The sequence below is a fragment of the Castanea sativa genome, chromosome 10 (genome assembly GCF_040712315.1).
Source record: "Castanea sativa cultivar Marrone di Chiusa Pesio chromosome 10, ASM4071231v1".
Lineage (NCBI taxonomy): Eukaryota > Viridiplantae > Streptophyta > Magnoliopsida > Fagales > Fagaceae > Castanea > Castanea sativa.
This window is the reverse complement of record NC_134022.1, coordinates 7602878-7665292: the sequence shown is the minus strand read 5'-3', so window position 1 is coordinate 7665292 and position 62415 is coordinate 7602878. Positions and strand designations below refer to the sequence as shown.

The window sequence follows — 62415 nt, the reverse complement described above, 5'->3', positions numbered from 1 at the left end:
TGATTATGTACGATCCATTATTAATTAGGTAATATTTTTTAAAACCAAAATTTAGAGAAAAATTCAATTATAATCAAAATTGGATTTTGTTTTTATTAGCTTTCCATACAAATTAAATTGTTTCGATTTTTGCTATTATTTTTTCTCTAAACTAATGAGCATATTTTTTATTCTGTTTCTATTCAGATATTTTGTATGCGAAGATATTGAAAGTAACAAACTGTAATTAAGCTGAACGGATCCATGCATTCATCCTCATTCAATTTAGGAGATACTATTTGATCAATTTATTATTTTATTTTGTGTTATATTTAGTGGAATTTTACAAACAATAATTGTGAATTGATATTGTATATGTAGTATCTAAAAGTGATTTTTAAAATTATATACATAATAGCAATATAATAAGAAACTTAGCGTAACCAATATCATGAAAATTATAAGGAAAAACTATTTTAGTACATCCAAATGTCTTGGTTGAACTATGTCTATATGTTTAATAACTCAAACCAACATCAATAACACAACTACAATTCATCGTTCCCGTGCGTAAGCACGGGTTATGTAAGCGCACGATTGTACCCGGACCCAAAAGCAGGTGATGGGCTCAGGCCCAATGAGCCTTATACAATAAAATTTGTAGAGTATGAGTTTGAAACCTAGGTTTGGGGTATTGGAAGTTAATTAACAGGCTCGAATGCCACAATTTATGCAAATGATAAGTAGATATAACAAAGAAACCTCCTCGGATGTAAGCCGAGGACGAGTTGTATATTCCTTCTCTTTATATGTCAAATATTACAATTCTTAGTTCTTTTTTCTTTTAACTAAGAAGCCGGTCCTCCTCCTTTCCTCTCTCGTCCTCCTATATACTTCTTCTTCTTCCCTGTTTTATCCACGTGTCATACAAATCTTTCCCCTAGATACTTGTCTCATCCACCACCTTCTTGAAGTCTTCAAATAATAGCAGAAAGGTTGAATTCTACTGTTCAGAGGTCATTTCTCCATTAATGCGGCTAGGGGGTAGATGCAGGGTCTTTAATACGGTGATAGCAGCTTTTTCCTCAAATATTTCTCACCCGTTTCTGCTTCTAAAGGGTGCTTGGATCACACCTTTACCCAATAGATCTTCCAGAATTCTGCCTTTAAACCGTTTAGTAAGTCCTAGGGCCTTTGCTGGGCCTGTCCGAGGAGATACTCCTCCTCGGACAACTCCTCAGATCACTATAGTGCGGATTGACCTGTGGGCCTAGAGACTCTGATTGAACAGATTTGTATCAACTAATCAGACCCAAAGCCCAAACGTTCATTCAAGAGCTTTTACCCCCCACAGGTTACATACTAGTATAATTTAATGGAGATTTTTGCTCAAAACATGTTTAGAGCTATTTTACTCCAACTTAATATGTGGCAATTAAGAGACCATCTATATATATAATTTTAGCTACATAATTATTTTTTAAGTTGTGTAATTTGTATAAATATTACATATGGATAATTTTATAATTTGTCACATAATAAGTAGGAAAAGATAGCTCCAACCCTCCAAATATGTTTTAAACCAAATTTTGTCCTTATTTAACCAAGTTACATGACTTATTAAAAAGATCGCGTCACTAAAAATTACACATGAATGGTATTTATAACCACCATTTAGTGGGTTGAAAGAAGTTTTATCCAAACCTGTTTGGAGGTAAAATTCTTCCTTAAAATTAAAATATCCAATTTGAAACCGTGCTAAACAAATTGATTCCCATTTCTTCTTTCTTAACCTTGATTTTTTAAGTTTGTATTCTTAATTTTTTTTATAAATATTTATCATCAAAGCTATCTCTCTGCAAAATCCTAAGAAAATAATCTAACTCTTCTTCTCTTCCTAAAAAGCGGTTTGAAGTTTTTTTCATGTTGTCTTGTATGCAAACCTCGTCCTTTCAATTCTTCTGGACAAATAAAGAATTTTATGACTAGGTTTCCTTTTTTTCCCCCTCGCAATTCATTGCTATTTGTGATTTCATTATTTGTTTTTTTCTTTTATGTTTTTTTTTAAAGAAAATTTTAACTCATAGCGTCTATTTTCGGTAATAATTTTTTATCATTAGACTAATACATCATTCGATTTTAAGTGTAGACAAGGTTTGAATTTCTGATTTTTTTATTCAACCATTAAAGACTTTATCAGTTGAGCTAATCGAAACCCACTTCTGTTTATTATTCTTTGTAATCTTGTTTTTGTTTCTTTTAGATTCATTTTTCTTCTTGATTGAAATTGAATTATATTTATAAACTAAAATTTTTAAAAACAAAGTGATAGCTATGTACATAGAAGTGGTTTTTTTTTTTTTTTCAACTTTATTAGCTCTAGGTTGCAAATTCCGAGAGTGCTTAGAGTTAGGGGTTTAGGACTTCAAATATAAAACTAAAAACTGAAAATACTGTAATAAAATAATTTTTAAATGTGTGAATAGTACCACGGGACCCATTTTTAATAAAAAGTTGCTGAAAATTGCGTGCACAGTGCGCGCATAGTGACTTGTCCCTAAAAGCTGAAACGCGTAGCAGGAGGGAAAAAAAAAAAGAAAAAAAAAAGGAAAATGCTGAACACTAGACGCGTTCAGCGTAATCCAAACCAAGCCTTACAAATTGGGTCCAAGCAACAATAAATGGCCGCTCAAGGAATTTCTTTTAGGGTTAGTACCAGTAAGAAGATAAATATTGGGAAAGCAACGAATCTTGCGATTTATGGTTTTACTTATTACAAATTTGTACTAATTAGAGAATAAAAGATAAATTATAAGTTTATTTGACTTATTATTTTTTAATATAGTAAATATACGAATTATTGTCACTAAAATTAAATTTTAGAAATCATCTATTAATTCTAAATACAATAAACATATTAATTATTGTTGTTAAGTGAACTTTAATTATTAAAATTTAGAATGATTTTATCTATTCTTTAGTTTAGGACAATTATATGTCTACGACGTAATATCAATATAATATTACATTGATATTATATATTTATATTGTAAATTAAACAATTGTGTACCATATTATACACATTTACAAATAAATAAATAAATAAATATTGTACACATTTTGCATATACATGTACAATGTTGTATATGTAGGTGCACAATTTGTACCCGAACCCAAAAACAAGTGATGGGTTCAGGCCCAAAGAGCCTTATACAATGAAATTTGTAGAATATCAGTTTGAAACCTAGGTTTGGGATGTTGGAAGTTGATCAATAGGCTAGAATGCCGCAATTTATACAAGTGATAGATGAATACGACAGGAAAACCCTCCTCGGACGTAAGTCGATGACAATTTGCATAGTATTTCTTTCTTTAAGCAAAAGATTACAATTTTTAGTTTTCAAAAAAGAAGAAGATCCCCCTCTTCTTTCCTCTTTCGTCTTCTTATATCCTTCTTCTTCTTCCCTGTTTCATCCACGTGTAACACAAATCTTCCTTCCAGATACTTGTCACATCCACCACCTTCTTAAAGTCTTCAAATAATAGTTGGAAGACTGAATTCTACTATTCAGAGGTCATTTCTCCATTAATGCGGCCAGGAGGTAGATGCAAGGCCTTTAATGCGGTAGTAGCAGCTTTTTCCTCAGATATTTCTCACACGTTTCTGCTTCTAAAGGATGCTTGGATCACACCTTTACCCAACAGATCTTCCAGAATTCTGCCTCTAAGCCGTTTAGCAAGTCCTAGGGCTTTTTCTAGGCCTGTCCGAGGAGATACTCCTCCTCGGACAACTCATCAAACGACTATAGTGCGAACTGACCTGTGGACCTAGAGACCCTGATTGAACAGACTTGTACCAACTAATCAGACCCAAAGCCCAAACGTTTATTCAAGTACTTTTACCCCTCACAGTATACATTTGTTTAAAAACAATGAAAATCTTATATTAATAGTACAATGTAAACTAAGAACTTCCCATTAGTTTATTTCAAATTTGTTAAAATCTAAATGATTTTTTTTTTTGTTGAGATTTAAGATAAACAAATTTCTACTTTTGTTGTTGGGCTTTTTTATGTTTAAAAATACCAAAATATTTTTAAAATAATCATATTTAAGCTTATTTAAGTCGGTTTAAAAATTTTTAGGGTCAATGTGTTTAAATTTTTATTTTAGAGGGTCAAACAAAAAAAAATTAGGTGCCAAATAGCGCCGACCCAATCTTCATAAAATTTTAAAGTTGAAGTATTGGGCACAGATTCATAAGCCACTAAATTCCAGGCCCTAAATTGATCTAATGTTCAACCTCCAGTGACCCAGTCCATAAAAATTTAAACAATCCAAAGCTATTTGATTTTTTTTTTTTTTTTTTTTTTGAAGCCAAAGCTATTTCATCGAATACCCATTAATATGATGATTGTCAACGTCATGCTTAACATCATCATTATAGTATTCTTGAAATACTTTTTTTATTTTTTATTTTTTTTTAATGTGAACTTGAATAACTATTTGGACAACTTTTTCTACAATTAGCACCCAAATTTTTTTTTAGGAACATTAGCACCTAAATTATATTTTTGTTTCACCAATGATTGATTTTTTATTTTTTATTTTTAGATCGCCCCCCCGGCGGCGCCTACTACCGCCCAATCCTCCCCTCCCGAAACTCCTAAATACTAAGTACCTAGAGATGCTAACAAACCCTTTCTGCAGTCAGCACCAATGAGGGAGCAACTTCAATAGTTCCATCTCTCTAACTTGAAGGAGTTCTGGTGGAGGGTCAAGACCCGGATAGAGAGAGACCTATGACAGTAGTTTAATAAAATTTATAAGTTAGATAAAAAAAAAAAAGTTTAGATGCCAAAAAGGATTGAAATTTGCCCCGAATAAGTAAAATAATCCAATAAGGTCCAAAGTTTTAGCAGATGCATATAAGGTTTGATTGTAACGACATGGTAAATACTAGTAGCTTTAGTTATAATAGAATGGATTTACCAAAAGTTTTGTAACCCAATTGGCATTTATTTGTTACTTTTATTTTTTTTCTTTTCATTTAAATGTTATTGTCACCTTTTTTTTTTAATTTAAAAAGCCTATTAAATTATAATTAAAAAAAGAGAGAAAATAATACACTTTAAAACATTACTTAAAACTACATACGTCATAAATGATTATATACCTAAATGACTGATTTAAAGAAATTTTTTAAAAATGTATAACAACCATATCTAACGCCCCTCCCACATACGGGTGAGGTTTATCCCCATGTGAGAGGGGCATGTTACATATATTTGTTACACCATATCTCCTCTTGAATCAAATGCTCATCATAGTGCAATTTTTATGCCAAACATAAATAAAAGTCCTATTACCAACCTTGAACTTGAACAAAGTTCTAGCTAAGATCCTCAATTGAAGCAATTTCCTCCAACTCCATTAATAGCCCTAAGAATAGGGATGTCTTATTAACTTTTGTCGTTCAAAAGATACAATCAGACACATACAACCCAATGGAACTTACTTGACCAAATAAGTTATAAATTTGTCTCAACATGGTTGCTTTGTTCTACCGTTCTACTCACCACAGGTCAACAGTTTTATGAAAAGTTATCATTTCCCAAGCAACTCTACCAGACCACAGCAAAGCATTTAATTTTGTTCAACCATCTTAATGTCTTTCTTAGGAAAGATGAAGATACCAAACCAAAGGACTTTAAATGCGAAATAAAATAGAATTTATCAATTTCAAGTTGCAAGTTGCAACTTTCCAACAAATGACAGCACTTTACCACTTCACGAGTTTATTATATTAAAAAAAAAAAAAACACTTTTCCACTACAAGAGTTGATTTGAGCAATGATTTTATCCACAAGGAGCTTGAAATCCTTCTGAGATAATCTTCCAGATATTGATGGCACTCCTAAATATTTTTCTGGCTAGTTCTTATCTTTAAAATCCTAGAGCAATTAAAATTTCCTTCTTTAAATAATTTGAAATGCCCAAAAAAAAAAAAAAAAAAAATTTCACTCTTGCTTTTGTTGACTGAAAAACCAAACAACTTTCTGAATTGATCCAGAACATCCTTAAACCTTAATAATGTTATGGTCTTCATATTAGCTTCAACAAACATTACCAAATTGCCTAGCAAAACACTTTTTCACACTTCATAATTGAAAATTAAAATCATCATTAGATTTAGCTATTGCTGTGAGAACTGCGGTTCGAAGGGACCCAATTTTATTAGTATCCTCCTGATAATAAATCTCAAATTTAAGATTCAAATTATAAATATGCGATATATCCCCCTTAATTGAGGGAATTAGATTATAATCGTCACTTAATTTAGTTTATAAAGGAAATTTTCAGAAAATCTCCAAATATTTTATTAATACATGAGTATATTACATGAAGGATTCAAAAGAAACGAAAAAAAATAATACAAAACTTTGTGTCTTAAATACATTATAAAAATAAAATAAAACGCATAACTCGTAATAAAATATAAGACTCCTTATTGGGAATTTGCAAATGAGCAATTGAAAGATCAAAGTAACTTAGATATCAAATAGAAACTTGGAGGAACAAAAGAAATGTTTTCCTAAGACAATATTTGCCCCCACATAAGAATTGCTAACAGGTTACTTAAATTTGTCCTCATGATACAACCAAGTCTATTTGGTTCTACAAATAGCAATTTTGGAGAATACTTACAAGATTTCTAGTGTTTCTAAGAGAAGAGAGAAGTTCACTCTTAATATTAATATGGATCATTAGATCATATTTATAGACAAGGAGGTGTGGCCCTTCAATTAATAGGCACCTTTAGAGAGACACTTTTGTTGATTATAACTTTCACATAGAATATTAATTAACCGTCTGATAAACTAGAAAACTGTCATCTAAAAAATTGCAGGAAAATTGTTTTTACATATCTTGATTGATCGAGAATTTCTCTGACCAATCAAACACATAGTCTCGATCGATCGATCCTGCATTTGAGCAAAGGATCAATCAAGCAGAGAGTAGGACATGCTTCGACCGAGCAAGCCATATATATCTCAATTGATCGAAACAAGTTCGACTGGGAGTTGAGCTCTTTTAATCAAATATATTAAATTTATTACAACCTACCTTATATATACAACAATCATTCTCCTAGCTATAATCTCAAAAAGATTAATAAAAGAAAAATTATATGGATAAGAATCTATGTCCCGTGTTGTAAAATTCATGATAGTTTTTTACATTATAAGATTACAAAAAACCATCAGTTATGGGATTTAGAACTATCATAAATTTTACATGTATATAAGTTGACACTGAAAAACTATGAAACTTACCCCTATAATATGATGAGATTTTCTGTCTTGACCCAAATATGCTGTATACATTTAATTTGGTTTATGTGATGCGAAAACTAAATATATGTTGTGAGTAAAGAAAGGGCCAGTTTAATCTTTGCTTGTCCATTAAAGTAGGAGTCATATTCAAAAACCATGTCCCTACTGACCAATTAGATAAAGATACTTAAGGACATGTAATCATATTCCTACAAAATATGTGTTTGGATACTGCTTATTTTACTGAAAACTAAAAACTTATTGCTGAAAATATTGTTATTGCTAAAAATACTGTTCATGCGTTTTTCATCACTTGACTGGTCCATGAACAGTGCCATGGGCCCAGCCAGGTGAAACGCAAACGCACGCAAATGCAGAAATGCCGCTACGTAAACGCACATTAAACCTAGCTCTAATTGATCACATATGCCGTATGTGAAGAAATGAACCAACCCCTCTCGATCCTAGAACTTAGAACCGGTCTCTTAAGTTACAATGGATTTATATAGCTAGTGGGTTTCGGTTAGCTCAATTGATAAAATTTTTAATGGTTGAATAAAAGATCTGAGATTCAATTCCCACCTAATTACAATAAAAACTAATTAATGTCTTAGACTGACAATATAGAAGACAATTATCAGAAGTGGATGCCAGAGATTGAAAATATAAAAAAAAAAAAAATTACAATGGATAATATAAACAAGCTTACGCATCCATCACACACTTGATTAAAACACATAATAATAAAAACATAGAACGTAATATCATGCATGATACAAAGATACAAGAAAGAACATGCAACGAATGGTTTGACTAATCTACGTTAAAATAAATTAAGCGCGACCATCATTATTAATCTATTGATAAAATTGCAAGTTTGCAACCTAAAAACAACTAAAGCTAAACAAAAAATACATACATATATATATATTATTTCTTTTACAAACACAAATTATAATGCCAATGTTTACTCTAACAGCAATATTTAGAGATTAGCTAGGATTATTACCTCATAAGTCATCCCAGTATACCACTACACTGACTATGTTCTCTCCTCTCAAACCACTCATGAACCCTCGTCACTGAGTGAATGTGTATTGTTGTGGTGTTTGATGCTGAAAGGCTTATTTAATGAAAAGAAAATGCTTAGGTTGCCTAGAGCTTTGATTGCGTGGGTAAATTATGATGATTTCGCTGAGTTCTTGTTGATGAAGTGTGTTATTGAGTGAGAAAATGTGTGTTTCTCTATGAAAATTTCTTTGGTTTTGGATGCTCTAAATGATGATCAAACAAAATTTTGATATAGTTATATCAGCAAAAAGGGTCCCTTATTTTTTAATTGCTCTCCTATTTATAGAAAATTTTTAAGAGTTCTAAGTTCTAACTACTTATTATGGGGCATGGTTTTCCAATGATATTACTTTATTTTTAACTCAGAAAGGGCTCTAGAAAAAGTTCTATGAGGAAAATAGGAAGAAAATGAAAATCTAAAAGTTCTAATGGTAGAATGTTGATCAAAACTCAAAATGGCCAAATCTGCACTCTACGTCTCTACCATTTGAAAAGAGTGTTTATCGGCACTTTGGCCATAATTTTTAGAAATTTTATATTTTTACACTTTATTTTCCTTTTTCTCTAATTTTATTATGATTTTTGGAATTTTAAAAATAAATTCAAGGTTTTTGATTATGATGAACTCTTCTTCTGATTGAATTAACCTTAAGCATGATTAGCATCCCTAAATTATTTAAATAATTATTTATTCATAATAAAATAAATAACTGATTTTAGGAATTTATAAATTCCAAATTATCCTATAGGATTACCTTATACTTGTATGTCCAATGATTGTTTTCCATTTAGACCAATAAGAATCAAGGGTTAACTTGACTTTTAATTTATTAGTCTTCAATCTTAAGGACCAATAAAAATTAACCAAGTTTTTTTTTTTTAAAAGGAAAAATTAACCAACTTTAATTGCATGCATTTTAAAACCATATTTGAACCAATGAAAATTATTTATTTGAACCACTTAATTTAATCAAAAACCTTGATTTTAACATTAAAAAAAGAAAGAAAGAAAGAATATTAAGCCCTTAATTCCATGATGGCTCATTATGATATAGAATTCAACCCTAGGTCAATTATGAAATTTTTATATCTATGAGAAATGACAATTTTCCCTAAAGCTCAATTCTACTAGAAAATGAAAACTTTTCAAGTTACAAAATGGAGCATCTAGCAATCTAGTCCAAACAACGACACATATCACAAAAAGATAATAAAATATTGGGTGTCCTTGTCTCAACCCTTTCTTATATTCAGAATACTTCGCCAAACTACCATTTAGAACCACATAATACACTACTGAAGAAATAACATGAATGTTAACCTAATTTAAAAATCTACCAATAATTCCAATAGCAGCTAAGATCCCCATCTACCAATAATTCGAGTTACCAGACCACTCTCTCTCTCTCTCTCTCTCTCTCTCTCTCTCAAAGAAAACATTAATTCTAACGTCAACTTTGATTGCACATCTAGCAGCCCTTATTTCTAGTTCTTGACAATCTTCATTCGTTTTCTAGAAATGTGATTGTTGAAGCCAAAAGCATTTTGAAATCTCTCACCTTGACTTAAACCTTTTTTTTTTGGGGGTGGGGGGGGGGGGGGGGGGGGGCAGAGAAATTGAATTAAACCTTTACATAAAGAGAGTTTATATATAGACACAACTTTTGGGTTTTATAATTCTTACCATGTGAATGGTGAAAAAGTAATGGATATATGCGTAAAAGTGATGATTTATCAATTATAATTGCATGTACTATTAAGTTGTGACATTTTTTTTTTTGATAATCTCAAGTTGTGACAAAAGTGTGTATAGTAATAGAAAAATTGTTTCATAAACATAAGTTTTATGACAGCTGTAACATGCTTTTACATCACACGGCAATATAGCAACAGGGAATTTATCGATTTGGTGCTAGTTTGGATAGCACGTCCACGTCTACGTCTGTGAGATTTTCGCGTTTTTTTTTTTTTTTTTTAAAGACCAGTGCCTGGTGCACTATTCATGGGATATGAACAGTGCACCAAGGCATATGAACAGTAAAAAAAAGAGTGAACAGTAATTTTTTTACTCATTTAAAAATTATTTAGTTACAGTGTTTTCAGTTTTCAATTTTCAGCAATAAATTCTATCTAAACAGACACTTGGTTGATTACTTGAGTGACGTTTTTTAGTTTTTTTTTTTTACTTGAAGGTTGGAAATGTGGAATCTTACTATTTATAGTGCCAAATGTGGAATTTTAAGCTATCCATTTATGGTAAATTTTTTTTGAAAATTAAAAAAACTCTTAGTACTTTTTCAATTCCTGAGAAATTTTTTACCAAAAAAAAAAAATTATTGTATACCTCAAGACACACATTAGTAAAATCCTAAATTCAATTATATGAGCATCCCGCTCAATCTTGCCTCTCTTGGTGGTGGAGACTCCATCACTAAATCATATTGTTAAATGTTTACAGTCAATTCCTATTAATCCTAGAATGGCTTATAAATTGCTTAAACTTCTTCTTCCTCCCCCACAAATTCCTAAATCTAGATAAGGTGTTACTCTCCAGTTGGGTAAGTAAAATATTCTTTCTTTTTTCCTTAAGAAAATATAGATATTCAGATAATATTCATGATAATCTTTTGTTTGCTAACTGATTATTCTAGTTCCCTTTAAGAATAACACATTATTCTTTAATTATTCTAAACTTTTGTTTTGTTTTTGCTATTTTGGGTTTTGGTTTTTGGATGATAGTGAAAAGTAAAAGCTGAAGAATCATGAGGATTATAGCACTTGCTCTAGTCTTGTTGATGGTGAGCACTTGTATGGCCACAACTCAGAGAACGTTGGTGGCTCAAGTAAAGCAGCAGCAGCCAGAAAAGGGCCAGAATGGTGTAGTTGAAGGCCAAGCAACTGATAAGAGTCACCATACCAATCCTGTACCGGTTGATGGCCCAGACAATAATGCTAGCCCTATTAAACATTAGTGTAACTAGTTCAATGATGATGCTTGCTATGTATATAATATGTAGGTTATATAACCCTTGAGCTAGACCAAGCAAAAAAGGAAAGAACAACGTAGACGTCATGCTATAGATGCATGGCATAAGTTGTCTGCGGTTTGGGTTTTAAACCTATAATTATTACCTATTACTCTATTAGTCTGCATGGTGTACCGTACGTATGTTTCTGTGGTATAATAATCATAGACTATGTTTGGAGTTTCTGTATTTGTAATCATATATATATATATATATATATATAAAATTCAAAGTAATTTATTGTAAACAGCTTTATAATTCAACTTTATACATCCCAAAACAACACTCTTATTGATGATAATTTAAAAACTCATACGATATGTATATAACATCCTTTGCATTCCTTTAGAAACAACTCTGGCAACATAATAGTCCTATATAAAAAAATAAAAATAAAAACTCTGGCAATAGTCTCAATTAATTGATTCAGTGTTTATTAAATCCAATTCATATATACGAGGAGTTTCTTTTCTTACAAGAAAAGTTACTTTATAATATATGCTGCAACACTGGCCTATGATCACCCATCCTTAATGTGGAGACTCAATTTTACCATTATATACTAATTAATAATTATTACATACTATTTGGATTCACTACAAGAAAACTGGCCTATTGCCGCGTTTTTTTGGCCCACCGCTATACATGAGATCTATTGCAGCGTACTATTGCGGCGGGCCAGTGACCCGCCGTAATAGACCTGCTTTAGCAGCCTTCAGCTTAGATATAGCGGCAGGTCAATGACCCGCCGTAATAGACCCTGAAATTGCAGCGGGCCTATTGCGGCGGGCCAGTGACCCGCCGTAATAGACCTGCTTTAGCAGCCTTCAGCTTAGATATAGCGGCAGGTCAATGACCCGCCGTAATAGACCCTGAAATTGCAGCGGGCCTATTGCGGCGGGTGCAAAAATTGCCGCTATATATTGCCTATTGTGGCGTGTTTTTGGCCCGCCGCTGTAGATGAGATCTATTGCGGCGTTTTTTGTGACCACCGCTATAGGTAAGACTTTTGTATAAAATCAAGTTTTTATAGTTTACAATAACGCATAAAAGATGAGTTTAAAGATCAAATTGTAAATTACACCTGATTGGCATGAAAATTGGCATGCACATTAAGAACATATAGAACATGTAATCTAACGGTTAGATTTTCAAAATATGAATTCAATAATAAGTTATTAGTTGGTGTAACATTTTTTAGAATTATATCAGATGTAACTTGAACCTAACCCTATATTTCTTAATTCAATGTGAATTTCGACAAATTTACTGTTAGATTACATTATCTTCATATATTTTTCATGCTTAAAAAATTTCAAGGTGATCAAAGATTAATAGCCATGTCATCAATTAATTGTTTAAATTCAAGTTTTTGTAATTTAAAATAACGTATAAAAGATGAATTCAAAAATCAAATGGTAAATTACATCCGATTGTCATGAAAATTGGCATGCATATTAAGAACATATAGAAAATGTGATCCAACGGTTGGATTTTCAAAATATGAATTCAACAATAAGTTATTTCTTGGTGCAACATTTTTTAGAGTTACATCAAGTGTAACTTGAACCCAGCCCTATATTTCTTAATTCGATGTGAATTTTGACAAATCTACCGTTAGATTACATTATCTTTATATATTTTTCATACTTACAAATTTTAAAGGTGATCAAAGATTAATAGTCATGTCATCAATCAATTATTTAAATTCAAGTTTTTGTAGTTTAAAATAACGTATAAAAGATGAGTTTAAAGATCAAATGGTAAATTACATCCGATTGACATGAAAATTGGCATGCATGTTAAGAACATATAGAAAATGTGATCCAATGGTTGGATTTTCAAAATATGAATTAAACAATAACTTATTGGTTGGTGTAACATTTTTTAGAGTTACATTAAGTGTAACTTGAATCCAATTCTATATTTTTTAATTCAATGTGAATTTTGACAAATCTACCGTTAGATTACATTATTTTCATATATTTTTCATGCTTGCAAAATTTTAAGGTAATCAAAGATTAATAGTCATCAATCAATTGTTTAAATTCAAGTTTTTGTAGTTTAAAATAACGCATAAAAGATGAGTTTTAAGATCAAATGGTAAATTACATCCGATTGGCATGAACATTGGCACGCATGTTAAGGACATATAGAAAATGTGATCCAATGGTTGGATTTTCAAAATATGAATTCAACAATAACTTATTGGTTGGTGTAACAGTTTTTAGAGTTATATCAAGTGTAACTTGAACCCAACCCTATATTTCTTAATTCAATGTGAATTTTGACAAATCTACCGTTAGATTACATTATCTTCATATATTTTTCATGCTTAAAAAATTTCAAGGTGATAAAAAACTAATAGCCATGTCATCAGTCAATTGTTTAAATTCAAGTTTTTGTAGTTTAAAATAACGTATAAAAGATGAGTTCAAAAATCAAATGGTAAATTACATCCGATTGACATGAAAATTGGCATGCATGTTAAGAACATATAGAAAATGTGATCCGATGGTTGGATTTTTAAAATATGAATTCAATAATAAGTTATTTCTTGGTGTAACATTTTTTAGAGTTACATCAAGTGTAACTTGAACCCAGCCCAATATTTCTTAATTCGATGTGAATTTTGACAAATCTACCGTTAGATTACATTATCTTCATATATTTTTCATGCTTAAAAATTTTAAAGGTGATCAAAGATTAATAGCCATGTCATCAATCAATTGTTTAAATTCAAGTTTTTGTAGTTTAAAATAACGCATAAAAGATGAATTTAAAGATTAAATGGTAAATTACATCCAATTGGCATGAAAATTGGCATGCATGTTAAGGACATATAGAAAATGTGATCCAACGGTTGGATTTCCAAAATATGAATTAAAAAATAACTTATTGGTTGGTGTAATATTTTTTAGAGTTACATTAAGTGTAACTTGAATCCAATCCTATATTTCTTCATTCAATGTAAATTTTGACAAATCTACCGTTAGATTACATTATCTTCATATATTTTTCATGCTTGCAAAATTTCAAGGTGATCAAAGATTAATAGTCATCAATCAATTGTTTAAATTCAAGTTTTTGTAGTTTAAAATAATGCATAAAAGATGAGTTTTAAGATCAAATAGTAAATTACATCAGATTGACATGAAAATTGGCATGCATGTTAAGGACATATAGAAAATGTGATCCAACGGTTGGATTTTCAAAATATGAATTCAACAATAACTTATTGGTTGGTGTAACATTTTTTAGAGTTACATTAAGTATAACTTGAATCCAATTCTATATTTTTTAATTCAATGTGAATTTTGACAAATCTACCGTTAGATTACATTATCTTCATATATTTTTCATGCTTGCAAAATTTTAAGGTGATCAAAGATTAATAGTCATCAATCAATTGTTTAAATTCAAGTTTTTGTAGTTTAAAATAACATATAAAAGATGAGTTCAAAAATCAAATGGTAAATTACATCAGATTGGCATGAAAATTGGCATGCATGTTAAGAACATATAGAAAATGTGATCCAACGGTTGGATTTTCAAAATATGAATTCAATAATAAGTTATTTCTTGATGTAACATTTTTTAGAGTTACATTAAGTGTAACTTGAACCCAGCCCTATATTTCTTAATTCGATGTGAATTTTGACAAATCTACCGTTAGATTACATTATCTTTATATATTTTTCATGCTTACAAATTTTAAAGGTGATCAAAGATTAATAGCCATGTCATCGATCAATTATTTAAATTCAAGTTTTTGTAGTGAAACCTAAAGTGAGTCATTTATTTTTCTTTTTTCTTTTTCTTTGTATTGAAACCTAAAGTGAGTCATTTATATATATATATATATATATATATATATATATATATATATATATATATAAATTTAAAGTAAAATGTTACTTTGATTTTAAAAAAATAGGGTAAAAGATTACTTTGTTTTTATTATCAATTTTATTTTATTTAAAATAATTTTTTTATTTTCATTAATTTACACATGATTCTTAATTAATCAAAAAAATATTAAATATTACTATCTATATTAAATATAAATATAAATATTACTATTTATAAGATATTTATGTATTAAATATTACTATTTATAAGATATTTATGTATTAAATATTAACGCTCTGTTTGTTTCAATAATGATGTTTTCTAGAAAATGAGTGATTTTCTAAAAAATATTTTCTATAAAACTATCTCATTTTCCAATATTTGGTAGCAACTTTAAATAAGTTGAAAAACAACCTCTTATCTTCCCTTATTTAGCTTGCTGTGAGATAGAGTTGTTTTCCAAAAAAATTTAATGGAAAACAATCTCTAAAAATAAGCCATACTTTTTATATTGACCAAAGATAGTTTTCCTTTGACTCATATTTTTTTATACTACCAAACATTGGAAAATAAGGAAAACTATCTTTACATAAGGTTTTCCATTGAAACAAACGGAGCGTAAATATTACTATTTATAAGATATTTATGTATTAAATATTAAATATTACTATTTATAAGATATTCATGTATTAAATATTAAATATTACTATTTATAAAAGATTTATATATAAAATATTTATTTATAAAACTTATTTATGAACCTAGGAGAAAATAGTAAAATAACATTAATTTTCAAACAATATAATTAATTGTTAAGGTTTACAAATTATATTTTTTACTAGCATCTCGAGTCTAAAAGACTCGATTTTAGAGTTATAAATCGAGTCTTTAATGCTCGATTTTTATGGTCTATTTCTGTTTGACGTGGCATTTTTTCCACGTGGCGACTACTTGAAAACCGAGTCTCTAAGACTCGATTTACAAGCCTGACATTTGCTCCAACTCCAGCCATTCCCCTATCAAAAAAAAAAAAAAAAAAAAAAACGGACGCGAGTAAGCCCACCGCCCAGGCCGCGCGAGGCCACCGCGCGCCCAGGCCTGAGTCGCGCGGCCTGGGCGCGCTGCCTGGGCACGCGACCCAGGCCACCGCGCGCTGCCTGGGCACGCGACCCAGGCCACCGCGCGCCCAGGCAGCGCGCTGCCTGGGCGGTGGGCTTACTCGCGTCCGTTGTTTTTTTTTTTGATCTGGGAATGGATGGAGTTGGAGCAAATGTCAGGCTTGTAAATCGAGTATTAGAGACTCGATTTTTAAGTAGTCGCCACGTGGAAAAAATACGTCAGACAGAAATAGACCATAAAAATCGAGCATTAAAGACTCGATTTATAGCTCTAAAATCGAGTCTTTTAGACTCGAGATGCTAGTAAAAAATATAGTTTGTAAACCTTAACAACTAATTATATTGTTTGAAAATTAATGTTATTTTACTATTTTCTCCTATGAACCTAAGTTATCTTAGTGGTTAACACGTGTGCCATGTAGTTTTACAGGGTCCCATCCAAGGTTCTAACCTCCACAATGGCCTTTTTTTTTCTTTTCATTTTTTAAGTTACTATTATTGATCAAAACTACATCGTTTTGATTCTATTTAAAACACAACATAAAACCCTAGCCTACACGTTTCTCATTCAGCTGCCCCTCCCTATTTCCCATTTCCCCTAATCCTTTTCATTTTCTTTCTCTCATCATCTCTTCTCAGTCGCCCCATCCCCTCTCCCCTCCCTATTTCGCATTTGTCTCCATGGATTCCTCTTTCCACAATGTAAGTTTTCTGCGATCCGTGCTTTGTTTTTGTTTTTATTTTCTGTTTGGATGCTGAGAAAACTGAGTTGCAATGACAGAAAAGAAATTTTAAATATTTTACCAACAAAATAAAAACTTTAGAAAATAAATTTTGTTTTTGTGATTTTTTTTAAGTTCACAATTTTGTTTATAATCGATTTCTTCTTTTTCTCCTCCTGTTAGGCTTTTTTGTTGCTTTTGTTCAATTTAATTTTTTTAATGACCCCTTGAAAAAAATTCCTAGAGCCGCTACAGAGGGTAGGACACGAGAAGGGCAAAAAAGGTAAAGAGGTTGACGGCTGGTGGAGGAGTTTGGCTTGCAAGCAATGGACGTAACAAAGTGCACTCATCTCTTATCTCACATTCTGACTTAAGTTCATAATAGCTTGATTAATTGACCATAAACAGTTGTTCTTTACTTTTGTTGAGGTATGCTTATAAATTTGTCCATATAGTAATTCGGGTTTAGTCATGAGCAAATATAAAATGGGCCATTTATTACTCATAGAAATTTGACTTTTATACATGCAGATCATTTGTACGTGAGATATATGATGGCAAATTGCTCATAAAGTTAAAAAAGGGTTTGGATTTACCTGTCTTGGATCCTTGGGTGGGCTATCTTCTCTTGAGGTCAATGGTTATTTATTTGCTAGTACTGGAATATTTATTTTGCTTTTTAGAAACTTTGTAGGTACACAGTATTTTGTCCACTTGATTATATATTATATACTATATATTAATCACGTCCATCTGCCAATTTTATTTTATTTTATATTATATAGTTTAAGATGTTAATTTTATATTTTTTATTGTTCCACTTGATTTTATTTTAGGTCATATTAGTTAATTAGGTTATTAGTATTTTTTTTATTCAATTTTCTAGAGTCGAGGTTATTTTTGTGATACAATAATTGGGCTTTCTTAAGTCAATTAAATATTGGGTTAAGTCATAGTAGTCAATATAAGCGCACTGTTGTACTCCAATGGAGATAATATAAGTTTGCTTGATTAATAAAATTTCCATGGAAACTTTCCCAGTGGTTTGGTGTTTATTTTTGTTGATTAAAAATAGGGCTTTCTTGCTTGGTGTTGATTAAAACAAGCATAGGTGCTGATTTGTCAATTATTTCTTATTTCTCTATTATTCAAATTAGATGTTAAATTTTTTGTGTCTCTAAACTTTCTCCTTTTTTTACCCTAATTTAAACACACTAATATTCTTAATTATTCTTTCTCTTTATCTCTTCAATCTATATCGGTTTAGGTGGCCATGCCGCTTGCAGGCGGTGGTTTTTAAACTCTGGATAGGCTACTGTATCAACAGAGTTGACAAAAGTGATTTTAAGACAATATAAAAGGATGATGAAATTTGAATTTAGTCTATGAAGTTATCTCTAACAAAATTTTAGTGTAATCAATTGTGCATTAATAAGTGGAAAATCTCTCTATAAATACACTGCACTTGTCAAATATATTTGCTGTTGCCTTTCATTGGAAGCATTTTAGAATCTAACAAAATCTACATAATATGATATTAGAACCTGATTTAGTTATCAAGTTGAGGTAGTAAATTAAACTATAATTACATGTTTGATAATGTTGCATTAAAGTTGATAATTTAACTTGAGATGGAAAATATTATTCTTTTAATATTGTTTAGTTTAATATTCTAATTATTTCTTCTTCTTTTTTTTAGGGGGACATAGTGTTTTTAGCACCACCATGGGGAGGTCCATCATACAAAGGTATTGAAAATTTTACACTTGATTTTCTCAAGCCAAGAGTTGGGTATGTGGTAGATGTGTTTGTTCCCCAAACATGAGCAGATTATAAATTTATTTTGGCTAGTCCAGAGAATATGGTGCTAATATATTAGTACGTCTGAAACTCTTAAGAAATAAAAATAGGAAGTTTCTTATTATATGTGTGGCTTTTCCTCTTTCATTCATGGTCAATGTTGAACTTGAGTTTCATCTTTCAATTACTTTGACTTTAATTTATAAAAACTTAACATTGTTTCGTGCAAGAAAAAAGAAAAAAAAAAGATATATATATATATATATATATATATATATATATATATATATAAAATATAGAATTAAGAAGAAATCACTACTAAGTTATGTTTGGTTTACTTCTTATTGGTGTTACGAAAATAATGTAATCAATATAGCATTCTCCCATCTGGATACCCTTTTGATGCCGCTAGCTAACCTGATTAGGAATTACTGATATGCATACCTGCAGCCACAGTAGGGAAGACATATGAATGGATTACATTATGTGCCTCTAATACAAAGTTGTCTATAAGAAACTGTGGTTCATTGTTGCTGTAGTTAGTCTATGTGATACATAGTCTTACAAAGAAAATATCTTCTTTGAATATGCTAATCTAATGGTAATTAGTATTAGGGATTCTTCATTACCATCTAGCCGGGAAAATAAAAAATAAAAAAGAACTATAGCCGCGTTTATAAAAATGCGGCTATAGCCAAATTCCAAAACAACAAAAGGCTTATAGCGGCGGGCGAAACCGCCGCTAAAAGGTACATAGGGTATGTTGTACATGAAGCCCTATAGCGGCGGGCCTATCCCGCCACTAGAAGGCCACTTGACCCGAATGGCAATCTCATATGGCGGCGGTTTTATGCCCGCCGCAATAGACCAAAACCGCCGCTAAAAGGTGTATCTACAGCGGCGGGTTTTTGTACCGCCGCAATAGCCCCTGCCGCAATAGGTGAAATGTACCTATAGCGGCGGTTTTGGCCCGCCGCAGTAGGCCAGTTTTTTTGTAGTGATTTACCCTGCTAAAATAAATAGAATAAAATTCAAATTTACTGTTAAATATTTACCTGTGATTCCTACTACTCCCCAATATTCAAATAGCGTATGTTTCTACCTATAAAAGACATGCTTCTCTTCATTTGTAATCAAAGCTTAATTTTTGGCTTTCATATTCTCATTTACTTCCCCTTACTTCCTTAGTTATCTAGTCTTGTAATCTTGTTTCTTTCCTACTTGGAAATAATCGTTTCTACCACTATTTCCTGTAAGTGTTTAATTTGATAATAATATTCAGTATTTATATTTACATTATTTTGATAATAATATTCAATATTTATATTTACATGTATTGTGATAATAGCTTCTGTTTATCAAGTTACTCAGGCAACTATACCTCAATCGGCTTCCTCTTCCAGTAAGTCTGCTAAGTCCAAAAAGAAGTTTGTTCTCCATGGATTGATCAAAAAAAAAAAAAAAATTGATTTCCTTGTTAAAGGAGCCCTCCAAGATGACGAAGATGATTTTGATAATGAGTCCAAGACATCCTCTGAAACTTCTATTGCTAATGATGATAATCCTTACTATCCTTATGATGGATCTCTGTTTGGACATGACCCAATTGTTAGTTCAGATTTATTTGATGTCTGATTCCATGTTTCAACCCCATGGTCTCAAGCTTGCTACTATTGACATATACCAACAAAATTGCTGAAGTCATTACTGCTGTCACTAGACATGGCACTATTTATATACGGTATTCACACTGCTTCCGATGGATCTACCTTGGACTTAGCATACTTATTGGAAGAGGAAGCGAGTTGAGGTACAATTGCCTGAGTAACTGAATAACATAGGTGTTTGACACTCAATTATCAATATAAACTAGAATGCAATAAATGAATTAATTAAAATAAACTAGGTCAATATACATTGCTCATCCTTAAACTTTAGCTCTTGAACAGTATTAGTCATTTAAATTTAAAATGATCACTCTTAGTTCCTAAAATTTAAAGTGATGGCTTTAGTCCCTAGAAAACTTAAAGTGGTTACTCCTAGTCCCTAAGCATTTTTAATGGAGTGGTTATGTGTCAAGTAGTTTGGCCTCATCATCATTCCATTAAAGAGGATTAATGGGTATTGACTAAAGGACCAAAAGTGATAATTTAAGTTTACTAGAGATTGAAAATAATCACTTTAAATTCTAGTCCAAAAAATTTAAACCCATGGACTAAAGCTCAGGGAGTAACAATATATTTTCTTAAAAAATTATATAACAACAGCAATAAAGTCTAGTTCAAAAAATTTGTTTTTGGATATGGATTCTTTACAAGTTAATTGTGATTGACCATATGCATTTTGGGGTATCATCATTTCCTATTCAACATCATACTCTATATCATCTCATTAATTAAAAAATTTATGTAAAATAGTAAAGATGTATCTGTTGGGTAAAATAGTTAAGTTATTGGCAAGACACATGGCAAGTCATAGAGTAATCATGTGGAAAAGTGAATAATAAATAAATGGCCACATGGAATATAGCTAGATCAGAGATTAAGGTCTAATGCAATGACAAGTGGCATTAATCCAATTTGGAATCGTGGGTAGACTCTATTGCCAAGGGCCTTGAAATGGTTAAGAAAGGTTATTAACAAGTCACTTGGTAGTGGATGGATAGTGAAGAATCGACAAATAGCAGAAAGAACCAAGCATTACTGACAAAATTTTAAATATAAATAGGGTTAATTAACTCTACAAGAAAAGGTACACACGCACAACCAGAACACCTTTGAGATCAATTGTACTTAGATTATTAGGAGATCCGGTAGTTTGTAGGAAAATCAAGTAGTCCTTAGCCTTGTAAAAGACCATGTTTGTAAGTTCATAAAAAATCATAGACTATGTTTGGGCTGTGTGTAATTGTTTTGTGGCTGTATTAATATATTCATATGTAATGAAAAAGTAGTTTATGACTTTATGTTGTTAAGAGCCTTGTAGTTTAACAAATTTTAAAATCACTTATGGACTAAAAATTAGGGAATAACAATATATTTTACCCTACAAATTATATAACAACAACAATAAAGCCTAGTACCAAAAATTTGCAGTTGGATATGGATTTTCAACATAGTAATTTGGTTTGACCACATGAATATTTTTCTGTTATCACATCCTATTCTATATCATATTCTCTACCATTTTCCACATAAAGTAGAATTTTATGATCCTCGATTTGGGCCATGAGGGCCCCTCACCGATCTTGCTTAGGATCCTACTTCTAATAATCTTGGTTTTACTCGTAAATTATAGTTCTCTATTATAGAATGTGTTTCATTTATTTGTAATTTTTTTAATTATAAATGTCTACTAGAAAATATTCACTAAGAAGTGATTTTTTTTTAAAGAGAAAAAATTGAAAAACTAATTGAATATCAAAAGGTTATTTCGATAATTTTGTTACTGGTAATAAACAAAATATAGCGGAAAATTTGGATGAAAAAGATATTAAAATTAAAAAATATATTATCTAATTAACATTTAAATATAAGAAAATGTTATTGTAGACACTCGATTTTGTACCCATAATTTAATTAAGGAATATGGCTAGAATGACCATTCATATATCCAAAAAAATCATAATTGCATTACATGCATTAATTCATTCATTGCATATCATAAAAATGATCTTGAAGTTCTCACGGTCACGACGGTGTGTCCAACTTTCAAATCGGACTGTCGGATTGAAAGATATCGCATGATCAAGTTTGCACGGCATGCATGCATTTTGTTAGGATGGAACCAACCACGCATGATTAATTTAAATTAATTCTGATTGGTTAGACAATTAAAATTAATTAAATAATTTTGTGATTGGTTGTTAGTTAGTTTTAAAAAGAGGCTTGCTTGCATGGGAATAAAGAGGATAATCAGATAACTACAAAATTGTCGATAATCAAGACTTTTTGGAGTGTTTATCTACAAGATAATCATTACTGAAGAGATCTGAATCATCAAAAAATGAGTTTAATTTTTAGAATATGGATTACAAACACGTCTAAGTGTAAGTCTCGGCTCAAAAAACCTCAAAAAAGGAGTCCAAAGTGGATCAAAACTTGAACACGGGTTCGGCACCCAAGAGGGCCATTCGGCACTCTTGGAGTGTGCCGATTTGGCACAAATGTGGGGCACGGCCCGAGGGCTCCTGGATTGAGTTAAACTTTATCCTTTTCGATTTTTTAGAGATAAGGACGCGTCCAAGTTCGTATTATAATCATTTAGCTAATTTTTCGAAGCATTCTCACCCTTACAAATAGAGGATGTCTTCCAAAATTTAGCACACTTTTTCACGCTTTCTGACCCTTCCTCTTTTTGGCTTTTCTCTTATTTTCTTTTCTCTCTTAGGTTAAAGACGTTGTGGAGGCTCTTGCCTTAGGAATTTCTTTTCTATAAGCAAAAATATTTTAGGCTTCAAAGAGAAGAATAAATTTATTTGAATCCTAAAATATCATTTCACAAAGAAGAGCACGCTTATGCAAGAGGTAGTCTATTTCTTTCCCTTTCTTTTCTGTTCCTTTCTATTAATTTTGTTGGACGATGCATGAATAGGTTTATTATGTTTTTATTTTTTCTTATTTTATATATAATTGCCATGTTTTGTTTAATTTTTTTTTAATATGTTCTTGTTGAGTTGTTGTTATGATTTCTTTCTTGAATCTCAAAATCTGCTAATTATCAAAGATCTCTTTAAACTAAAAACTGATCTGAATTTTTCAGATCTGATTTTCTAAATTAAAAACTGATCTGTATTTTCATTAAATACAGATCTGATTTTTTTAACAAATAAAACTGATCTGTATTTTCATTAAATACAGATCTGAATTTTTTTAACACATAAAACTGATCTGTATTTTCATTAAATACAAATCTGATTTTTTTAACACCCAAAACTGATCTGTATTTTCAATAAATACAAATATGAATTTTTTTGACTCTCAAAACTAATTTGTATTTGCATTAAATACAGATCTGATTTTTTAGAAAAAAGTTTTCTTTGTCACAAAATAGTAGATTTTGAAATTTAAAAGAAGTATTAAAAGTTGGGATGATTTTTGAGTGCTGCATGTAAAATAGATTTATCTCATGAGTGTAGTTCCTATTCTAAAACGTCTTTTTCTTATTTTATTCATAAAAAAAAATCTGATTTTTTTTTTCTCTACAAATATAGATTTTCTTACTCACAAAACTAATCTGATTTTTCTTAATAAAATCACCATTATTAACTTTGCTCCAAAATAGATCTGATATTTTTTAGCAAAATCCTTGTTATTTCTTTTACACAAAAACAGATCTGATTTTCTTTACAAAAATCTACACAAAAACAAACCTGGTTTCTTTTTAATGAATCAAATCTCATTTTTTAATTCGCAAAATAGATATGAATTTTTCTAAAAAAGAGGATACATTCATAAGATAAATTTATTTGAGTTAGTGTTAGTCAAATGTTTGTCATGTACATGCAACATATCATTCACATCATGCAAAAAAGGTATATTGGTCATTAGAGTCTAGAAGACCAGACTCTGTCTAGGCGGAATGGGTGCTTAACACCTTCCCATTCCGTAACCTAGCCCCCAAACTTAGTTCTTTTTGATAGGTAGATCTATGCCTTGTCTTTCTTTTTATTTTTGGGTAGATTGTAACTAGGACAAAAAACCATGTATTCTCTTGGTAGATTATAACTAGGACTCAAAACCTTGTAAGATTCAATTTATTAAGATTGTATTTATTTCTATTCAATCAATGACAATGAAGAACTTTGATCATGTATTTTGTATTTTATTTTTTCTTATTTTTTTATATAAAAAAATAAGTGACAACTCCACATTGCTTACCCAAAAAGAAAGGTGCCTTAAAAGCACCGGAATCTCTTTTTTCGATAGCACCCCAAATTAAAGGCGATCTCTCATAGCTACATTTGAAATTATTGCTTATGGCCCCAAAAAGGCATTGAGAAGACCCTGACTTGGTGGCTTGACAATTGTATTTGTTTTTTTTTTTGTTAGGGAAAAAAATTGTGGGTTATTACAAGTTTAATAGACATTTTTACAAAAAAAATTCCACTTTATGTTAATTTTTTTTTTAAATTGATTGAATTTAATAACAGTTTGGGAGGGGGGTGGGGGTTGTGCAGACTTGCTTATTACTATTTAAAGGAAAAAGTTAATGAATGCTCTAAGAGTATTGACTTAAAAAATATTTTTTAAAATTTTTTACGGGAAAATAAAAAAAGCAATTGAATTTTGGGACAGTTTTTTTACATTTTATAAGAAAGTGATATAAAAACTTTTTTAAAATGGTCTATTAATATATGTCCTAAGGGCACCCTTAACCAAACCATAGTTAAAAGAAGATGTTGGTCCCTCCCAAAAAAAAAAAAAGAAGGAATATTGGTCGGTTGTAAAGTTGACGAGGGATTGAAGTACCAAATAGTTACAGCAAAAAAAGTGCAATTAACCCTAATTAGTTTGTATAAATAAGGGCTATTTGAAAAAGAACCCAATTGTTACTAAAGGTTTATGTAAGAGGGAAGACTCATGCATCCTAAGCATGATATACTTCCACATATTTGAACCCAATAAAATGTGAACACATAGTAAATATTAAACACGTGTCGACATTTTGAAACCCAAGCCTATTTCATTAATAAATGGACACAACAGTTTTGGATTTTGTTTGTTATTAACAAAAAAAAGGTGTAGTACTTCATTTCCTTTCCCAAATATAGCTTGAGCCACAAAAATTAAAGAAAGAATAAGGTAAATGGCACAAAAAGATGAGTGGTAATTAAGAAGCCTGTTTTCAAATGATGATAGCAAATATCAATCTCTTAATTATATCAAGACAACTAACAAATTCCACTAAGCTTTTTTGTCTACTCTACTCTACTCTCTCTCCCTCCCCCTCAATTCAAATGGACCATAAATTTAGAGGTTAAATTATAAAGTAAGAAGTGTACCAACCATTCTCGATCCTAAAACTGGTCTCTTAAGTTACAAGCTTACACATCTATCACACATTTGATTAAAACACACAATAAAAACATATTAAAGAGCTTAATATCATGCATAATACAAAGATACAAGAAAGAACATGCAAGAAATGATTTGACAAATCTATGTTAAAATAAATTAGCTATGACCTTCATTATTAATCTATTGATAAAATTGCAAGTTTGCAACCTAAATATTATATATATATATATATATATATATATAAACTTATTTCTTTTATAAACACAAATTACAATGCCAATGTTTACTCTAACAGCTATATTAGGGAACTTAAATACAAAAACTTAATAAATAATTTTGCATCTTAAAAAACAAGAAAAATAGATTTTAAATAAAAAAAATTCAAAAAATATTTAAATATAAAAAAATGCCCCGATTAAAATTTTTGCCTAAGGCCCCAAAACTTGTTGAGACGGCCTTGAATATTTAGAGATTAGCTATATGATTATTAGCTCATAAGTCATACCAGTATACAGCTACAGTGACTATGTTCTCTCCTCTCAAACAACTAAATAATGAACCCTCCGTACGATTTCTACTGAGTGATTGTGTATTGCTGTGGTGTTTGATGCTAAAATGCTTATTTAATGAAAAGAAAATGCTTAGGTTGCCTAGAGCTTTGATTGTGTGGATAAATATTACTAAATTATGTTGATTTCGCTAAGTTCTTGTTGATGAAGTGTATTAATGATGAGTGAGAAAATATGTGTTTCTCTATGAAAATTTCATTGGTTTTGGATGCTCTAAGTGATGATCAAACAAAATTTTGATATGGTAATATAAGCAAAAAGGATCCCTTATTTTTTAATTGCTCTCCTATTTATAGACAAATTTTTTAGGAGTTCTAAGTTCTAACAACTTATTATGGGGCATGGTTTTCAAATGATATTACTGTATTTTTAACTCTCAAAGGGCTCTAGAGAAAGTTCAATGAGAAAAATAGGAAGAAAACGAAAACCTGAAAGTTCTAATAGTAAAGTGTTGATCGAAACTCAAAATGGCCAAATCTGTACTCTACGTCTCTACCATTTGAAAAGAGTGTTTATCGGCACTTTGGCTATAATTTTTAAAATTTTTATATTTTTACATTCTATTTTCCTTTTTCTCTGATTTTATTATGATTTTTGGTGTTTTAAAAATAAATTCAAGTTTTTTTATTATTATAATGGACTCTTCTTCTGATTGAATTAACCTTAAGCATGATTAGCCTCTCTAAATTATTTATTCATAATAAAATAAATAATTGATTTTAATAATTTATAAATTCCTAATTATCCTATAGGATTATCTTATACTTGTACGTCCAATGATTGTTTACCATTTAGACCAATAAGAATCAAGGGTTAACTTTATATTAGTCTTCTTAAGGACCAATAAAAATTAACCAAGTTTTTTTTAAAAGGAAAAACTAACCAATTTGTTTTTAAAGAATTTCAACACCAATTGAACTAATTGTAACTCACATTAACCAACTTTAATTGTATGCATTAAAACCATATTTGAACCGATTTCAAAAAAAAAAAAAAAAAACCATATTTGAACCAGTGAAAATTATTTCTTTGAACCACTTAATTTAATAAAAAAAACCTTGATTTTAATATTTTAGAAAAAAAGAATACTAAGCCCTTAATTCCATGATGGTCCATTATGATCTAGAATTCAACCCTAGGTCAATATATTATGAAATTTTTATATTTATGAGAAATGACAATTTGCCCTAAAGCTCAATTCTGCTCAAAAATGAAAATTTTTTAAAGTTACGAAATGGAGTATCTAGTAATTAATCTAGTCAAAACTACCACACATATCACAAAAAAATAATGAAATATTGGGTGTCCTTGTCTCAATCCTTTCTTATATTCAAAATGCTTTGCCAAGCTACCATTTACAACCACATAATACATTACTGGAGAAATGATATGAACGTTAACCTAATTTAAAAATCTACCAATAATTCCAATAGCAGCTAAGATCCCCATCACAATACACAATGTCCCATTGACTCAAGTCAGTCAAGTGAATCATACGCTTTCATCAAGCCTACTGTTTGAATATAATAAATTTTATCGTACATATGTAGATTAGAATTTTGTAAAATATCTTAGATCGCAGTTTATCGTGATTTTAAGCTTATCGTATTAAGAATAATATTTTTTCATATATACCTTATATTGGGTTCAATGTAATACACAATTCAATATAGCAAAATGTAGTTGTTAAGAATTTTCCCTTGTGAGCATAAATCGTCAACATAAACCACATCAATCTCTCTCTCTCTCTCTCTCTCTCTCTCTCTCTCTCTCTCTCTCTCTCTCTCTCTCTCTCTCTCTCTCTCTCTCTCTCTCTCTCTATAAAAGCCATAAGTGTCTTATTTCAAAGTATAAAAGATGTGCGTGTAATAGCGAAAACCTTAAGGGAGCTAAGTTAGTACAATTTCTGTGGTATAATAATCATAGACTATGTTTGGAGTTTGTGTATTTGTTGTGTGATTGTAATCATATATATGTAATTTTGAAAGTAATTTGTATTGTCAACAGCTTTATCATTCAACTTTATACATCCCAAAACAATACTCTTATTGATGATAATTTAAAAACTCATACGATATGTATATAACATTCTTTGCATCCCTTTAGAAACAACTTTGGCAATAGTCCTATATATATATATATATATATAAACTCTGGCAATAGTCTCAATTAATTGATTCATGTGTTTATTTAATCCAATTCACATGAGGAATTTCTTTTCTTACAAAAAAAGTTTCTTTATAATATATGCTGCAACACTGGCCTATGATCACCCATCCTTAATGTGGAGACTCAATTTTATCATTATATACCAATTAATTATTATTATATACTAGTTGGATTTACCCTGCTAAAATAAATAGTATAAAAGTCAAATTTACTATTAACTATATACCCATGATTCCTACTACTATCCAATATTCAAATAGTGTATGTTTCTACGTATAAAAGACATGCTTCTCTTCATTTGTAATCAGAGCTTAATTTTTGGCTTTCTTATTCTCATTTACTTCCCCTTACTTCCCTAGTTATCTACTCTTGTAATCTTGTTTCTTTCCAACCTGGAAATAATCAATTCTACCACTATTTCCTGTAAGTATTTAATTTGATAATAATATTCAGTATTTACATTTACATTATTTTGATAATAATATTCAATATTTATATTTACATTTATTTTGATAATAGCTTCTGTTTATCAAGTTGCTCAGGCAACTAATACCTCAACTTGTTTCCTCTTCTAGTAAGTCTGCTAAGTCCAAAAAGAAGTCTGTTCTTCATGGATTCAAGAAAAAAAAAATTGATTACCTGTTAAAGGAGCCCCTCCAAGATGACGAAGACGATTTAGATAATGAGTCCAAGACATCCTCTGAAACTTCTATTGCTAATGATTCTTACTGTCCTTATGATGGATCTCTGTTTGGACATGACCCAATTGTTAGTTTGGATTTATTTGAGGTATGATTCCCTGTTTCAACTCCATGGTCTTAATTAAGCTTGCTATTATCAACATATACCAACAAAATTCCTGAAGTCATTAATGCTGTCACTAGACATGACACTATTTATATAGTGCATTCACAACAATATTTGTAATTCAATTTACATTTATTTGTCACTTTTTAATTTTTTTTTCATTTTATCTAAATGTTATTGTCACCTTCTTTTTCTTTCTCTTTTAAAATAAACTATTAGATTATAATTAAAAAAAGACTTTAAAACATTACTTAAAACTACATATGTCATAAATGATTATATACCTAACGCCCCTCTCACGTATGGGTGATGTCTATCCCATGTGAGAGGAGAGTGTTACATATACCAGTTACACCATATTTCCACTCACGTCAAATGCTCATCATAGTGCAATTTTTATGCCATACATAAATAAAAGTCCAATTACCAACCTTGCAGTTGAACAAAGTTCTGGCTAAGACCCTCAATTGAAGCAATTTCCTCCAACTCCATTGATAGTCCTAAGAATAGGGATGTCTTATTAACTTTTGTCGTTCAAAAGATACAATCAGACCCATACAACCCAAATGGAACTTACTTGACCAAATAAGTTATAAATTTGTCTCAACATGGTTGCTTGGTTCTACCGTTCTACTCACCACAGTTTTATGGAAAGTTATCATTACCCAAGCAACTCTACCAGACCCCAGCAAAGCATTCAATTTTGTTCAACCATCTTAATGACTTTCTTAGGAAAGATGAAGATACCAAACCAAAGGACTTTAAATGCGAAATAAAATAGAATTTATCAATTTTAAGTTGCAACCTTCCAACAAATGACAGCACTTTACCACTTCACGAGTTTATTATATTTTTTTTAAAAAACTTTTCCACTACAAGAGTTAGTTTGAGCAATGATTTTATCCACAAGGAGCTTGAAATCCTTCTGAGATAATATTCCAGATATTGATGGCACTCCAAAATATTTTACTGGAAAGTTCTTATCTTTAAAATCCTAGAGCAATTAAAATTGCCTTTTTTTAAAATAATTTGAAATGCAAAAAAAAAAAACATTTCACTCTTGCTTTTGTTGACTGAAAAACCAAACAACTTTCTGAATTGATCCAGAACATCCTTAAACCTTAATAATATATATTATGGTCTTCATATTAGCTTCAACAAATGACATTACCAAATTGCCTGGCAAACAATGGTGAGACAACTACACTTTTTCACACTTCATAATTGAAAATTAAAATCATCATTTTTAGATTTAACTGCTGCTGTGAGAACTGCGTTTCAAAGGGACCCAATTTTATTAGTATCCTCCTGATAACAAATCTCAAGTTGAAGATTAAAATTATAAATATGTGATATATCCCCCTTAACTGAGGGAATTACATTATAATTAATCGTCACTTAATTTAGTTTATAAAGGAAATTTTCAGAAAATCCCCAAATATTTTATTAATACATGAGTATATTACATGAAGGATTCAAAAGAAAAGGAAAAAAAAAAATACAAAACTTTGTGTCTTAAATACATTATAAAAGAAATAAAATACATGAGTCATAATAAAATACAAGACTCATTTAATTTGCATATGAACAATTGAAAGATCAAAGTAACTAAGATATCAAATAAAAACTTGGAACTACAAAAGAAATGTTTTCCTTAGACAATATTTGCCTCCACATAAGATTTGCTAACGGGTTATTATAAATTTGTCCTCAGAATACAATCAAGTCTATTTGGTTCTACAAATAGCAATTTTGAAAAATACCTACAAGATTTCTTGTGTTTCTAAGAGAAGAGAGAAGTTCACTCTTAAAATTCATATGGATCATTGGATCATATTTATAGACAAGAGGGTGTGGGCCTTCAATAGGCACCTTTGGAGAGAAAATTTGTTGATTATAACTTTCGCATACAATATTAGCTGTTTGATAAACTAGAAAACTGTCATCTAGAAAGTTGCAGGAAAACTATTTTTACATATCTCGATCGATCGAGAATTTCTCCAACTAATCGAACATAATCTCGACCAATCGATCCTGCATGAGAGAGAGAGAGAGAGAGAGAGAGAGAGAGAGAGAGAGAGAGAGTACATGCTTCAACCGAGCAAGCCATATATCAATTGATTGAAACAAGTTTGATTTATCGAACAGGAGTTGAGCTCCTTTAATCAAAACCCGGCAGAACTTTTAATAAAAGTTGAGTTCTCTCCACTTTTAAACTTAAATATATTACAACCTACTTTATATATACAACAATCATTCTCCTAGCTATAATCTAAAAAAGATTAATAAAAGAAAAATTATATGGATAAGAATCTATGTCCCCTATTGTAAAATTCATGATAGTTCTTTATGTTATAAGATTATTAAAAACTACATCGATTATGGGATTTAGAACTATCATAAATTTCACATGTATATAAGTCCGACGGAGAAAAGGGGCATTTGTCCCTTTTACAAAAACTTTTCAGCAAAATGTTTTATATCTGAAACTAATTAGGAAAATGCTCCTATTTTGAAACTCGGTTTTTAGAAAATCGAGTTTCAATTTAAAACTCTATTTTTGGACAATCGAGTTATAGCAAATTGAAAAATTTTAAAAAAAATTTTGGTACTTGAGTTCATGGAACTCGAGTTTCAAAAAAAAAAAAAAATTTCTAAGTTCCATTTGCTATAACTCGATATTCCAAAAATCGAGTTTTGCATTTGAAACTCGATTTTCTTAAAATCAAGTTTCAAAACAGGAATATTTTTCTAATTAGTTTCAAACGCAGGACATTTTGCTGAATTTTTTAAAAAGAAAGGGCAAAAGCCCATTTTGGCCTAAGTCCGACACTGGAAAACTATGAGACTTACTCCTATTTATTGCTGCAAATTTATCAAAATCTAAGCTTTAAATTAAAATAAACTTAATTCTTAATATGATAAGTTTTTCTGTCTTGACTCTTGACCCAGATATGTTGTATACATTTAATTTGGTTTATATAATGCGAAACTGAATATCTGTTTTGAGTAAAGAAAGGGCCAGTTTTCTTTTTCAACTTAATCTTTGCTTGTCCATTATCTGTTTTGAGTAAAGAAAGGGCCAGTTTTCTTTTTCAACTTAATCTTTGCTTGTCCATTAAAGTAGGAGTCATTCAAAAACCATGTCCCTACTGACCAATTAGATAAAGATACTTAAGGACATGTAATCATATCCCTACTAAACCTCTAATTGATCACATAAGTCGTATCATGTAAATCACCAAATTAATTAATCAACTTAATTAGTCTTACACCCTAGACTAATTAGAGGTTAAATTACAAAGTGCAGAAGTGTACCAACCATTCTCGATCCTAGAACCTGTCTCTTAAGTTACAAATTGTAACTTACAATGGATAATAATATAAACAAGCTTACACATCTTTCACACATTTGATTAAAACACACAATAAAAACATATTAAAGAGCTTAATATCATGCATGATTCAGAGATACAATAAAGAACATGCAAGAAATGATTTGACAAATCTACGTTAAAATAAATTAGCTACGACCATCATTATTAATCTATTGATAAAATTGCAAGTTTGCAACCTAAATATAATATATATATATATATATATATATATATATATATATATATATATATATATATATATATATATATATAAAAACTAATTTCTTTTACAAACACAAATTATAATGCCAATGTTTACTCTAACAGCAATATTTAGAGATTAGCTTTAGGATTATTACCTCATAAGTCATTCCAGTATACCGCTACAGTGACTATGCTCCCTCCTCTCAAACAACTAACTCATGAACCCTCCGTATGATTTCTACTGAGTGATGTGTATTGCTGTGTTTCTCTATGAAAATTTCATTGGTTTTGGATACTCTAAATGATGATCAAACAAAATTTTGATATAGTAATATAAGCAAAAAGGATCCCTTATTTTTTAATTGCTCTCCTATTTATAGACAAATTTTTTAAGAATTCTAAGTTCTAACAACTTATTATGGGGCATGGTTTTCAAATGATATTACTTTATTTTTAACTCTGAAAGGGCTCTAGAGAAAGTTCTATGAGAAAAATAGGAAGAAAATGAAAATTTGAAAGTTTTGATGGTAAAGTGTTGATCGAAATTCAAAATGGCCAAATCTGCACTCTACGTCTCTACAATTTGAAAAGAGTGTTTATCAGCACTTTGGCCATAATTTTCATAATTTTATATTTTTACATTTTATTTTCCTTTTTCTCTGATTTTATTATGATTTTTGGTTTTTAAAAAAAAAATAAATTCAAGGTTTTTGATTATAATGGACTCTTCTTCTGATTGAATTAACCTTAAGCATGATTAGCCTATCTAAATTATTTAAATAATTATTTATTCATAATAAAATAAATAATTGATTTTAATAATTTTTAAATTCCTAATCATCCTATAGGATTATCTTATACTTGTATCTCCAATGATTGTTTTCCATTTAGACCAATAAGAATCAAGGGTTACTTTTTATTAGTCTTCTTTAGGACCAATAAAAATTAACCAAGCTTTTTATTTTTAAAGAAGGAATAATTAACCAACCTTTTTTTTTATAGAGAATTTCAACATTAGTTGAGTTAACTGGAACCCACATTAACTAACTTTAATTGCATGCATTAAAACTATATTTGAACCATTTTTTAATTGTTTCTTTGAACCACTTAATTTAATAAAAAAACCTTGATTTTAACATTTTTAAAAAAGAATATTAAGCCCTTAATTCCATGATGGTCCATTATGATCTAGAATTCAACCCTAGGTCAATATATTATGAAATTTTTATATTTATGAGAAATGACAATTGCCCTAAAACTCAATTCTGCTCAGAAATGAAAACTTTTTAAAGTTACGAAATGGAGCATCTAGCAATTAATCTAGTCAGAACTACCTCACATATCACAAAAAGAAAATGAATTATTGGGTGTCCTTGTCTCAATCCTTTCTCATATTCAAAATGCTCCGCCAAACTACCATTTACAACCACATAATACATTATTGGAGAAATAATATGAACATTAACCTAATTTAAAAATCTACCAATAATTCCAATAGCAGCTAAGACCCCCATCACAATTCACAATGTCCCACTGACTCAAGTCAGTCAAGTAAATCATATGTATGTAGATCAGAATTTTGTAAAATATATTGGATTACAGTTTATCGTGATTTTAAGCTTATCATACCAAGAATAATATTTTTTCATATATACCTTATATTGGGTTCAATTTAATACAGAATTCAATATAGAAAAATGTAGTTGTTAAGAATTTTCTCTTGTGAGCATAAATCGTCAACATAAACCAGGTCAATCTCTCTCTCTCTCTCTCTCTCTCTCAACATTAAAATAGCCATAAGTGTCTTATTTTAAAGTATAAAAGATGTGAGTGTAATAGCGAAAACCTTAAGGGAGCTAAGTTAGTACAATTTACCCAAATTCTATTATGGAACCAATGTGGATGCTCTTACGCCCCTATTTGGTTCTCTAAAGGCTGACGCATTATTCACGCACCTCACCACACAATGTCTTTTTGTTCTTATGATGTTTTCCTCTACCAATATATATATCTTCCGGTGAACAATTCCACTCTCCTATATATACATATGCTTATCAGAGTTGCCATCCTCGCCATCCTCATTGTTCATAATTGACTTTTATTACAACCATGGTTTTGCAATACAACCGACTACAGTATGGTTTTTGGGTTATCATTCTAGACTTAATATTTTTCTATATATACCCTATTGGGTTCAATTTAATGCATAATTCAATATAGTAAAGATGTAACTATCACTTAAATTTTCCGAGTTATCAGACCAAGCTCTCTCTCTCTCTCTCTCTCTCTCTCTCTAAGAAAACATTAATTCTAACATCTTTGATTGCACATCTAGTAGCCCTTATTTCTAATTCCTGACTATCTTCCTTATAAGTCATGAGTCTTATGACTAATAAGGTGGGGCTAATTTCTAGAAACGGAATGATATCAGTAATGTGATTGTTAAAGTCAAAAGCATTTTGAAATCTCTCACCTTGACTTAAACAGTTTTTTTTTTTTTTTGGAGAGAAATTGAATGAAATCTCTTCATTAACTGAGTTATAGACATAACTTTAATATTTCATAATTCTTACCACGTGAATGGTGAAAAAATTAATGGATTTATATAAAAATGATGGTTTATCAATTACTATTGTATATATCATCAAGTTGTGACAAATTTTTTTTTATAGATATTCTCAAGTTGTGACAAAAAGTGTATATAGTAATATTAAAATTGTTTCATAGACATAAGTTTTGGGACAGCTGTAACATGGTTTTACATCACACGGCAATATTGCAACAGGAAATTTACCGAATCGGTTGATTACTTGATTGACGTTTTCCAGTCTTTGTTTTTTACCTGAAGGTTGGAATTGTGGAATCTTACTATTTGTAGTGCCAAATTAATGCGCACCAGAAATTCTTTCAACTTCATCATGTAATTGTTTTAAAAAACCATTTAAATTCAATTATATGGGCATCCACTCCATCTTGCCTCTTTTGGTGGTGGAGACTCCATCACTAAATCATATTGTTAAATGTTTACAGTCAACCCCTATTGATCCTAGAATGGCTTATAAATTACTTAAACTTCTTCTTCCTCCCCCACAAATTCCTAAATCTAGATAAGTTTTTACTCTCTAGTCGGGTAAGTAAGATATTCTCTATTTTTCCTTAAGAAAATATAGATATTTAGTTAATATTCTTGATAATCTTTTGTATGCTAACTGATTATTAATCTAGTTCCCTTAAGAATAAAACAATATTCTTTAATTATTCTAAACTTTTGTTTTGTTTTTGCTATTTTGGTTTTTGGATGACAGTGAACAGTAAAAGCTGAAGAATCATGAGGTTTATAGCACTTGCTCTAGTACTCTTGTTGATGGTGGGCACTTGTATGGCCACAACTCATAGAACGTTGATGGCTGAAGTGGAGCAGCAGCAGCCAGAAAAGGGCCAGAATGGTGAAGATGAAGGCCAAGTAAACGATATGAATCACCATACCATTCCTAGACAGGACTTTGAAGGCTATAGTGGCGGTGGGCCTGTTAAACCGTAGTGTAACTAGTTCAATGATGATGCTTGCTATGTATATAATATATAGGTTAAATAATCCTTGAGCTAGACCAAGCGAAAAAGGAAAGAAAAACGTAATTAAAGTCATGCTATAGATGCATGGCATAAGTTGTATGCGGTTTGGGTTTTTTAACCTATTAGTCTGCATGGTGTAGCGTACGTATGTTTCTGCGGTATAATAATCATAGACTACGTTTGGAGTGTGTGTATTTGTTGTGTGATTGTAATATGTAAATATTGAAAGTAATTTGTATTGTCAAGATCTTTATAATTCAACTTTATATATCCCAAAACAATTCTCTTATTGATGATAATTTAAAAACTCATACGACATATAGGGTCCGTTTGGATAGAACTTATTACTGAAAACTGAAAACTGAAAACACTGTAGCAAAATAATGTTTAAATGTGTAAATAGTACCGTGGGACCCATTTTTAATAAAAAATGCTGAAAAGTGAAATTTGTGGGTTCCGTGAACAGTGCACGGGACCCACTTATACACAGAAAAGGGGCTGAAAAGTCTACTTTTGCGGTTACTATTCATGCACAGTACATAAACAGTAGCCTTTGTCCATTAAAAGCTGCGTAGGAAAAAAAAAAAAAAAAAAACTGAAACGTGAACTAGAAATGTAGACACAGAGACGCTGGATTCAAACGCCACCATAACATCCTTTGCATTCCTTTAGAAATAACTCTGGCAATAGTACTAAAAAAAAAAAAAAAACTCTGGCAATAGTCCTAAAAAAAAAACTCTGGCAATAGTCTCAATTAATTTATTCATGTGTTTATTAAATCCAATTCATATGAGGAATTGCTTTTCTTACAAAAAAAGTTAATTTAAGATTTTCATATACTTGTAGATGGATTAATATTAATATTAATATACGCTGCAACACTGGCCTATCATGCATCCTTAATGTGGAGACTCAGTTTTATCATTATATAATAATTAATTATTTTTATATACTAGTTGGATCTACCCTGGTAAAATAAATAATAAAAAAGTCAAATTTACTGTTAATTATTTATCCATGATTCCTACTGCTTCCTAATATTCAACTAGCGTATGTTTCTACCTATAAAAATATGCTTCTCTTCATTTGTAATAAGAGCTTAATTTTTGGCTTTCATATTCTCATTTACTTCCCCAGCTACCTGCTCTTGTAATCTTATTTCTTTCCTACTTGAAAATAATCGTTTCTACCACTATTTCCTGTAAATGTTTATTTTGATAATAATGTTTGTATTTACATTTACATTATTTTGATAATAATACTCAATATTTATATTTACACTATTTACATTTATTTTGACAAAAGCTTTTGTTTATCAAGTTATTAAGGCAACTATACCTCAACTTGCTTCCTCTTCCAGTAAGTCTGCTAAGTCCAAAAAGAAGTCTGTTCTCCATGGGCTCAAGAAAAAAGATTAGATTTCCCTGTTAAAGGAGCCCCTCCAAGATGATGAAGATGATTTAGATAATGAGTCCAAGACATCCTCTGAAGCCTCTGTTGCTAATGATGATAATCCTTACTATCCTTATGATGGATCTCTGTTTGGACATGACCCAATTGTTAGTTCGGATTTATTTGAGGTTTGATTCCTTGTTTCAACCCCATGATCTCAAGTTTGCTACTATCGACATATACCAACAAAATTGGGGAAGTCATTACTGCTATCACTAAACATGACACTATTTATCTACGGTATTCACACTGCTTTCAGTGGATCTGCCCTTGTGAAATGAATAGTGAACAATAGATTTGATATTTTTACTATTAATTTCACTAGTGTAAATCCACTGAAAGCAGTGTGAATACCGACGATAAATAGTGTCATGTCTAGTGACAGCAGTAGTGATTTCGGCAATTTTGTTGGTATATATCGATAGTAGCAAACTTGAGATCATGGGGGTTGAAATAGGGAATCAGACCTCAACTAAATCCAAACTTACAATTGGGTCATGTCCAAATAGAGATCCATCATAAGAATAGTAAGGATTATCATCATTAGCAATAGAGGTTTCAGAGGATGCATTGAACTCATTATTTGAATCATCTTCATTGTCTTGGAGGGACTACTTTAACAAGGAAATCAAATCTTTTTTCTTGAGTCCATGGAGAATAGACTTCTTTTTGGACTTAGCTGACTTATTGGAATAGGATACAGGTTGAGGTATAGTTGCTTAAGAAACTGGATAAATAGGTGTTTGACACTCAATTATCAATATAAACTAGGATGCAATAAATGAATTAATTAAAAAAACTAGGTCAATATATATTGCTCATCCTTAAACTTTAGCTCTTGAATAGTATTAGTCATTGAAACTTAAAATGATCACTCTTAGTTCCTAAAATTTAAAGTGATGGGTTTAGTCCCTAGAAAACTTAAAAGTGATTACTTCTAGTCCCTAGCGTGCATTTCTAATGGAGCGGTTATGTGTCAAGTATTTTGGCCTCATCATAATTCCGTTAGAGAGGTTTAATGGATTGACTAAAGGACCAAAAGTAATCACTTTAAGCTTACTAGAGATTGAAAATAATCACTTTAAATTCTAGAGGCTAAAATAAACCCATGGACTAAAGCTTAGGGAGTGACAAAATATTTTGCTCAAAAAATTATATAACAACAACAATAAAGTCTAGTCCAAAAAATTTGTTTTTGAATATGGATTCTTTACAGGTTAATTGGGATTGACCATATGCATTTTGGGGTACCATCATATCCTATTCAACATCATACTCTATATTTTCTCATTAATTAAAAAATTTATGTAAGATAGTAAAGATGTATCTGTTGGGTAGAATATTAAGTTATTGGCAAGACACATGGCAAGTCACATAATAATCACGTGGAAAAGTGAATAATAAATAAATGGCCACATGGAATATATCCAAATCAGATTAAGGTCTAATGCAATGACAAGTGGCATTAATCCAATTTGAAATTGTCGGTAGACTCTATTGCCAAGAGCCTTGAAATGGTTAAGAAAGGTTATTAACAAGTCACTTGGTAGTGGATGGATAGTGAAGAATTGACAAATAGCAGAAAGAACCAAGCATTCATGTCAAAGTTTTAAATATAAATAGGGTTAACTCTACAAGATCGAAAAGAAACACACGCACAACCAGAGCACTTTTGTGATCAATTATACTTAGATTCTTAGGAGATCTAGTAGTTTGTAGGCAAATCAAATAGTCCTTAGGCTTGTAGAAGCCTATGTTTGTAAGTTCATAAAAATATCATAGATTATGTTTGGGCCGTGTTTAATTGTTTTGTGGTTGTATTCATATATTCATATGTAATGAAAAAGTAGCTTATGATTTTATATTGTCAAGAGCCTTGTAGTTCAACAAACTTTAAAGTCACATGGATTAAAAATTAGGGAGTAACAATATATTTTACCATACAAATTTTATAACAACAACATTAATAAAGCCTAGTGCCAAAAATTTGTAGTTGGATATGGATTTTCAACATAATAATTTGGTTTGACCACATGAATTTTTCTCTATTGTCATATCCTATTCTATATCATACTCTACCATTTTTCACATAAAGTAGAATTTTATGATCCTCCATTTGATCCATGAGGGCTGCTCACTGATCTTGCTTAGGATCCCAATTCTAATAATCTTGGTTTTACTCGTAAATTAGGGTTGTCTATTACAGAATGTGTTTCCTTTATTTGTAATTTTTTTAATTATAAATGTCTATTAGAAAATATTCACTAGGAAGTGACTATGGACAACTTAGCTTCTTGGAACGCAATGGCATTTGATTTTACTTAGTAGTTTAGTTCTCATACTTGGTAACTTAGAATATAATTTACTTATTTTTTGCTAAACAACAACGTTATCATTCAACTAGAAATAAAGATGGTTGTCAACCTTACAAGTATCTGCAATGACTATAGGAAGATTACACTTATTGAAACAAAAAGCTCTACAAGGCCTGATTTCATACTTAGCAGCCTCATGGGCAGCAGTATTGCAACATCTTCTAACCCAACGAAAATTACAATTCAAAAAGGAATTACGAAGATCAAGTATATTACTAATGGTAGTAGCAATGGACCAATTAGGCTGTAAATCAGATATGGTTAGGGAGTCAAAATAGGACTTAGCATCTCCTTTGATGATGATATGCTGCCAGTTTTCACTTAGAGCTAGCTGGATTGTCCAGAGCACAGCTGTAGCTTCAGCTTGCAGTGGTGAACACCATTCATGCACTTCAGCTCAAACTTTAAGCACCTCTCAATTTTTTTTTCCTAGCCACCATTGCCAAAGCAGTGATATTTTTAGACACAGCAATGTCCACATTTAGTTTAATCCATCCCTCCTATGGAGCTTCCCAACCATTCAAACTCTTGTCCTTGGATAAGGTCTTAGCATATTCCATAATTCTCTTCTCTATATTTTGGGTGGTTTTCATAATATCAATGTGGCCTCCATTGTGCAATAGCGGATTCCTCATGTACCAAATTGCTTCTAAAATAATCAACATTCTTACTGAATCTAGCTCATTATTCCCTCTATTCCCTACTGGTACCACCCCATGAAGCTGTTAGCACTAACTATAAATTTGACAATATCCTCATTAGTGGAGATTGGTATGCACTCTGATCTTAATCCACCACAACTAGAAAGCCAAAGTGCCCTGGCAACATTGCACTTGAAAGATAGATGGCAGCAATTTTCTATATTTTCGCCACAAAACACGCACTTAGGATCCCCCTCACCAATTCTTAGCAAAATATTTTCTTTGGTGGGGAGAGCATTTTATCCTATCCTTCACAATAGCATTTTTGTTCTCTCTGGAGCTTTCATCCTCCACAGTTTCTGCCATGGAACATTATATGGAACATTGCTTGAAGTTTGGTCATGGGAGACTTGATAGGCCAACTTAACAGAGAAAGCACCCTTTTGGTTTAGAACCCAAATAAGCTTGTCTGGTCTCGGGCTTAATGGGATTGGATCTGGATAATTGCTTGAATTGAGGTTGGGTCAAACAACTCTTGGAGGAGGTTGATTTTCCAACTTTGGCAACTAGCATCAATTAAGTGTGATACCATCAAGGGGTTTTAGATGATGCTTTCATCTTTTGGTATAGGTTTGAACTTTGAACCCTTGAACCCAGGTTAGAATTTAATTTACTTACTTTTCATAGATTGTTGTTTCTTGCATTTCCCTCTTCAAGCATAAAAGTCATCTTAATTGAGGCAATACTAAATTACATTTTTTTAAACATGAAGTAAAATAATCCATCCTAACCCATAATCAATCAATTTGAAACTTGACAAACTGTATCGAACCACCTGTAAATTGTAATCACTTCAAACAAGTTAAAAATTAAAATACTCACAAACAGATAAAAAGAAAAAATAAAATGAACAAACTGTAGTTCATCGGTTTATTAAGCCAAAAATATTTTGGCTTGGTGGGTACACAGTACTAGTACACTCCACCTCATATGCGACATCTATCTTATAACATTTACTGCACACACTTATGTGGGATCCACAAATAAGTTCATCTTATTTGTAGGTGATCATTGTAGCAGAGCATCTATCTCTGCTTGTGGAGAATCTAATGTTAGAACTTTGAAGGGACTAGAGTTACTAGACGGTAAAAGGGTCGTAGATGCTTCCACATGTGAGTTGATTCATAACCCAACATCAACCCTATTGATCAAAGTATATATTAATTAATGTTTTCAAACGATACAAGGCATAAGTATTTTAGCCAGACTAGCAACATAATGACTCCTACTAAGATTCGAATTCAGGAGCATTGGGTTCTTGCTTTAAGAGCATATAAAAAAAGTAACTATGGACGTTGTAGTAAATTTAATTTGTAACGGCTAATCCATATCTTTTAATATTCTCTTTTCTATGTTTATCCTCTTTGCTTGACCTTAGTGAGACATTGGTAACATATTGCGTTTAGTGGGCAACGCATATGCCATTTTAATGAAGTAGAAGGCAGCATTGAGCTCCAGAATCTAAGCACAAATTAGCATGGAAAATATTCCCATGGGAATATTTTATGGTTTTTTTTTTAATATGGTATTTTTTTCACCCTTTTTGCCGGAAATTTTAATTTTAAAATACAGAAAAATAAATAGCATCCTCTCATATATACCTAGTTAAAATTTCTGTTGAGACTAGAGTGAAAATGACAAGATAAAAAGAAAAAGAGAGAGAGAAAACATTTAAAAATTAATTAGTTCGATTTAATAAGAGTTTCAGACCAAAACAACGATCAATTTTTAATGTAGGTGGGGATTAAATACCAAATTTTTTACTTAACCATAAAAAACTTTACTAATTAAGCTAATTCCATATGCTACGTCAAGTCTAAACATCTATATTTTTTATTGTCTTAAAGTATATGTTACAAAAAATCCATAAGGTTATTGATTTACTCTAAATTTATGACAAATAAGAATAAAATTATGGGTAAGGCTTTGGTTTAGTCCTTTTACGAGATACTAAACTTACACGTGAACATTATTTTAGGACATATATATCGTATCTTTTCTCCCAGCACGTACAGGAGCTCTCCAGACCAAGCCAAAACCCTAAAATTACTTGGCTTAACCACAAGGTCCACAACTATCACATGCTACATTAACTCGTTAAGTCTAAGTAATAAATCATAAATATTTTACTATAAAAGGCAAGCATGTTAATATGACTAAAAAGAGACTCTTTAATCAGTTTCAAACACAGAGACAATAGTAGAGTGAAGGTCGGAGACAATGGGTGTTCGAGAAATCCAAGTAGCGGACACGACCCTAGTAATCCACGAACTCGAAGATGTATGTGACTCAGTCACTGGCCGAGTTCTCACCGGGTCATGGCTCTGGAACTCGTCCCTGGTTTTGTCCGAGTGGATAGCCACTCAGGGCCGACTCACCTTTGACTTCCACGACAAGACCGTTCTCGAGCTCGGCGCCGGAGCTGGACTTCCAGGCTTGACCGCGGCTCTTCTGGGTGCTAGCCGAGTCGTGCTCACGGACATTGAGACTCTCCTTCCTGGGCTCATAAACAACGTTGAAGTAAATGGGCTGGGAGACGGAGTCGAAGTGAGGCAACTCGTTTGGGGATCGGACGAGTCTTCCAGCGAGTTTGATGGGTTCGACTTCGACCTGGTTTTGATGTCCGACGTGTTCTTTGACATGGAGGAAATGGCAGCGCTGGCGAAAACGCTGAAGAAGGTGTGTAGGAAAGAGACAGTTGTTTGGGCAGCGAGTGAGGTTCGGCCATGGACAGGTGAGTGTCTTAACGTGTTGGTGAGTGAGGGGTTTGGAGTGGTTGAGTTGCCGAGTCAACTCGGTGGTTCTTCTGGTTCTGGTAATTCTTTCATGGAAGAAGACAGTTTGGATATTTTCGCCGTTTTCCTCCTACTGCCACCGAACGAAGATAGCCACGTGGCTGCCATTTGTAATTGAGTGGGCATTGAAGAGTGAAGACCACTAATCTCAAGATTCTCAACAGTAGGGTCCCACTTAATTTTTGTAGCCTTTTCGCGAATCTTTTTCCTTTTTAATTCTAATTTTTAAGATATAAAACAATTTCTTTCTTTTCTGTTTCTCAAAAAATAAATATAAAAAATTTCTTTTAAAAAAAAATTATTTTAGGTGTTGATGGGAAAATTTTATGGTTGATTTAAAATAAAAGGAAGTGATGGACAAAACAAAGAAAACTAAGGGTCTACCATATAGAACTTGTTATTAAAGTAGTCATCCAATCTTTGAATGCTACCATATTACCAAAATACAAGTACTAATCTATGTTATACAAAGAGCTCATTTGTTTAGGCGTTTAGATTGCTCAAAATGGCAATTTAGCAGGATTGAATTTTCAATTTCGTAGAATTTTCACAATTTCGAAAATGCAATTTTTCTCTGCTTTTTTAGCATCACACGATTTGGAAGAATGGGTTACCGCTAATAGTTTTTGCTAAAACCAAAAGAATAATATTATCCAATCTAGTGTAATAACCAAACAAATAAATACAAGTACAAATGCTAGGAAACATGAAATTAGACCTACTTACTTGGGGGTAATTTGCAAGCTAGCATAGTAAGGAGAAACAATATAATAAGTTAACATGCATTTGAAAGAATTTTGTAAACTAGCATCTTGAGTTTTATAGACTCGAGTTTCATATAAAACTTGAGGCTTAAAGACTCAATTCCCACTTACTGAGTTGGAACTCTTATGCCACATATATGTCGAATCTTATAGACTCGAGTTCTACAAAACAAAACCGAGTCTTTAAGACTCAATTTTTGTCAGGAAATTTAATTATGCCACGTAGATCTCGAGTCTTATAAACTCAAAATTCAATTAAAATATACATGGATCTCGAGTCTTATGTAATGACATGTGATTTGATGTTAGGAACATATATCAATATTTAATGTATTGACTAATCCTTTGACAAAACGCATTTTACTTGTAATTGGGTGAATCTAGGATTTGTTTAATACTTCAAGGAACAAGAGTTTAAGTCCAAGTATTGAAGTCATGCAAGTCTGTCCAAGAATCAAGTAAGGAAGCGCTGGATTTTAAATCTCAGTAGCTATCTTGACAGCTAGTATCTGTTGAGATTTAAAGGTTGCTGAAGCCTGTGGCTCGACAGCTATCTCGATAGATGGCTATCTATCGAGGTTTATGAAACTCAGTTTTTCAAAGCTGTTTTTCATCCAATCCGTGAGTATGTGTTTAGGTTTTCTTTTCTCACAACCCTAAACATATATAAGGATTATTTTAAAAGTCATCACACAGAACACGATTGCACAAGAGCACAATTTTACAAGCGTGAAGAAAAGTGTGACCGAAAACCTAGTTACCCTAGTTCATCTTGAAGAAGCTGTTGTGTTATGTACACCGTAGGGTTTTGTGACCAAACAACTTCATGATCTTTATCGTGTGATGAACAGAAAAACTTTGCAGCTAACATCCTCCTCAAGTTGGTGATCAAGTCGCGTACTGGGATTCGTGCATTTATTGGTTAGTCACGTACTGGGGGCCGTGCAATACAAGGAGAGATTATCACAATAGAACAAGTCCAATTGGGTATTGGGGTAAAGGTTCAACTGTAGGTTGGTGTAAGGTACCAAAATTCCTTTATTTGTAACCGCTTGTTTTGATAATAGTGGATTCTCGAAAATGGTGACCTTAAAATCACTCGGTGGGGTTTTTTCCGTATAGGTTTTTCCCATTCCTAAACAAATCACCGTGTCACTTAATTTCCGTTGCATATTTAGTTATTTGGTGATTTGTTTGTGTCGCCATGTACATTTCATGTTAATTTTATTAATTAATTAAACTTGGCTAATTAATCAATTAATTCATCACAAGGGGTTAATACATTTTTAGCCTATCATCTTATAGACTTAATTTTTGTTGGGCAAAATTTTATAAACACAGATACGCTTCTCAGTAACTCACTACACTCTCTCTCACCCATAATACTCCTAGCCTCTAACACTCCTTAGTAACTGACTGCCCCACTTACCCATAACACTCACACTTCTCATACCACATTGCCTTTGATCTCACACCACATTGCCTCTCTTTGTCACTACTCCTCCCTCTCAACAAATTTACATCTCAGGTAAGGGTTAGGATTTTATTGTCATTGTAGTTAGGTATTATTTGTTGTTGGGTGTGGGTTAACAAGTTTGACTATTTATTTGGTAGATACTTAACATAACTTAGTTAAGATACCATGATATTGTGAATTATACAACTTTGTTTTGTTAGTGTAAATTTTTTGAGTATTTATTAGCATGGTTTTTGTTAGCAAAATTTATTCATCATTTCTAGGCTCTTATCAAGAATGCATTTTTTTTTTTTTGGTATTTGGTACGAAATGGGTAGTGAAATTCATGCCATTTGAATGAATTGTAATGAAATGGGTATGTAATTCATGCCCTTTGAATGTGTAATGAAATGAATTTTTTGTATTGGGTATGTAAATGTTATAGGTATGTAACTAGATAAAATGTTGTATACTTTTACAAGTATTTTGGCTTTTTTTGTATTGGGTATGAAATGGGTAGTCTTTGCATGACCGAAAAAGGATTTAGGTATGAAATGTGTGACAAATGTGTAATGAAATTCATGTCATTTGAATGAATTAGAATTTGTGCTTTGTGTAGTTTGACTAGATAAAATGTTTTCTAACTAACATAGTACACTTGACTCTAACAAGTTCACAATGATTGTAATTGATATAATCTCATACCATGGTGGGAAGCTTAAGAATGCCAATGTGAACAAGGGATTGCCATGTGAAGGGCCGGGTATTAAGTGCTATTATACTCAAATTGATCGTAGGTTGAAGACCCTTAATGAATTGAAGATGATAGTTATGGAAGAATTGTGTGTAAATCCTGTTGTGCACAACATACAAATTACTTATCGTTCTCCACATGAAGTCCTGAAGCACCGGATTAATTACAAGTATATGGCGATAAAAGTAGACAAACAGTTAAAGATCATGTTTGATAAGATTGAGCTATACATAAGGTTGGAGCCGCGTGCAGAAGTTGGTATCGAGAAAATCCAACAAACAACCACAAGTTTACAGGTCACAGTTCCGGATGCTTAATATGAGTATTTTACACATGTAGAAGATGATGATGTTGATGATGACGATGATGATGACTATGTTGATGAGATTGCCATTAATTGTGAAGATTTTGTCGATAGAAATGAGTATGAAGAGAGGATTGAACGAGGGGACTTTGAGAGAGACATTGATGACGATGAGATATTTGACCGTATTGAACCTAATGCAGACAATGCTATTAGTGTTTAAAACATTACGAACACAATCTCTGCTTATGCACCTCTTGCCTTGTCATTTTCTACCTTGTCAATAATGTTTTTGTATAAATGGTTCATTTCTTGTGTTTCATCCAGGAAAAATAAACACTTGAGACATTGCACCTCAAGTTCTGAAGCAGCCTTTGTCTCCTTCAACTTATATGACTTATTTTGCTGCTCTGTTATATGCTGAGGATTACTACTTGGAAGTAAGTTAACTACTCTATCAACAAAATATAACTTGCTATACTATCTTCTTTGAACTCTAGTTTTTGGTGAATTGTTTAGCTAATTTTACTAATTCATGATTGTTTTGTGATTGAATGGCATACAAGCAAAAGTTATATAGGTACGTATGGTTTGTCTTGTTGATGAAAGTATTTGGGCGTAAATCCACTTTTAGTCCTTATATTTTGGACATTTGTCTATTTTGGTCCCTACATTTTATTTTTACCATTTTTAGTCCCTAAAATAATTTATGCGTTCTATTTTAGTCCTTTCCGTCACTCTATTAACGAGAAAGGTTGACGTGGCTAACAGAGAATTAAAACAATATTAAAATAATACTACGTGGAATAGTGAAGCTCGACACGTGGATTCCCACCCCAGACATTGTCATGTGACCATCACGTGACTGCTTCTCAACTACCTCTGGCGCGTGATTCTGAAAATCCCCAAATCCTCACTATTGAACCCTAGCCAGCCCCTCATGCGAAGCCATCAGCCCCTCTCTCTCGCATAGCCACTAGCCTCGCGAGAGCCAGCAGCCCCTCTCTCGCGAACCCACAAGCCTCGCCTTGCGATCAACCCCTCTCTCGCATACCCACCAGCCCCTCTCTCGCGTACCCTCCAGCCCCTCGCTCGTGTAGCCATCAGATGGAAGCAAGCTCTTCAACCAGTTCAAGCTTGAGGAGCAGAGCTTCATTGAGGTGCTACTGTGCTAAAAAACCAGTGCTAATCGTTTCATGGACAGCAGAAAACCCTAGCAGAAGGTTTTATGGTTGTCCAAACTACTGGGTATTTCAATTTTTTTGTCAAATTCTGGGTATTTTGTTTTATGGTTGCAATGGCGTGTTGGGTTTGGTCTTTTTATTTTGTATTGCTGTTCAATTTTTTTGTCAAATTCTGGGTATTTTGTTTTATGGTTGCAGCTGCGTGTTGGGTTTGGTCTTTTCATTTTTGAATTGTTGTTCAATTTTTTTGTCAAATTCTGGGTATTTTGTTTTATGGTTGCAGCTGCGTGTTGGGTTTGTTCTTTTTATTTTGTATTGCTGTTCAAATTTTTTGTCAAATTCTGGATATTTTGTTTTATGGTTGCAATGGCGTGTTGGGTTTGGTCTTTTTATTTTGTATTGCTGTTCAATTTTTTTGTCAAATTCTGGGTATTTTGTTTTATGGTTGCAGCTGCGTGTTGGGTTTGGTCTTTTCATTTTTGAATTGTTGTTCAATTTTTTTGTCAAATTCTGGGTATTTTGTCTTATGGTTGCTTCTCTGTGTTGGGTTTAGTCTTTTTATTTTGGTTTGGTCTTTTTATTTTGGTAGGCTTAAGAAGATTTATTTTCTTGTTTTTTACCTCCTTTAGCTTTTGTAAACCTGGAAATAGCTTTTTAGTGTACTATGCTGCATATTGTAGACACCAAAATTTTCACAAGTTCTTAATTGTGTTTTAAGCTGTGGCTTTGAAATTAAAACTAAAATGAATTTTATCATAATTATTAGAGCTGTATTGAACTGGCTTACTGTTATAGTTCACAGTAATTATTAGAGCTGTATTGAACTGGCTTACTGTTATAGTTCACAGTAATTGGCATACTGTTTTAGTTCATAGTAATTATTAGAGCTGTTTTGAACTGGCTTACTGTATCATAAATTATTGGCATATCCTACTTGAATTGTTGTTAAAGAAAAGAAGCTGAGACGAGAGTGTACTCTGTTAAAGAGGCAAAAATGTCCACAAAATGCAAGTATACTCTGTTATAGAGGTAAATCCTGAAAATTACACAATCATAGATAACACTTATCATAACCAATCCAATACAATTCTCAATAACCAATCCCATACAATTTTCAAACTTGTTTCAACAGTGACCACAAGTGTGTAATCTATGAAAAAAACTGAAAAGAAATAAACGCACATCATTACCCCAAAAACATAAAAAATATATCAAACATAAAAAATATATCAAACATAAAAAATATATCAAATTTTAAAAGAAACCCAATGATCAAAGATCTAAAGCAATAAAGTCAAAGACTATACATATATTCACATCTGTTTAGTTGCACAGAAATAGGGACCAAAAATGGATATTCATAATACAATTCCAAACCTATTTTGACCATCACTTTATACAAAACAAAGGGCATTGTTCCATAGTTAATGTTAACCCTATCACCATGATCATCACTTTGTACAAAGCAAAGGGCATTGTTCCATAGTTAGCCCTATCACCATTACCATCACTTTCTACAAAACAAAGGGCATTGTTCCATAGGTAATGTTAACCCTATCACCATTTGTACACAAAAAAAAAAAAGAAAAAAAAGAAAAATGAACTTGTGCTCTCTTCATATCCTTGGACCCTGCACAAATGATTGACTCCCACCATGTCTAATTGCTTCCATGTATCTGAATGCATTCTTAGAAGCCTTTAGAGTTTCTGATGTGACCACCCTTGTCTTTTTCTGCCTTGGATTTGGGTTGCTGCTACTGGAGTGATGATATGTACCAAGAGTCTGTGTGGTTGAGCTTGTCTTGGCCTAAGGTGGTGCACCTGGCCTGAACTTAGGCATGCTGGACTGGTAAGGTGCACCTGGTGTGGCTAAGGCTACCCTGGTTCTGCTGGTCTACAAATAAGAAATTCACATACATTAATATTGAATATTGAAAAGCAACTATTTCACTCACATGTCCATATATTACCTCATTAGATGTACTGGTTCTGTTTGTGGTGCCTGGCAGTGAGGAGTTCCCTCCAGTCTCACCTTTGCAACTTCTTCTATTATGCCCTAACTTACCACAGGCCTTGCATTACTTAGAGATGCCAGCTCTCCTACTTGTTGGCTCATTAGGTTCCCTTGCTCTCTTCTTCTTAAGTTTGCCAGGTTGTCTTCTTTTGATGGGAGGCTGAACTGGGGTCACACCACTGGGTCTCCACATATTCTGTCCATTGATTGGTGATATGATTGGTTCATAGCATGCCTTGTATGTAGAGACATGGTAACATGGGTGAACATACTGCTCAACATCTTGTCTATTAAAAAATATGCAGCTGATTGCATGAGCACAGGGTATGCCACTTATATCCCACTTCCTACAGCTGCAGTGTGCTGTAGCCAAGTCAACAGTGAAACTTTACAGATCATTTTTCACTTCAAATTGTGTTTGCCCAGCCCAGCAAGCTAACCGCCTATTGGCTGCCAGCTTTTATTCAACCTCTTCATCACCTTGGCACAAATATATGAGTCTAGCCTCACACCCTTCTCTCTATTCTCTTGGAACCTAGTCATCAGATATAGCTTGATACACTCAAGCTACAATCACATGCAAGTACAATGAAACATTAGATATTAATTACAACAAGTGCCAAGAACAGTACCATGCACAATCACTATAATTAACTGAATGTGATCATAAAGACTCATACCATGCTAATTATGGGCTTAGATATGAATTTAAGAATCCTATTGTTGAAGCTCTCACACATATTGTTGAGGATGGTGCCAATCAAGCCATCTTCACTAAACATGTGTTTGACCCATTTTGTTGTTGAGTGAGCATCCAACCAACTATGTGCATCAGCATCAATCTCCTTCAGCTCATCCATAACCCTATCAAACTCTTGTTTGTAAGTTGCCTTGGTTGCCCTCCAAAACATTTCTCTGATTAGAACACCAAGATAGTTCTTCCTGAAGTTGTTATAGAGGTGCCTACAACAAATCCTGTGTTCATACTGTGGCCAGTTGTCAATGAATGGTTGCACCAACCCCTTTCACAAACAGTATCATAGGTAAGTATGTGAAGTTAGTGGACAAACAGTACAATCACTAAATATAGATTCAAACAACCAAATGGAGAATTAACTACTTTCTCAACAAAAAAACAAAAAAAGGAGAATTAACTACACACCTTCTATTGATCTGACATAAACACCCATCTCTTATTTTGACTTATGTCTGCAAGTAACAAGTTGATGAACCAAGTCCAAGAGTTCTTGGTTTTAGCCTCTACCACTACATATGCAAGTGGGAAATACTCTTCATTAGGATCTCTGCATACTGCAGTAATCAATTGCCCCCTGACTTGTTTTTCAAGTGGCAAGCATCCAAACCAATGAATGACCTGCATCCAGCTAGAAACCCCTTCTTGCATCCTTTTAAACATATGTATAGCTTCTCAAAATAAGGCACCCCACACAGCAGGTCCATCTCAGCTGCTAAATCACCATCATTGAAGGTATGTACCTTCATAAGTATTTTACTACCAGAACTAAACCTCCTTAATTCCTTACAGTACTCCCACAACTGGTTGTACTGTTGTGTGTAAGCCCCATCCACATATTCTTTAGCCTTATCCCTAGCCCTGCTTGCCTTTCCTGCACTTATGCTTAGGGTATACTTCTCATGGACAACTTCTTGGATGTCTTTCGACTTGATGTTAGTCTGTCTTTTCACTTTCTTCATCAACTTTTTCCCAATGTATGATGAAGTACACCTAGGGTTCTTAAAACTTCTAGAGCATGTATGTTCCAAAGTCAATGTCCTTATTTGGTAGCTCCTTTCCCTTGGCAATTTTGTTAGATAGGCAACAAACTTGCAGTTTTCTTGGCAGACAGCTCTTACCCTTTGCAGGTCATTTTTAACAAATTTGATCCCCTATCCACCATGAACTGCATATTCTGTTATAGCTTCCTTGAATTGCTTGGGTGTTGTAAACAGCATATCCTTTTCAAAATCAATATGCTCTGCCTTAGCCACTGGCTTAAACACAGGGAACTTCTTCACTTCCTCATTTTTCTGTCCCCTACTTCTATCATCCTCAGAATTATCATCACTGTCATACCCAAGCTCATCATCAGATGATGATTCCACCAAACTGTGCAATTCCTCACTCTCATAATCAGAGTTCATTACACTAGCACTCATTTGGCCTGGTTCAACAACATCATCATCATTATCATCCTTACCATCCTAACTGTCACTACTGTCTTCAAAAAAGTCCCTAACACCATGGTTCAACTCTACCTCATCATCTAGCCCACTTCCCCCATGACCACTTCCCTCACTATCACTTAGAATAAAGACCTCAGGTGGGTGCTCAATGGTAGGTTCTTTACCTGCTTTCCTTGAACCCGCATGGGAAGCAGCAACCTTAATGGGAACATCCACCTCAATTTGATCATTAGCATACATATCATCACTCCATTATGGTCATCACTATCATGTTCACTATCATCACCATCATAATCACCTATAAGGTCTTGTTCCAGTGCTAATGGTTGCACATCCTCACCAATATCCTCTCCTTCATCAACTAGTATAGGGTCATCTACTGGGTGCTCTACATACACATGAATCTCTTCATGACCCTTCACTAAATCTGTCATGAACATGGCATCATCATCATTAACAACCAAATGGAAATTTGCCCTTTCTTGGTCCGTACTAGGCATTTTGTACCACAGCCTGCCAACAAAGGTGTACCCAAAGTCTCTACATATACCCTCTAGCTTAACCTTAGACCACCTTTCAGGGTCACAATTATCAACTATATCTACTGTACCTCCCACATATTTTCTACGATTCTCAGTAAAATGGCCACCATGATGCACAAATATACTGAATAGCTCATCCATTCTGCACGCAACATAGCACCAAACCCAATTAAACAATGCTAGTTACAGAACAAAACAACAGTTATTTAACAAAGCAACACTTAATAAAATAATCAATTCTGCATGCAACATACTATCAAACCCATTTAAATAATGCTAGTTATAACCCAAAACAACACGTTTTTATCAAAACAGGACTCATTCAACAACACAACTATTATTTAAGTAACAACATAGCACTAACTTTAATAGTTCTGTCACACTAAAATAGACACATGCATAAACAGACAAATGCATATAAACACTTGAATTAAACAAAACAACACTTATACAATAATGTTAGGCTTACTTAATTCTCTTCAACAGGGGCACATAGGGAACACAGGGACCACATGGACCACGTTGGAAACCACAAACAACCACATGCAGACAGGGACTAACAAACAGTCAAAAGTCTAAACATACAAAAACATTGTGGCCCCTACTACCAGTTCCAACCAACAAGCATAATGTAAAGCTATAAATAAGGACATAGAAGGAGAGAGAGTTAATACCTTTACTTTTACTTTTCTCTGCAATTACAAGAAAAGTGGATATTTGTCTTTAGGAACGAAGAAAAGTTTGGGCAGAGATGTGTTTTGGGAAATGTTTGATGATGGTGGCTTCGCGAAAGACAGGTTGATGGTTTCACATTTTTTATGATTGTGGCTTCGCGAGCGAGGGGTTGGAGGGTACGCGAGAGAGGGGCTGGTGGGTATGCGAGAGAGGGCTTGGAGGGGCTGATCGCGAGGCTGGTGGGTACGTGAGGTGGGTATACGAGAGGGGCTAATCGCGAGGCTTATGGGTATACGAGAAGGGCTGATCGTGAGGTGAGGCTTGTGGGTATGCGAGGTGGGTATGCGAGAGGGGCTGATCGCAAGGTGAGGCTTGTGGGTACGCGAGAGAGGGGCTGTTGGCTCTCGCGAGGCTGGTGGCTACGTGAGAGAGAGGGGCTGATGGCTTCGCATGAGGGGCTGACTAAGGTTCAATAGTGAGGATTTGGGGATTTTCAGAATCACGCGCCATAGGTAGTTGAGAAGCAGTCACGTGATGGTCACATGACAATGTTTGGGGCGGGAATCCACGTGTCGAGCTTCACTATGCCACATAGTATTATTTTAATATTATTTTAATTCTCTGTTAGCCACGTCAGCCTTTCCCGTTAGTGGAGTGACGGAAAGGACTAAAATAGAACGCGTAAATTGTTTTAGGGACTAAAAATGGTAAAAATAAAATGTAGGGACCAAAATAGAAAAACGTCCAAAATGTAAGGACTAAAAGTGCATTTACGCCAAGTATTTGTAGAGACAAAAAACGCATTTGGAAGTTTGGAGGAAGAGGGGAGTAGAGTGTATGGGGAAGGAAAAAAGAGGGGAGGATAGGGGAGGGGAACCCTTCCTTTTGTTTGGATGTTTTAAACTTTAAAATGGGAAGCAGAGGAAATGATAAGATATCATATTAATAAAAAAGTATACCCCTATTTTGTTCAATTTAATTACGAAATAGATATAAATTGATAATTCTTTTTTCTTAACATTAGTGGAAACCCCTTCCTTGCAAACTCCCCCAGTCTAGGGGAATTAAAAATGAGATAGAAATATGCATGTACGCAGCAGAAAATTAACGGATCTACTTCATTCGTAATTGATAACATGTGTTATGTAAATTTCAAAATTCTAGAACAAGAAAGCGTACCTTGATGCGGTAAAATTCAAAACCAAAGATTGTAGTACTCGTGAATACTTTTAATCTTCACTCCAATTCTACTTTACGCCCAAGATGTGTGGTCTCTCAATCAGTTTTCAAGGGAGAATGATAGAATATCTCTCTCTCACATACACCATTTCACAATGATGTCTCTCTCTTTTTCATATATTAAAATCTGTATGTTTATCTCTTTATAACTGATTATCTAATTGGGTTAGCCTTTTGGGCCTTTCCAATTGGGCTTTAGTGTGTGGCTTGGAGTGGGACCAAAAGGGACTAATAAGACACTAGCTCCAATAAGTCTTGGGCTTTTCTGTCAACTCTTGATAAGTCCAAAGTTATCATTAACTATATTTAATACCACTATATAAATATAGTTGCACTCTAGGCCTTATTTATAAATTATTCCCAAGATTTTATTGTACATGCAACCCCTTCATAAAATATTTGTAGTAATACAAAGTCATGAATGTAGACTGTTACTTTGTAAATTACACAATCTTATCCTTGAGTACCCGGTTTAATCCTTTAAAATTATTCAACATATAGTTATAAAATCCAATTTCATAAACATATAGTTTAGTAACTTCTTACCAAAGTGGTTAGGCCTAACTCTCTGAATAACTGAACCAATTAAACTTATCTCAAGGGAATATTTTATACTTCCATTAAGAGACTATGAATTTCATCTTAAGAATATATGTTCCATTAACATTAAATGTGGCTGCCCAACATACTGAAATTTTGATTGTTACTTTAGATCTCACTCCTGATATATCAGAGCAACCTACACTTCATGATCAGATCCATTATCCTCTCAGGATTAAGAGTTCATATAAATAGAAGTCGTGAGATTTATTATTCATTTGACAGTCGTTAAGAGAATAATAAATCTTGCAGCGGCTCAGTTTAATATGTCTTAACTCTTAAAAAATATCAACATACCAACTAGAAGTCTCCACTTCCATGATCAAGACAAATCATCTTGGTTGATATGTTATAATCTTTGCAGATGAAATGCCCAATTTCATCACCGACTACGAATTACAATTCTGAGTTTACAAAGAACTTGTGATTTATATCTTCTGTGACTTTTCACATAAATCGCATACTATGCATCTCATGGATTATATGATAATGTCCCATATTCATGTTACCATACAAAATAAAAACAAATTACACATGTACAGCTACAAATTGGGCCCAAGCAGCAATAAATGGCCGCTCAAGGAATTTGTTTTGGGGTTAGTATTAGTAAGAAGATAAATATTGGGAAGGCAATGAATCTTGCTATCTATGAGTTCTCTTATTACAAATTTGTACTACTAAGAAAATAAAAGATAAATTACAAATTTATTTGGCATATTATTCTTTAATATAGTGAATATACAAATTATTGTTATTAAAAATAGATTTTGAAAGTCATCTATTAATTCTAAATACAATAAACATATTAATTATTATTGTTAAGTGAACTTTAATTATTAAAACTTAGATTGATTTTATCTACTCTTTAGTTTAGGACAATTATATGTCTACATCGTAATATCAATGTAAGATTTACATTGCAGACTAAACAAGTATGTACAATATTATACATATTTATAAAAAAAGATATTAAATATTGTACACATTTTGCATATACATGTACAATGTTGTATATATTTGTTTTAAAACTATGTAAATCTTACATTGATAGTACAATGTAAACTAAGAATTTCCCATTAGTTTATTTCAAATTTGTTAAAATCTAAATGATTTTTTTTTTGAGATTTAAGATAAACAAATTTATACTTTTGTTGTTGGGCGCTTGGGCTTACTAATTTTTTCCCCAATTTTTAAAATAAAATTGGTTTATTGTTGGGTTTTTTTTATGTTTAAAAATACCAAAATATTTTTAAACTGATTATATTCGAGTTTATTTCAGTTATGCTTAAAAAATTTAGAGTCAATGTGTTTAAAATTTTATTTTAGAGGGTCAAACCCAAAAAAAAAAAAAAAAAAGTGTCAAATAGCGCCGACCCAATTTTTGTAAAATTTTAAAGTTGAAGTATTGGGCACAGATTCATAAGCCACTAAATTCCAGGCCCTAAATTGATACAATGTTCAGCCTCCAGTGACCCAGTCCAATAAAAATTTAGACAATCCAGAGCTATTTCATCGAATACCCATTAATTTATGAGATAATAAATAAATAAATAATATGATGATTGTCAACTTCATGCTTAACATCATCATTATAGTATTCTTGAAATACTAGTTTTATTTTTTATTTTTTTAATGTCAACTTGAAATACTATTTGGGCAACTTTTTCAACAATTAGCACCCAAATTTTTTTTTTTAGGAACATTAGCACCCAAATTATATATTTCTATTTCACCAATGATTGAATTTTTATTTTTTATTTTTAGATCGGTTAGAATGGCTTGCTACCACCCAATTCTCCCTGTCCAAAACTTCTAAGTACTAAATACCTAGAGGTGCTAACAAACTGTTTCTGCAGCAGCAGTTTTGGACTATTGAACTGTTCAATCTCTCTAACCCGAAGGAGTTCTGGTGGAGGGTGAGGATCCGGATAAATAGGAACCTATGGCCGTAGTTTAATGAAATTTATAAGTTAGATAAAAAAAAAGTTTATATGCCAAAAAGGATTGAAATTTGCCCGAATAAGTAAAACAATCCGATAAGGTCCAAAGTTTTAGTAGATGCATATAAGGTTTGATTGTAACAACATGGTAAATACTAGTAGCTTTAGTTATAATAGAACTGATTTACCAAATTCTTGTAACTCAGCTTGCATTTATTTGTTACTCTTTTTTTTCTTTTCTTTTCATTTAAATGTTATTGCCACCTTCTTTTTCTTTCTTTCTTTTTTTTTTACTATTATATTATAATTTAAAAAAGAGAAAATAATAGACTTCAAAATATTACTTAAAACTACATATGTCATAAATGATTATATACCTAAGTGACTGATTAAAAAAAATTGCATAATGGGTATATCTAACGTCCCTCTCAAGTATGGGTGAGGTCTATCAACTCTATCCCCATGTGAGAGGGGTGCGTTACATATACCTATTACACCATATTTCCTCTTGAATGAAATGCTCATCAAAGTACAATTTTTTTGCCAAACATAAATAAGAGTCCTATTACCTTGAACTTGAACAAAGTTCTAGCTAAACCCTTCAATTAAAGCAATTTCCTCCAACTCCATTAATAGCCCTAAGAATATGAATAGAAATCATCTATACCACTTTTTGTGTACTACTCTATGTTCTACCAATCGTTGCTTGTTATGTTTTGATTTTAGTTTCCTTATAAAATAATTGAAGTTTAAAATGGAAAGCAATCATACACATGGTAAATAGTGATTGATAGAACATAGATTGGTACACAAAAAATAGTACAGAGAATTTGCATTCGAATAGGAATAGAAATTGTCTGTACCACTTACTTGACCAAATAAGTTATAAATTTTCTCAACATGGTTGCTTTGTTCTAAAGTTCTACTCACCATAGTTTTATGGAAAGTTATAATTTCCCAAACAACTCTACCAGATTCAAGGGAGTTAATCTCGTACCGGAAGTTGTACCGAATTGATCAGTTGAACGATATATTTCGGTACCGGTTAATACCGGTATATCGTTATTTTTTATATTTATAAATATATATATATATATATATATATGTATTTATGTATGTGTACGTAACAAATATAAAAGTTTACCATAAAACATTACCTCAATTCAGAACAAATTATTCATGATTTTAGACTTTAGCATCAATTAAAAGAAAAAAAAACATAATATAAAAAATAGAAAGTTTAATTGTTCATTGCATACTAAGAAAACAAATAATACTAATAAGTTAATGCAAGTAAGTTACCATTTTGTCCTTACAAAAATTCAAAAATTATAAAACTAAAAAAAAACTTCTTTTATGTATTGGCCAGTACGCCTGATACCGGTTGGTATTGCCCGAAATTGGCTGGTATAAACAGTACGGGCGGTATTGAAATCAGTACAAAATATTGGTGTTTCGATACCAGTATATGTACTAGTATGGTACATACCATCCGGTATCGTTACGGTATCAACCACCTTAACCAGACTCCAGCAAAGCATTTAACTTTGTTCAACCATTTTAATGACTTTCTTAGGAAAGATGAAGATACCAAACCAAAGGGCTTTAAATGCGAAATAAAATAGAATTTATCAATTTCAAGTTGCAACCTTCCAACAAATGACAACACTTTACCACTTCAAGAGTTAATTATATTTTAAAAAAAACACTATTCCACTACAAGAGTTGATTGAGCAATGATTTTATCCACAAAGAGCTTGAAATCCTTCTGAAATAATCTTCTAGATATTGATGGCACTCGTAAATATTTTACTGGCAAGTTCTTATCTTTAAAATCATAGAGATATTAAAATTTCCTTCTTTAAATAATTTGAAATGTAATAAAAAAAAACATTTCACTCTTGCTTTTGTTGACTGAAAAACCAAACAACTTTCTGAATTGATCTAGAACATCCTTAAACCTTAATAATACTATGGTCTTCATATTAGCTTCAACAAACATTACCAAATTGCCTGGCAAACAATATTGAGACAACTACACTTTTTCACATTTCATAATTGAAAATTAAAATCATCATTAGATTTAGCAGCTGCTGTGAGAAATGCGGTTCGAAGGGACCCAATTTTATTAGTATCCTCCTGATAATAAATCTCAAATTGAAGATTCAAATTATAAATATGTGATATATCACCCTTAGCCAAGGGAATTACATTATAATCGTCACTTAATTTAGTAATAGGCTAAGAATGTATTAACCCTTTTGGTAAATTAAATCAATTAATTAGCTAAGTGAATTAATTTGATTCAATTATAGGCAATACACGTAGTAGTACAAACAAATCACCAACTAAGTTAAATGCAGCAAAAAATAAATTTGATACAGGTGATTTGTTTACGAATGGGAAAAACTACCGAGGAAAAATCCCACCGAGTGAATTTAAGATCACTACTCCCGAGAATCTACTATTATCAAAACAAGCAGTTACAAATAAAAGAATCTCAGTACCTTATACGGTTATACCAATTACCTACAGTTGAACCATTACCCCCAATATACAATTGGACTTGCAATGTAGTGACAATCTCTGCTTTCAATGCACAAGTCCTATTACGTGACTAACTAATCGATGCACGGATCTCAGTACGCGGCTTACACACTAACTTGAGAAAGATGTTGGCTGCAAAGTTCTTCAGTTCATCTACACAATGAAGATCAAGAAGCTCCTTGGTTACAAAACCCTACGGCGTACAAACGCAGTAACTTCTTCAAGAGAAAAATGAACTAGGGCAAATTATCTTCGGTTACAATATACGTGTAACAACAAGTACAACAACCTCAAGACGATCCTTAAAATAATCCTTATACATGTCTAGAGTTGTAAGAAAAGAAACCCTACATAAATAGCTTGGATATGCATGAAAAACAAATCTGAAAATCTGATTTTCGTAAATCTCGATAGATAGGCTATCTATCAAACTACTGTCGAGTTTCGGGCTAAAAACTTCTTTTAAACCTCAATAGATTCAATCTGTCGAGCTTTAAAATATAACAGTTCTTCACTTGTTTCTTGAATAGATTTGCATGACTTTAACTCTTAACTTAAATACAAAGTTGTTTGAAGACTTAAATCATCCTAGATCTACCCAATTACAAAAAAAAGTGTATTTTGTAAAATGATTAGCCAATTCTAAATGACATATGTTCATAACTATTTCCACATATGTCTTAACATTTAGTTTATAAAGGAAAATTTCAGAAAATCCCTAAATATTTTATTAATATATGAGTGTAATACATGAAGGATTCAGAATAAACGGAAAAAATACAAAACTTTTTGTCTTAAATATATTATATAAAAATAAAATACATGACTCGTAAAAAAATACAAGACTCCTTTGGGAATTTGCATATGAACAATTGAAAGATCAAAGTAACTTAGATATCAAATAGAAACTTGGAGGCACAAAAGAAATGTTTTCTAAGAGATCGAAGAGAGAACTTCACTCTTAATATTAATATAGATCATTGGATCATATTTATAGACAAGGAGGTGTGGTCCCTCAATAGGCACATTTGGAGAGACACTTTTGCTGATTATAACTATCACATAGAATATTAACCGTTTGGTGAACCAGAAAACCGTCATCTGGAAAATTGTAGGAAAACTGTTTTTACGTATATTGATTGATCGAGAATTTTCTCCAACCAATCAAATATATAGTTTTGATCATTCGGTCCTGTATTTGAGCAAAGAATCAAACAAACAGAGAGTTGGGTTCTTAGATTGTGCATGCTTAGACCGAGCAAGCCATATTTCAATTGATCGAAACAAGTTGGACTGATCGAACAGGAGTTGAGCTTCTTTAATCAAAACCCAACTGACCTTTTAATGACATTTAAATTCTCTTCACTTTTATTCTTAAATATATTACAACCTACTTTTTTTTTTTGAAAGTCAAACCAGCATAATTTCATTCATTCAAATTCAAACTGTCAAAATGCAATTCGTCCACCACTGGAGGAGGAGAGTCTTCCAGCCAATACAACTCTTCTGAGACATTTTTAGCAAACTTCGCAAGAGCATGGGCCACCATATTTCCTTCCCTCCTAATACAATTTACATAGACATTTTGCATACCATTCATAAGCCACTTAACATCATCAATGATTATGCCCAGCAAAGCCCGGTTTGGGAGTGCTGAACAAATATTTTTCATAACATGGGCATTATCACCTTCAATGATCAACTCCAAAAAACCCACATCGATGGAAAATTCGAGTGCCTTCCTGCAAGCTAATGCTTCTGCTTCATCACTAGATGTTATCGGCAGTCCCTTTGCTGACATGGTAGCCATCACTTCTCCTCTGTAATTTCAAATTACTACACCAAATCCCGTACAGTTCAGCTCATCGAAGATTGCCGCATCAAAGTTGAGTTTGAAGCTTGAATTTGGAGGTGGCTTCCAGTTGGTTCTCCCTGTTGTTGTTGCAGGCAAAGCAAGTTGCCATTGTGCTTGCTGAAACTCCTTTAGATAGTTGCTAGTTCTTTGGTTTAGCCATTTTGGATCCTTAAAGCTTCCTCCATATACGACCGTATTTCTATGGTTCCATATGAACCAGGCTTGGACGAGAAACAACTCAAGTTCTGAGTTTTCAAGTCTTGCTAACAGATTCTCAAAAAGCTCAATGACATTGCCGTGGCTGTTTGGCATCTTCTGGAGCCTAGGTACACATCCTGCCCAAACATCGTACACATCCTGCCCAAACATCCTACGCAGCCCCACATTCCC

At 32.2% G+C, this 62415-nt stretch overlaps 3 protein-coding genes and 2 long non-coding RNA genes across 5 annotated transcripts; 3 read left to right on the top strand and 2 right to left on the bottom strand.

The window, feature by feature from the left end:
* The first annotated feature begins 17472 nt into the window (after positions 1-17472).
* On the top strand, positions 17473-19156 carry LOC142611555 (uncharacterized). The gene is made up of 3 exons (XR_012840070.1): positions 17473-17534; positions 17637-17738; positions 18805-19156. It is a non-coding gene; the product is annotated as an uncharacterized LOC142611555 (long non-coding RNA).
* A 16885-nt stretch (positions 19157-36041) lies between these two features.
* Positions 36042-36814, top strand: LOC142611878 (uncharacterized). Its single transcript, XR_012840134.1, has 2 exons — positions 36042-36180; positions 36356-36814. It is a non-coding gene; the product is annotated as an uncharacterized LOC142611878 (long non-coding RNA).
* A 6523-nt stretch (positions 36815-43337) lies between these two features.
* LOC142611594 (uncharacterized) lies at positions 43338-44123 on the top strand. The gene has a single exon (XM_075783668.1). The coding sequence runs from the start codon at positions 43372-43374 to the stop codon at positions 44062-44064; it is 693 nt and encodes a 230-aa protein (XP_075639783.1). The 5' UTR covers positions 43338-43371; the 3' UTR covers positions 44065-44123.
* A 6363-nt stretch (positions 44124-50486) lies between these two features.
* LOC142611952 (uncharacterized) lies at positions 50487-52138 on the bottom strand. Its single transcript, XM_075784096.1, has 4 exons — positions 51798-52138; positions 51103-51385; positions 50863-50989; positions 50487-50785 (listed from the first exon to the last, which is right to left on the bottom strand). The coding sequence occupies exons 1-4, from the start codon at positions 52136-52138 to the stop codon at positions 50487-50489; spliced, it is 1050 nt and encodes a 349-aa protein (XP_075640211.1).
* A 9860-nt stretch (positions 52139-61998) lies between these two features.
* LOC142611951 (uncharacterized) lies at positions 61999-62394 on the bottom strand. The gene has a single exon (XM_075784095.1). It carries the CDS (start codon positions 62392-62394, stop codon positions 61999-62001), a length of 396 nt encoding a protein of 131 aa, XP_075640210.1.
* Positions 62395-62415: the final 21 nt, after the last annotated feature.

What these genes read in the sequence shown, in the direction of transcription:
- LOC142611951 (XM_075784095.1), bottom strand. Translation starts at nt 62,394, where the DNA reads ATGTTTGGGCAGGATGTGTACGATGTTTGGGCAGGATGTGTACCTAGG.
- LOC142611594 (XM_075783668.1), top strand. Translation starts at nt 43,372, where the DNA reads ATGGGTGTTCGAGAAATCCAAGTAGCGGACACGACCCTAGTAATCCAC.
- LOC142611952 (XM_075784096.1), bottom strand. Translation starts at nt 52,138, where the DNA reads ATGAAGAAAGTGAAAAGACAGACTAACATCAAGTCGAAAGACATCCAA. An exon ending in CTAAGCCCATAATTAGCATG is followed by an intron (nt 50,990 to 51,102) that starts GTATGAGTCTTT and finishes ATGTGATTGTAG; the next exon opens with CTTGAGTGTATCAAGCTATA. An exon ending in AAGCTGGCAGCCAATAGGCG is followed by an intron (nt 50,786 to 50,862) that starts GTTAGCTTGCTG and finishes ACTTGGCTACAG; the next exon opens with CACACTGCAGCTGTAGGAAG.